The sequence below is a fragment of the Suncus etruscus genome, chromosome 18, assembly GCF_024139225.1.
Source record: "Suncus etruscus isolate mSunEtr1 chromosome 18, mSunEtr1.pri.cur, whole genome shotgun sequence".
In the NCBI taxonomy this organism is placed as follows: domain Eukaryota; kingdom Metazoa; phylum Chordata; class Mammalia; order Eulipotyphla; family Soricidae; genus Suncus; species Suncus etruscus.
The window spans coordinates 36815515-36887603 of record NC_064865.1 but is presented as its reverse complement, the minus strand read 5'-3'; the positions used below and the strand labels follow the sequence as shown (position 1 = coordinate 36887603).

The window sequence follows — 72089 nt, the reverse complement described above, 5'->3', positions numbered from 1 at the left end:
TTCTCTAGTTCTGATTCTATGATTTCCCCCAGATTCATCGCCTGGTCCCATTTATTTGTCTGACTTTTTTACGCGATATAACTTATTTTGAAATGCTGTCAGCTAAAACTAAATATAAATACAAAATATAAATACCTTTGAGAATAAGTATGTCATATAGCATAACTGTTGCACATATTGTATATTTTGAAACTACACAAGTGTAAGTGACTGATCCATAGGAACTCAGGTATCTTCCATGCTTCTTCTAGAGGAACAATATCTGGTTCCACAGCGTTTTTCAACCACTGTGCCATGGCACACTAGTGTGCCATGAGATATTTTGTCTTGTGTGCCATGGGAAAAATTTCAGTTTCATTTGTAACATGCGGCTTTGGCTCACAAATAGATCCATCACTAAATTATTAATATTATTTCATAACAAAGTAATCATAAAATGATTTCTTTGTGTTTATTTGATTTCTACTCAAGAGAATTGCTTTATATATAGCAATATAGGCACAGAGTTAAATTTTTTTTTAACATTTTCTAATGGTGGTGTGCCTCGTGATTTTTTTTAATAAAAAAAGTGTGCCTTTGCACAAAAAAAGGTTGAAAAACACTGACTTAAATCATCATGTCATTCTCTGTACCCAAAACCCTCAGTCTTATTCTTAGTCCTGTGTAAGTGCTGGTGAGTTTGGCTTTTGTTCACCACTTCAGGCTGGATTGGGATTTTTTTTCGGGGGGGGGGGGCACACCCGGTGACGCTCAGGGGTTACTCCTGGCTAAGCGCTCAGAAATTGACCCTGGCTTGGGGGGACCATATGGGACGCCAGGGGATCGAAACGCGGTCAGTCCTAGGCTAGCGCTTGCAAGGCACACAGACTCCTTACTCTAGCGCCACTGCGCTGGTCCCCGGAATTTTTTTGTTTGTTTGTTTGCTTTGTTTTGGTTTTGGTTTTGAGTCACAGCAGCGCGCTCAGGGGTTACTCCTGCCTCTGTGCTCAGAACTCGCTCATGGCAGGCTCGAGTATCATATGGGATGTCGGGAATCAAACTCAGGTCCTTCCGGGTCCTTTGCAGTGCAAGGCAAAAGCCCTATGGCTATGCTAGAGCTCTGGCACCTGGACTGGGATTCTTTTGAGATAATCCTCAGAGTCCCCAGTGGGGGCCCAGTGGTGGGTGAGAGGAGAACAGGGAGTGCTTCCTACCCCCCCCCCCCCCGCCCCTCCCAAGCCCAGTGTTCCAGGAGGGGGCCAGCAGGAGGCAGAGCCCGTCCCAGAAGCAGCTCTGAAAACCGCCCCTTTCCCTGGGCCTCCCTGCGCAGCTGAACCCCGAATCCATCGTGGAGTGTGTGTGTGTTGGGGGGGGGGTTTGTGCTTCAGTCAGGGCTGAGCCTTTGTTGGGGCTCTGGGCTCTTCTTGGCGCCTCTGCCCGCCGCGTCCGTCCCGCCCTCACCGCCTTCCTGTCCCCGCAGCGCATTTCTTGGAAATGGCGAAGTCTGAGTGTCACTTCTCCAACGGGACGGAGCGGGTGCGGTTCCTGCAGAGATACTTCTATAACGGAGCCGAGCTCGCGCGCTTCGACAGCGACGTGGGCGAGTTCCGGGCGGTGACCGAGCTGGGGCGGCCGGAAGCCGAGTCCTGGAACTCACAGAAGGACATCCTGGAGGATAACAGGGCCGCGGTGGACACGTACTGCAGACACAACTATGGGGTCTTAGATAGCTTCATCGTGCACAGGAGAGGTGAGCACTGAGGGGCGAGTGTGTGTGTCCGAGGGGGGCGAAAGGGGGAGAGGGAAAAGAGAGGGAGAAAGGGAGAGAGAGAGCACGGGAGAGGGAAAGAGGGATCAACCGGATGTAAATGAGACCACGGAACCACCTTTGTTTCGGGTGGGGCAGACTCTGGCTGTCAGGCTTACTCCTGGCTCTGCTCTGGGATGACTTCTGGGTGACTCAGGGGCCCAAATAGCAGCGTTTTTGGACCACTGTGCCTTAAGATATTGTCTGGTGTGCCGTGGTCAAAATTCCAATTTCACCCGTAACAAACGTAACAAACGGCTTCGGCTCACAAATAGACCAATCATTCGAATGTTTCATAATAAAGTCATTATAAAATAATTTCTTTGTGTTTATTTCATTCCTATTCAAGACAATTACTTAATATCTAGTCAATATAGGCACAGAGTTAAAAAAATATTTTTAACTTTTTTTTTTTTTTTTTTTGGTTTTCGGGCCACACCCGTTAGATACTCAGGGGTTACTCCTGGCTATGCGCTCAGAAATTGCCCCTGGCTTGGGGGGACCATATGGGACACCGGGGGATAGAACTGTGGTCCTTTCCTTGGCTAGCGCTTGCAAGGCAGACACCTTACCTCTAGCGCCACCTCGCGGGTCCCTAACATTTTCTAATGGCGATTTTTTTTTTTCATGAAAAAAGTGTGCCTTTGCACAAAAAGGTTGAAAAACACTGCCCTATAGGGCGATGGGGAGGAACCTGGAGGAACACATGCAAGGCTACTGCCCAGGCTGCCAGAAGTGATCAGCGACTCTCCTTGCTCTTTCTTTCTCCTCAGGACTCTGGTGGTAAAAATCAACCTTCGAAAATTGAATCACCTGCATTTTCCTTTCTCAACATAGAACCCTTTGTGTGGTGTCTTAGGTCTGAGTCACTGAGGCAGTCAAGGATTTCGTCCTGGTCAGCATCTCTCCTGAGATGTGCCAGTTTTCCACACAGATTTGCTTGCTTATTTACATTATTATATTGAACTTATTTTACTGCATATTAAGTAAACTGGGAAGGCATCTTCTAAACAGTTTTTCCCTTTTTTTCTTACAAGTGTAGTTCCAGGTAAAGTGTAATGACTATTACAGCCACATGTGGCATGAGACTCCCCTTCCTCCTGCTGTCTATTTTGAACATGAATCACAAGTTACGATATGATTGTCTCTAAAAATCTGTGTATTTCCTTTCTGTGGCTCATTTTACTATTATTTCATTCTTTAGTTTTGTATTTCAGTGGTTCAACTTTGCAGCTATCTATGGATGTTATTAGTTTTTCTATCTGATATATTGCTAATGCACACGAACATTCCTCTATCTTTTACCATACTATAAAAACTTAAACTTAACTGGTTTCCTTGGAATCATTAATTTGTAAGATTTCATATAGTTCAAGTGATTCAAATAGAAAATTTGTGTAAAATTATACATTATATAGTTAAATGTTGTCATATAACAGGTTATAATAACCATTATGTTTTATGGGATATGATGTATAATTTAATAATACTGTCTATACACTATGAGTATAATTTGATAACTGGATATATGCAGTATGTCCCTGTGCCTCTACCAGTATTTGCCTCCATTTTCGTGACCAGAATAAGCTCCTCCATCCCTTTTTTTTCCACTTCCCTTTGGCTAACCATCATATTTTTTTATAGAGCCTTTTGATTTTTTGTTGTCATTTGAAAGATGATTTGGCTATTCATTTATTATTGCTGTATTTGTTTTTCCTGCAACCTATCCAGCTGTGGTCAGGACATTTTTGTGACTCTTTGATCAGGGTTTAAATCCAGGAAGTAGGTGGGGGAACCGAATATGTTCCTTAAATTAAACCAAGGTTGGTCACATGTAAGGCAAGAACCATGAACATTACTATTACTCGGGCCCAAGTTTTGTTATTTATTGTCCATGTATAAAAAAGTAATTAAAAAAATTTTTTTTGGTTTTTCAGGCCACACCCATTTGATGCTCAGGGGTTACACCTGGCTAAGCACTCAGAAATTGCACCTGGCTTGGGGGGACCATATGGGATACCAGGGGATTGGATCGCGGTCTTTCCTTGGGTAGCGCTTGCAAGGCACACACCTTACCTCTAGCGCCACCTTGCAGGCCCCAATTTGAATTTTTTTGACTTGATTAATTTTGCTTAGCATTTTTATGTAAAGTTTTATTCATGTTGTCACAAATTAAATGCTTTTATCTATTTTTATTGGTGAATAATATTCAATTGAGGATATATAGCAGACCTTTTTTATTCTCTTATATTTCAAATAGTTATTTCTATTTCTTAATCTCCATACCACTATCTACAAAAATTGCACCTTTCCTAATTTTCCATAATTCACTAATGATTGTTGTTTCCAGTCTGTTTTTCATTTTTACCAGTCTGACAGCATATCTTGGTGATTCTCAGTCGCTCATTTGTAGATTGTTATGATAGTATTTTTTGATTTCAAATGTTCTGTTAGAAAATTGTTCTATGTCTTTAAAAACACTATTGGTATTTTGGTAGAGTTTGTGTTCACTCAGTAAATCACTATATAATGAGCAATTTTACAATATTTATATTCCAAATTATGTGCAGAGGCTCTTTCTATTGCTACATACACTTTAAAATTTTCCCTAAGGGCAGGATAGATAGTAAGGGATTAAAGCACCTCTCTTGCTTAGAATGACCTCAGTTCCGTCCCCAACACTCTATATGTCCCCCCAAGAACCACCAGGAATCATGATCACAGAGTGAGGAGGAAGCCTTTAAAACTGAAGGGCATGGCGCTAAAAGCAAAAATACACAAAGTCGATACAATTAATCTTACTAATTATATATGTCAGGTATAAAGGCCTTTTCCCCAAGATATTTTATTCACAATGATAAAAAATGTAAGTGGGATTGCTTTTTATTTGCTTAGCCATTGCATATGGAACTTTATAGGTTTTGGGCATTGGCTTTGCATCCTGCCAGCATACTGTATTTTTTTTTTATAGACTATCTTAGTAGTTTTTTAAAGGACTATTTGCAAATGGTGGTCGTTTTCATTCTCGTTTTCTATCTTGTATTTCTGACATTTTTCTTGTCTTATTGACCTAATGAGGATTTTGAAATCTATTATTAATGGTGAGAGTGAACATTTCTGTCTTGTTTTGATCTTAAGGGAATCTTTCAGTTTTCACATTGAGTATGATGCTATCTGTGGGGTTGACATGCATTGCCTCTATCATGTTGGAACATGTTTATTCTGTTCATAATTTGTTGAGTGTTTTGTTAAATTTATGATTCTTGCCCAGATGAAGTTCATGCCACCATTTATTGTGGACATATATTCACACCTCTTTGAATCATATTAAGAATATTGAAATAATTACAATTGCAATTTGAAATATGAATTCCAGTTTTTGCTTTATACTCTTTTCATTAATGCTCACATAATTCTAGAAGGTAAGTATTCTGTTAATGATAATAGAAAATAAAGATGAATATGAAAGAAGCAAACACTTTTTTGATAATCTATAAGACAAACACTAATTCTAAACCAGTGTAGCTCCTGAAATCTCACCTTAATCACTATACTACTTAATGAATTAATTTAATAGTTAAATGCCTAACTCCACACTTTACATGAATTACAAAAAACAACAAACAAACAAACAAAAACAACCCATAAATACTCACACCTCTAAAATCAATTTTGCTAATACAGTTAGGATTGAGTTCAGTGATATGACACTGTCCTCTGAGGTACCACCTTGCAGTTGTTTTTATAGGAAGGTAAAAGAGCTTCCCTAAAAACTGAGTTTTTTTTCTTGTTCACTTCTCCCTCCTAGTTCAGCCCATGGTGACTAAAGTGTTTCCTACGAAGACTCAGCCTCTGCACCACCACTACCTCCTGGTCTGCTCTGTGAATGGTTTCTACCCAGGTAACATTGAAGTCAGGTGGTTCCGGAATGGCCAGGAGCAGGAGGCCGGAGTTATCTCCACAGGACTCATCTGGAATGGAGACTGGACCTTCCAGATAATGGTGATGCTTGAAACAGTTCCTGAGAGTGGAGATGTCTACAGGTGCCAAGTGGAGCACCCAAGCCTGTCAAGTCCCATGTCAGAGGAATGGAGTAAGCAGCTTTATGATTTCTAGTGTGTCTCTTCCACTATGGAGGGAACTTACCTTATCCTTGAGTGTCAGATCTCCTTCTCTCCACAAGATATTTCATGAGTTCCATTCCCCTTTTCTTCAGCACAGGTTCTTCTGATTGACACTCTGATGTTTTGATTGTTTTGAAATAACATGTATGTGGTATTGTGTACAGATTCCTATCTTCTAAAGCCATTCCTTCTAAGTAGTGACAGGTTTTTCCCATTCTGACTTTTGTTGTTGTTATTGTTGTTACACCAGATGATGTTCAGGGGTTATTTCTGGCTTTGTGCTCAGAAATCGTCCCTGTTAAGTATGGGGAACCATATGGATGCTGGAATTGAACCTGGGTCAGTCCCAGGTTACTTCATGTAAGACAAATTACCTCCAGCTGTGCAATTGCTCTGCCCCCCCTTTTTTGTGCCACACCTGGTGGCACTCAGGTTACTCCTGTCTCTGCTTTTAGAAATTGCTCCTGATAATCTCACGGGACCATATGGGATGCCGGGAATTGAATCTGGTTTGCCCCAAGTTGCTCATGTGCAAGGCTAATGCCCTACTGCTCTGCTATTTCTCCAGCTCCCTTAGTTTTGACTTTTTCATGTTAGTCAATGGCTATTCTTTGAGCTTGGTCCTTGGTCCCCTGCTTCTGGCTGAGACAATCATGATGCAGCTCTTTGAGATTTCACTATGGTCTTAGAAAAAGCACAATATAGTGTTCCACAATATAACGACTTTCTGACATGAATGGAGCCCAGTCTCATCTCAGCACTTTGTTAGTTCTGTTACACTAGACAAGCTAAAATCCTTCAATCCTAGACTTCTCATCATCAGCTATTGTTTTTGTGCCTATAGGTCATAGTTTCAATACCTGAAATAAATTTAATGCCTGAATAGTGTTTCTATTAAGGCAGATACCTGTCTTTTCTTTTCTTTTCTTCTAAAAATGGCCAGCTATTCTAGATCTTTTCATCTAATTTTCTCTCTTTTCAATGTTCAATGTTCAATGTTCTTAATCTCTGAATCTCAATGACCAAAACTATATGTTAGTCAAATCACTAAAATTCTTTTCTCTTAGGGGCACAGAGTGACTCTGCACAGAGCAAAATGCTGAGTGGAATTGGGGGCTTTGTTTTGGGCCTAGTCTTCCTTGGAGTAGGCTTGTTTATCAACTACAGAAATCAGAAAGGTAATGAATCTTAAAATTTAGATACTATATCCACCCTAGATTTTTCCCAAGAAATAAATGTTATTTTGTTTATCCTATTTAAATGTTTAATATTTCATATTTATGTCTAAAATAAATACAAATGTTTGTTTTATGTTTATAATATTATATATTAATCTTTAGTTTATATATTATTTTGATTATACTTATCAAAAGTCAGTATTTTTGATCCTCAACAGAACTTCCTTTAACTGGTTTACCTCAAATGTACTGGCTATCCATACACAAAAATTCAGTATTTCTTTTTAAAGCATAGTATGTTGAGAGTGGTGGTAGGGTTAATGTTGAAATATTATATGCCTAAACTCAGCTATCAATAATATAGTAGATCATGATACTTCAATAAATAAAAAATAATTTTTTTTTTTTTGGCCACACCTGGTGGTGCTCAGGGGTTACTCCTGGCTGTCTGCTCAGAAATAGCTCCTGGCAGGCACGGGGGACCATAGGGGACACCGGGATTCGAACCAACCACCTTTGGTCCTGGATCGGCTGTTTGCAAGGCAAATGCCGCTGTGCTATCTCTCCAGGCCCAATAAAAAATAATTTATATATATTTAAATACTAATGATTTTGTCAAAAATGCTAATTGTTTTCATTTCTGGAGATCTCAGTGTATCAATCTGGAATAATTAAGAAAGAGACTCTAAAATTGATGAAATTGAGTTAAATTTATGTGTAAAACTGATGTTTCGAATGCTCCTACTTTCTATTTTTTATCCTGGCATTTGTGGTGATGGTTGTGGTATTTGAAAAATCTCAGGGATGTGATTGATTTGGTTCATGGAACCTTTTTTTTTTCTTTATTCAACATATTTTCTGCCATTTAATTGATCTATATACATTTTCCTCTTTTCATAGGAAACTCGGGACTTCAGCCCACAGGTAACATTTTACTCGTGTCTTAGAGATGTACTCATTTTCTCTCAAACATATTTATGGGGTAACAAGAGAGAAGACAGAGCTATTGGAATTGACTTTGGATCTGACAAGTAATTGGGCAGTTTACACTAAAGTGTGCTCCCCATTGAATAGAAGGTGACTTGTAATATAATTTTGGGGCCAGAGATATAGCACACTGGTAGGGCATTTGCCTTGCAAACAGCCAACCCGGGACTGACCTGAATGGGATTTGATTCCAGGTATCCTATATGGTCCACTTAGCTTGCCAGCAGTGATTTCTGAGTGCAAAGCATGTAGTATCCTTTGAGTACAGCCACTAATTGCACCCCTTTCAAGAAAATACAAATCAAAAGTAAAGTAGTTTTGATCAGGCTGATATGAACACCCCCTGACCCCGTTTACCTTAGGTTGTAGTATTAGACACTTTGAAAAGGGAGAAAATACTTAGAGTTTTAGGTATTAGTATAACACTCTCCTTTCTTCTCCAGGACTTCTGCACTGAATTGAAGATGCTGACATTCAACCAAGAACCTTTTCTTCCTTCTTCTCCATCGAATGAAAAGTTACTGCTTGGCTTCAATTCTTCTCCATGAGTGTGCTATCTTAGGATCTGGTTTCCTTTTCCTATGACCTTGAAAAGGTCATTCTTCGTATATAACTTACTTTTTTCTTCCTATATGGGATCTCCTGAGTTCTCATTTCATGTCTGATCTTCAGTTACTCCTGGTCCCTTTTGAATTCAACATAGCACCACCAGTGAATCTGAACTTACCTTTTATCCTCAATACTTTATGAAGTTTTTCCTTAAATATATATGTAGGAACTATCTACTCCATGTAGTCTCAAAGATTTGAAGTAATAGGAAAATCAAGGGTGAACAGGATAATTCTTTCCATTTGTTCGCCTAAAGTTTTATAAATGTGGATTAGGAAGTCTCTGTTGCTCATCCCCATTTTATCTTGAGCTTTATGCACTGTTTAATCAAGAATAATTTGCTACCTAATGAGAAAGCTTTTAATAAATATAGATTATATTGGCCTTGTATGTGTTTTCATTCTCCAATCCAAGTCATTTACACCATGGAATAAAGTAAAACAACATCACATAAAGGAATATTAATAACAGAGGACAGGGCATGTAAAAATTTAAAATTATGTCATATCATTTTTATGTTACTTTGAAGAAAAGATATCTAAATTTTGATATTTTTCATTAAAATAATGCTGCATTAGAAATATATTTGAGCTCTTTGTTTTGGCTATCTTTATTTAAACACCTTGATTACAAATATGATTGTAATTGGGTTTCAGTCATGTAAAGAACACCCCACTTCACCAGTGCAATATTCCCATCACCAATGTCCCAAGTCTCCCTGCACTCCACACAACCCACCTGTACTCTAGACAAGCTTCCTACTTCCCTCATTCATTTACATTTTATGATAGTTCTCACTATAGTAATTTCTCTAACTGCATTCATCACTCTTTGTGGTGAGCTTCATGTCATGAGAGAAAATTTTTTGATCTTACTCTGGTTGAGAGGCATTATCCCCTAAAAGTCTCAGAGCCCTGTAATACAACACTAAAACTCTAGAGAAAAGAGTTGTTTTTTGAGGTTTATCTGATTATGTAAAAAACAAATTTCTAATAAATAATTATGGAAGTTACAAAAATGTTGGAAGCTAAAAGGAATGTAAGAAGACATTGATAGACATCCCAACATCAAGTACTCTTCAAGTGGAAGAAAAATGATCTGAGATAGAAAATATTTAAAATGCACTTGGATATATAGATACCATATATATAAACTCATTCTCTTTCTATAGAAAATAAAAAAAAAATTAGAAGAGGCTCCAATCACCGATCTGAATGTTTTAATTTATGACTTTATATTTTTTAAATTTTGAAGAATATTTATATAGTTATATAAAAAATTAAACTAGTAGTTGTAGAGATAGATAGTACTGAGTATAAGGCACTTGTATTGCATGTGGGTGACAGGGATTCAATTTTCAGCAACATCTGTGATCCCTGTTTAGAGAGATAGGAGTTTACAATGTATAGAACTGGGTGTGACTCAAATTTAAAACAAAAAGTAAATAGATAAAATTAAATAATTGGGAAAATTACCAAATATATCTGGAAACCTGTAAAGTATGTGAATGTTTTTTTATGAACATTGTTTAAGAAATTGGGAACTATATACATCTAGTGTACAAACCTAATTAACAAAAATAAGTTAAATTGTAGTACCAGAAATGGCACAGTGGGTAGGATGCTTGACTTGAATGAAGTTAACAAGAGTCTGTTTCCTGGATCCCACAGTGTCCTCTTAGCACTTTCAGGAGTAGATGAATAGTTCTGAGTGTAGTTATTTCTCTAACTGCATTCATCACTCTTTGTGGTGAGCTTCATGTCATGAGAGAAATTTTTTGATCTTATAATAATATGTGCCATGCTTACTCTTTGGTTGAGAGGCATCATATATGTGAAGGTCTTTATAGCCCCATGAGATAGACATACAATGCAAGTGGAACCCAATTGTTCTACAAAATAATGGGGGAGACAGTCCCTGTCATCTGATTGCTTGGGATTAGAGAGAAACCTTTCTTCAAGGACAGTTGCCTTTTACTTACAGAAAAGAATTTGAGGAGAAGGCAAAATATTGAAGCAAGATAGTTTTTTATTGAATGAAACTTGCCTAGAAAGATGTGAGGGAATGTCAATTGTAGGCTCAGACAAACTGAATCATTTTTTCTTGAAAAGAGATCATCTCTCCTATATACCTTGGAAGAAAAATCCAAAAATTCTACCTATTTTTTCCTTATATGGGGTGGTATGAAATGTTTTGTGGAGGAAAGTTATAGTCTGGTTCTTTAAGTTTGTTTTATGTGTGTATGTTGTTTGTGTTTAATTATTTACTCATGAAAGATATTACTATTTGATGTGATAAATCAATTCAATTTCAGAATCATTTATTTCTCAAAAGGGTTCATATGAATAAAAAGTTAAAGGTAAAAATAGTTTAAATGAAGCACATTATTTCTTTTAATTTAAAACACTTTGATTGATAATACTCTTATTAGGTTTTATTTTGATTTTTGCACAACCCCTTTTTTTATTTTCTTTTTTTTTTTGTTTTTGTTTTTGGGCCACACCCTGTGATGCTCAGGGGTTACTCCTGGCTATGTGCTCAGAAGTTGCTCCTGGCTTCTTGGGGGACCATATGGGACGCCGGGGGATCGAACCGCGGTCCGTGTCCTAGGCTAGCGCAGGCAAGGCAGGCACCTTTACCTCCAGCGCCACCGCCCGGCCCCTGCACAACCCCTTTTTAAACACCTGCCATTGGGAAGCTGAGTTCTTTAACCATTTCTCAGGTTGTATTGCTAAATGGGTTAGTTTTAATTTTAGTACTTTCAACATCTTTTTATGTTTGAATAAGAAGCAAAACTAATCTTTGATGCATTGCTATGAGAACATATAATATTATAGAAATATGAGAAAACACTCTTCTGTGGTTGGAGTGACACTACAGTACTAAAGACCCTTGTACTTACCTTTAAGCAAGCAGCTGACTTGAGTTCAATCCTCAAAATCCCTTCATTGTTTTGAGCCATCCAGGAGTCATTCCTGAATGAGGACTTAAAAGTATCCCCTGAGCACCACTAAGTTGACCCCAATACAAAAAAGAGCAAATAACAAAAGAAATACTTGGCCATTTTATAAAACGTTAAAGATCTATTTTGCATATAAACTCTTCTAGAATCTACCCTCCAAGATTAATCCATATCCTCAGAAATATATGTATGTAATTGTTTCTTAGTTAAGCATTCCTTAAACAGAAAACAATCCAAAAGTTAATAGATAAATGATAATAGTTCATAGTTAATAGATAAATAGTGGAATACTCATCAGTAATCAAAAGAGAACAATCAAATGCAAAAAATGACCCTAAATGCTATGATGTGAAAAACTTTCCTCTTCCCATTTAATTATTGGACCAAACAGAGGTAGAGGGTTGGAGGGCTTACACTGGCTCTTTAAGGCAGTGTTGAAAGGTTAACTACCTCCATATTTGCCTTAACTGATGCTCCCCACTAGAAGTTAGTCTGGACACATTATCTGAAAAGTCCTACTGATATTTGGGCCAGAAATCTCAGGTTAAAAGCACTCCCCAAACTCTGCCTGAGATCTCCATCCTTTGCCTCAGGAACCAGCTCCCTCTGTGCTGCCAGATGGCTTCCCTCATTCTTGCCAAAAAAATTCCTCTCCCTACTTTTTGGGGTACTCCATTCTTTACAAGCATAAAATGAGAATACTATTGGGGCACTTCACTATCCCAGAAACAAAAACACATGGGTTGATATCTACATCTTTTCACACTTACACCTTAGTAAAAGGGGATATTGTAGAGCATAACCAGAAACCCCCAAAAATCACAAAGGTCAAAGTTTAGGGGAGGGATACCCAGGGTGACAGTTTGATCCATAGACCCTCCATCCACAGTCTGGGTAAGAGAGGATTTATTCTTGCTGGTCATTCTGCAGTCACTACACAGTCATGGCCTCAGTCAGTAGGACCACCAGGACTATTTGCCATCTGTTCTGGACTGGTGAGCTGGATCTGCAAGGGGTCCTCCTTATTCAGACTGTGACTCTACTGCAAGGAGATAGGATGTTGCTGCTTCTTTAATTCTTCCATTTAAACAGCTATTGGGGTGGAGAGAACAACACTGAGCCTAAACTCCAGTTGTCTTTGTGAACTAGCTAAGACAGAGATGAAGAAATGCTTCCCACACCTGGTGCTATTTTATTTAACCCTTAGCATCACCAGGGAAGCCATGATTTTTGTTCCTTCTTTCCTTCTACCACCAATTCTTCTTCAGTGTTTGGTGAATTCTTGCTACATGCCCCAATCTCTGGGCTAGAGAGGCATGATGTAATTTCCAATTGATGCCAATAGCCATAGCTCATTGAATATCCATGGCTCTTCTTTGCCCTTATCCCCCTGGAAACTTTCCTGATGATTTTCCTGATTCACGTTTTTACTAGAGATTTCTCCACCTCAGAAGTCATTAAAAGGGAGTGTGGCTGAAGGCCCTTCTTCTGTAATTTCTTCAGGCTGGCAAAGGATAATGGTCTCTACCTAAGAAGAGGAGAAATCTCATGCTACTTTAATTCAAAGGAGCGGTTAATTGATGCAGCTTTACAGTTTCAACACCTGAAAAGGATTAAATCAAATACACAGAGGAATATTACTTAAACAGATCTGACCCTAGAGCAGTTAATGGACCTCTAATAAACACAGCTCTGAGTTACTTCTCCTTTCTTCTCCTATTCATGCTAATGTGAGGAATAGGCTTTAAATTATGCTTACTGGAATGCAATTATTTTAATCAACTACAGAAACACAGTTATTCTCTCCACCTTTACCTTGAACTTTGTCAATTAATGGAATGATAATCTTGGATTGGATTGTTCCTTTGCATAAAAACAGCAATACTGGAGAAATATCCATCTGGGGCACCTTGTTATTTACAGAGAATTTCTGAGGATTTTTTCAAGGACAAAGCACATGTTTCATTAATAACGGCATAAATACTCTACTTATCAAGTTTGTTTTACTCAGTCTTGGCCAATGTAGAGATGAAAGGGTCCTTTCAGTAGGATAATCTGAATGATAGCCCTGGGTTCTCACCCTCTGTAGGAGTGCCCTGAAAGTCATCTGCCCCACCCATCTTCAGGTTGGGAGAGATTTTCCCCGAGACTGAGAGCAGAGCCCAGGCTGTGGCCAGTCAGTGCAAATCCAGAAACTCCTAGAAGATCTCCAATTTCGTCAAGTCATCATTCCACCTGTATGGCCAAGTGCTTAAGAGTAGGGGCCTGCTTGTCACTCATCCTTAACCTCTTTCAACTCTATTCCCTTGAAAGATGGCTTTGTGGTCACCTAGCTGACTTTTAGGATTTCTTGTCTTCATGAAGAGTGACCACCACTACAGAGAGGAAAACTTCCTGCCTGTATTTGTGCAAATCAACAAAATGCCATGTAGCATCAAAAATAGAGAAGATGCCAAGAAAAGAGAAAAAGCAATGTTTCTCAATTTAAAGAACACACAGAACAACAATTATGCAAGCAATTTTAAATCCCAATATAAAGACCTTGATTTCCAGTCATTTCTTCATTTTTTTTGTTTTAATTTTTTGAACATCACTGCGACATTTTTCAGAATATTGTTTTCAATCTCTATATTGATTCTACAATCACAGTAGTCACAGTCATTAGAGAATAATGAGTAATTATTCAGAGCACCTCTGAGTATGTCTCACCACAGATAAATCTGGTGTCATTTACATTCAGTTGATCACCTTTTCCTTGTAAAAGGTGTAATTAGAGAACCTTGTTTTTTAATAGATCCTGTGTCCAAGTCAGGGAGACCCAGAGCATCTTCTGGTTTCATCCCAGGGCACCATTAGGACCTTTTTTCTGGTAGAAATTTGATTCCTGGTGTAGAAAACTGTCCTGGTGGACCTCCAGGTATCTTACATGTTTCTCATCAGAGGAACCATTTCTGGCCCCTCATATAGCTTAGGTCATCCTATTATTCTCTGTACCAGACCCCAGTTTTCTCCTGACATTACTCAGTCACTTCTAAGTCAGATACAATATCTCCCCCTTTCCTGTGTTTCCCTGGGAACAGGAGGATGGTAGATGATTTCCTGCATTCTGGAGTCTTTGGTTCCTATGATTCAGTCTGGGATTTGGTATTGTCATGGCCTCTGGGTTCAGCTCACTGAGGGTGTCTCTATCAGTTGCTTCCTGGACCAACCCTCACACAGCCTTCCTGTCCCCACAGCATGTTTCCTGTTAAAATGAAAGTTGAGTGTCACTTCTCCAAATGCACAGAGTAGGTATAGTGGAGAGGAGCTCTTGAGCTTTGACAGCCATGTGGGCGAGTTCCTTTTGATCACAGACATTACACATTTAGAAGTTCCGTCTTGAAACACACAAAATGACAAACTGGAGAACTAGCTGGCTCTGGGGGACACATACTGCAAACAGAATTATGGTGTTTTTTGCACCTCCCAGGGACGCTCGGGGGTTACACCTGACTATGCATGCAAAAATCGCTCCTGGCTATGGTTACCTTATGGGATGTGGTGGATCAGACCCTGGTCTGTTCTGGGTCAGAAACGTACAAGGCAAAATCTTACCAGTGTACTATGGCTCTGGCATCATGTTTTTTATGGCTTCACCTTTCAGAGAGGTGAACACTGAGTGATGAGAGCAGTGTGTGTGTGTGTGTGTGTGTGTGTGTGTGTGTGTGTGTGTGTGTGTTTGAGTAGTGAGAGAGAAACAGAGGCAGATGACAGAGACAGATGTGTGTGAGAGAAAGGGGTTTGTATATGTGGGAGAGGCCAAAAAGTGTGTGTGTGTGTGTGTGTGTGTGAGTGTGTGTGTGTGTTAAAGGAGGAACCTAGAAACTGTGTGAGGTGATGAGTAATCTGGGGGTGTCAATGGGGTATCAGGTGCTTTTGGTGTTCCCTTGGGAAGGATTAGGGGTATGTGAAGCACCATGCTGAGGCTGGAGGTGGATCAACTGGGTGGGAAGGGCAGTCATCGGTGGTGTGTGTTTGGGTGAAAGTTTGGAGTGACACTGAGTGGTGACCCTTCCCTCCCTCTCTCTAGTCCTCTTTTCCTTTTGCCCCTTTTCCCCCTCTCTCCTCCTATCTTTATCTTTTCCCCTCTCCCTCTCTCCTTTTATCTTCCTCTCTTCCTTTCCCTCTATTCCCCTCTCTCTCCTCCCTTTGTCTCCTCTCCTCTTTCTCCTTTCTCTCTCCTTAGAACACCTGGTGAGACCCTGGTCCTATTCTGTCCACAAATGTCTGCTTAAAATAGAGAGAGACAGGATAACATTCTAATGATGCCTCTGGTCGTTTTACAAGGAAAAGGTGATCAACTGAATGTAAATGACACCAGATTTATCTGTGGTGAGACATACTCAGAGGTGCTGAGGCCATACCCCAAGTCTGTGCTCAGGGATCACTTCTGAATTATTCAGGGGCTCATACAGGGTGCTGGGGATGAATCTGGGTGGACGTCATGCAAGGCCCTAGTCACCAAAAAATTACTTTTAATGAATCACTCTAATTTCTACTTTCTTTTCCTTTAGGATTCTTGTTGTGAAATCACCTCTTAAAGACAGAGAATCACCTGAACCTTTTCTTTCTTTTCTTTTCTTTTTCTTTTTTGGGTTTTGGGCCACACTCAGTGATGCTCAGGGGTTGTTCCTGGCTATGCACTCAGAAATTGCTCCTGGCTTGGGGGACCATATGGGACGCAGGGGTATCAAACCACTGTCCATCCTAGGCTAGTGCGAACAAGGCAGACGCTTTACCCTTTGTGCCCCTCCTCCAGCCCCGACCTTTTCTTTCTTAAGTTAGAATTATTTGGGTGGTGTTTTAGATACAGAGGCAGTTCCAAGGATTTATACTTGGTCTGCATCTCTCGTGCCATGTGACCCAGTTTATTGGCACAGTTTTGTTTATTTACATTATTTGAGAATATTTTAGTGCAGATTTATTGTAAGTAAATTGTGTGAAGGCATCTTCTAAATAAAATTTCCCCTTTTCCTATGATTTTAGCTCAAGGAAAGTGTAAGGACTATTATTGCCAGGTGGTGGCAGTGATGCTCTCTTGTATCATGCTGATTCTTTGGAACATTAAGCAGATGTTATGATGTTACTGTTTTCATTATCCATGTTCTTCATTTCTATGACTCATTTTTATCAGATCATTCTTTGTGTTTTGTATTTTAGTTGTGCTGTGTTGCAGCTATCTTTTGACTTTATTATTTCTTCCTATCTGATTTACTGCAAATGTCCCCAAACAACCATCTCTTTTACATACACTATATAAAATTAAAGTTAGTTTTGGTTTCCTCTGAATCATTAATTCATTTATATTCTTAAAGTTTAAGTGATTCTAGTATAAAATGTATTTAACATACATTATATAGTTAAATTTTGGCATATAATATGTTAAAATATCCACTATGTATTATAGAATATAATGCTACATATTTAATAAGATATTCATTTTATAATATTTATACATTCTAAGAGTGTAGCTTGATAACTGTGTATTCATAAGACCCTCTGAACCTACTGGTACTAATTAGTCCCATTCTTACGACCAGAATCTGTTTCTCCACCATTTTCTTCTTCCATTCTGCCTAGGATAGCCATTATATTTTTTCATAGAGCCTATGGATTATTTTAAAAGTCATTTAAAAGGTAATTTGATTATTCATTTATTATTGATGTATTTATGCTTCCCCTACCCATATCCAGATGAGCTCTGGGCATTTTTATGACTCTCTGCTTAGCATTTAACTCTTAGAAATGCTTGTGGCATGGGACCATATATAATTCTGGAAGTGGACCAGATTTGGTCAAATTTAGAGCAAGCACCATAACATTTTTTGTTATTTATAATCTACATATAAGATAACTATTTTAGTTGTTTTTCAATTGCTTAATTTCCCTTAGCTTATGATTAATCCATGTTGTCACAATTAAATGGTTTCATCTACTTAAGTAGATAAATAATATTCTATCAATTATCTACATATATATATAATTATTTCCTTATTCAATTAAATTTCAATGGAAGTATAAGTTCTTTCTGTTTCTTAATCTCCATAACATTTTCAATAAAAGAGCACCATTCCTAATTGCCCATAATTCACTAATATTTTTTTCTTCTAATTTTTTTGTTTTGTATCATTCTTAATAGTATAAGAGCATATTTTTATCCTTCTGATTAAGAGTTTGTGGGTGGTCGTTTGTTTTGTGTCTTTAAAAACACTTATTGCACTTTGTAGAGATTGTATTGACTCAGTATATTACTACACAATGAGCTTCTTCTTCTTCTTCATCATCATCATCTTCTTCTTTTTCTTCTTCTTCCTTTTTTTTTACAATATTTATGCTTTTAGGTTGTATATATAGTCTCTTTCCATTGCATCACACAATTTGAATTGTATGACTGAAATTTGTATTGGGAGATGGAGAGATAATAAAGGTTTAAGGCACTTCTCTTGTCCATAAGTGCTCTCAGTTCCATCCCTAGCACTGAATATTTTTCTCTAGGTACCACTAGGAGTCATGAGTACAGAGAAGGAAGCACTTCAAACTGCAGGAAGATTTTTAACAGCAAATCTTTCAAGAGTAGATACAAATCAATTTTAATAATAACATATTGTTAGGTGTAAATTTCTTTCACTATCTTTGATAAATTTCCTCCTAGAATATTTTATCCTCTATGATAAGATTGTAAGTGGATTGATATTTTGCTTGGTCATTGTGTATAGTAATTATATATTTTTAGAATTGGCTTTGCATCCTATCAATTTACTGTATTTTTATCAACTATCATAACAGGCTCTTTGAAGGACTCTATCTGAAAATAGTGATTGTTTTCATTGTTCTTTTTCATCTTGGTTTTCTGATATTATTTTTTGCATCATTAATCTTATGAGGATTATCAAATCTATTGTTAGTGGTGAGAGTGAGCATCTCCAAGTTGTTCTTGATCTTAAAAGAAACTTTCAATTTTCACAATGAGTATGATGCTATCTATGGATTTAGCATTTATGGCCTTTATGACCTTGAAGTATGTTATCCTGTAACTAATTTGTTGGATGTTTTATGAAAATTTATTATTCCTCCTTGGGGAAATTTTATTCCACCACTTATTGTGGATATATGTTCACACTTCCCTGAATATTTATACATATACATATATATGTATATCTATTTAATTTCTGGGCTACACAGGGGTTACTTCTGGCTTTATTTTAATAAATTTGTACTGAAAACTCGAGGGACCATATGGATGTTGAGATCAAGCCCAGTCGGCAGTGTGCAAGGCAAACATCCTATGCATGTGCTCTAACTCTGACCCCCGAATTATATTTTTAACTTAAGAAAATTGAAACATTCAGCATTACACATTTGAAATCTAAATTTTAGATTTAGCTTTACACTCTATATTTATATTAATACAAAATCTAAAGATAAGTGTTCTATTAACAATAATAGAAAAATGAATATGAAAGATGTAAACAATATTTTAATTTCAATAATATTTAGACACTCATTGTACCAGTGTAGCTCATGAAATCAGAGCTTAATCAATAAACTACTTAATTAATTGTTAAAAGGCTAGCTCCACACCCTAATTCCACAAATATTACAAAAAATAATCTATATGTGCTCACAGGTCTAACATCAATGGGCTAATACTATAATGACTGAGTTCAAGTTACATGACACTGTCTCCAGATGGGCCACCTTGGAGCTGTTTTTAGAGAAAGGTAAAAAGAGCTTCCAAAGAAAAAGAGGACTAAATTTTTCACTTTCCCTCCTACTTGAGCTCATGGTGACTGTGTTTCCTGCGGAGACTCATCCTTTATCACCACAACCTACTGGTCTTTTCGGTGAATGGTTTCTAGCTGGGTCATATTGAAGGTAGGTGGTTCCAGAATGGCCAGGAGCAGGAGGCCAGATCTCCAAAGGACTTGTCCCTAATGGAGACTGAAATTTCCAGACCCTGGTGATGCTTGAAATAGTTCGTCAGAGTGGAGATGTTGAATGGAGCACGCAAGCCTGACAAGTCCCATTTCAGTGGAGTAGACTGAGAAACTTTATGATCTTGAGTGTCTCCTGCACTATGGAGGGGGCTCTATTTATTCCTTAGAGTCAGATTTTCCCCTCTCTACAAGATATTTTATTTGTCCCCTTTTCTTCAGTACAGTTTTATTTGATTGACATCATGCTGCTTTCATAGTTTAGAAATAACATGCATGTGGTATTTGTAAACAGATATTTGCATATTTCTGCAGTTTGCAAAATGTAGCTGCCAGGATACCCTGGAGAGAGGGGAGGGAGAATGATCAGAGAGAGAGGGTCAGAAACTAAGCATCTTTTATTGTAGCCTACAATGTGAAGTCTGTCTCTGCCCAGGAGTTTTTGAGAAAGATATGATATTTTTATTTTTGTTTTGCATAGGTGAAGTAAACATTAGAGAAATTAGAAATATATTATAAATTGGCCCAGAGAAATAGCACAGCATTTGTGCATTTACCTAACATGTAGCAGACCCAGGAGAAACCTAGTTTAATTCCCAGCATCCCATAGAGTCCTCCAGCCTGTCAGTGGTGAATTTTGAGTGCAGAGCTATTAGTAACCCTTGAGCACTACTGGGTGTGACCCCCAAACCAACCAACCACCAACCAACCAACCAACCAACCAACCAATCAATCAATCAATAAAGTTTTTAAAAAAGAGAAGTATATAATATATGTATATCACATTTAATATATAGTATTACATATATGCCTGGCCAGTGTCAGGACTAGTAATATAAACAGCAAACAATCATTTACCAGGCACAGCAAGATGTTCAGTCCTCAATAGCCCCAAGAGGCAGACATCAAGCTTTAAGTGGAGTCCAATTGTTCTATGAGTGGTGTGGGAGATGGTGCCTGACACCAGATTACTTGGGAGCCTTATGTTAGGCTCTTTGAGAAAACACTCTGTATTTACAAACAGTTTATTTTTACTTACACAAAAGTATTTTAGTGGAAATAAATATATTAAAGCAAGATTAAATTGAATGAAACTCTTTTAGAAAGATCTGAGCAAATGTCAATTGTAGACTCATATAAACTCTGACCCATATTTCAAGTAATGAGCCTATCTCTTCTATATAAACTGGAAGAAAAAGAACTAAAAATTCTCTTTCTTGTCTTAGACAGGGTGGCATGAATTGTCTTGTGGAGGAACACTATTGTCCAGTACATTACTTTATTTTGAGTGTGTGCATGTATGTGTTGTGTATGCTTAATTAAATACTCCTGAAAAATAATAAATTTTTAAAGTTTTATTTTTTGAGTTCAAACTTTATTTCTCTTGCCAACAGCTCCTAACTGATTAGGTCAGGGTTCTCTCTCGCAAGAGATGAACCCCTCCAGAGGCCATGAATGGGGTTATATAGGATAGGAATACAGGGAAGCTCTAGTTTTTATAACCTCTAAAATGATAGGCTGTTGTCTAGGGGCTTCTTCCCACTGCTTCCTATGTCCTTTCCAGATAGGTTACCTGATATGTCAAGTGCCTTAGGGTACTGTAAATGGAAATAGGTTTGGGAAAAACAGCATGTGGCTCACAACATGTGGTCCTTATAAAATTGCTCAGAACCTAAAATAAGTCTGACAGGTGCCTTTTCAAATGGCGTCCTACATTTATCAGAAACCAGGTCCCAAAATTCACTTCTCTTCTTAAGGCCCGAGTCAAATACATGACTCTCCCTGAAGTTCTTCATCTCAGTCCCTACTTATGGGCACATACTGGAACCTTAGCAGAAGCATCTTTTTTTTTTGTTTTTGTTTTTTGGGCCACACCCTCTGACACTCGGGGTAACTTCTGGCTATGCACTCAGAAATTGCTCCTGGCTTGGGGGACCATATGGGACACTGGGATTCGAGCCACCTTCTATCCTGGATCGGCTGTGGTTAAGTAAAATGCCCTACCACTGTGCTATCGCTCAGGCCCCAGCCCAACCATCTTAACTGCATTTATACCTGCTTGAATAAAGTGGGTGAGGAAATTAATTATGCAAGGACCTATTAAGAGGACCATTAAAAAATGAACAATGTTTTTAGGGAAGTTTTCCAGGGTGATTGATCAAACCACTGTTCATACAGGAGGCAGAGGCTCACTGTTGCCTTTCGTGCTTTTGCAAACTAGCCCTCACTTGCTGCAGTGTTTCAGGATTGACCCCTGACTGGTTAGCATAGAAACGACATCACTCCCCCCCAGAGCTATGAACAGCCCTTTTTATTTCATGAGATGTAGATACAGTCCCCACTTGTACTGTAGAGTAACTTAAGCTAGAGAGGCAATTTGTTCCTCTAACATCCTAATTGAAAAACGATATCTTCTCAGATCACTATCTATTTAGAAGAGCTGTTTAAGTTGTCTCCCTTGTCAAGGGAGACCACTCCCACATCAGTGGAGCTTACAATACCAGCTGCTACATGGGCTGGAACAAGAAGGGGGACAGCTCTCTTGTGGTGGGAATGATAACTTTGCTCAATTTGTTCCCACCCACCTTCTCTGACCAGGTATGACAGGTAGAGTAGGAGAATGATCATGATGCAAATTTCATCTGGGTTTTCTAAAGCAGTGACAAACGCAGAAGGGTTTGGTCCCTTGGTCTACACAAGCCATGTCCCAGTCGGTCCCAGATGGGGATTACTTCTCATGCAGCAATATTGACCTCTATAGTCTCATTGTGATAGTCCAGGCAAGGGGTGAGGCCCCTAGTTGCCCCTACCCCAGGTGTAGGTAAGAGGCAAGTACCGATTCCTTTTATTCTCTGGAGCACAATTCTCCCCTTAGTCCAGGGGCAGCCAGAGTGTGTTGCCTGGACCACTTCCCCCATTATTCCCACTCCCATAAAATATGGGGGTCTAGGGTCCAAACATAACCAGCAATCTTTGACCAGACCTGGCCAGGTAATATTGAGAAAATGGTAGGTTGCTTCTATGGTCCTGAGTGCCTCTTCCCCTTCAGTTATTGAGCCAAGAAGAGGTACAGGGTTGGGGATCTCAGGTGCCATTTCTGGGAAGGTAGTGCTGCTAAGCTCAGTGAGGATGTGGGCAGTGGCCTTTGGAGTGGCTGGGGTATCTGGTAAGTGAAGATACTTTTGCCAGGCCCCATTGTTGATCCCATTCTAGGTCTGACACATTGAGGATGGAAAATTCCATTCCAGAGTGAGATCCCCTTGATAGGTCCAGAGACCCCAAGTCTTTCTCATTTTACATCTTGCATTCTTACCTGGCTACCACTGCTGTGGGCTCAGTGTAATGCTGTTTCTCTTCCATACAGGACAAGCTTGGCTGCTGCCTCTTCCACAGAGCCCTGATACCTTTAATTTCTTATCATCATCGGGTTTCCAGGAGGCCAGGGACTCATAGCCCCAGGAAACACAGTGGAGGTCCTGGCTGCCCTCACACTCTTCCTCTGCTGACCTCGGGCAAATATAGAATTCTATACTGTGGAGGCTGTGCTCTATCCCCCATATTCCACACCTAGCAGGTGTGTTCCGACTATCCAATGCCAATGTCCAAGGTCTGTGATAGTAGTGGTGCCTTGTTGCTTATCCCTTCATCCAGTGTGTATGTCTTTAACAAGCTGTCACAAGTCTAGGCTAAACTTGGTGGTTTCAAGGAGAACTGTTGTAGTATTATAAATTAATGAGCCCAAGTGTGGTGGATGGATGGTGAAATCTTTCTTGGTTTGGCCAGATGCCTGAAGCCCCTACAGCCAGAAGGTCTATCAACAAACAAATGATACACAGGCAGCCAGTTAAAGCTTCAGGAGACAGCTTTATTATAACTTTATTACAAGACCGTAATTGCCATGTGTGTCTTCTAGGCTAAGGAGTCTCTTCCTGCACCAATCCCATTTCTCTCTACAGCATCTCCTCTTCCTCCTCCCCCAGGAACTCCTTAATTACCAAACACAGACCCCATCTAACTGTGGGTGGGTCTCACCATCCAGGTGAAAATATCATTTGGCTTTGGGGGAGGGAAAGAGTTGGGCATAGTACATTTGTTTCTAGATAAGTGACAGAAAGCAGAATTGAAAAAAAAAAGAAAAAGGAAGAGAATAAAAAGTTTTAATCAAAGAAACAATGAAAAATAAAAAAGTACAGCAGCAAGCACATTTGTGAAAATTATTGTATCTGCCTTGAAGTCATTAATACAATGGCAGAAGGTTTAACAAGCTCTTGTTGTTCGCTGTCTATTCTATTAAATTGATGTGTTCCTATAGGGATGACAGCATCAAACAAATGAAATTGTCCAAAAATTCAGCGCACTCTTACTGATACTGCAACTTTTAGGGGCATGTACTCATCTGCCAGTCCTCCTGTAAAAAAGAAGATATGGGGGAAGGGTGCCCATACTTCCTCTAAAAGCCCTGCTGGTATCAAAACAAAAACAAATACCTGAAATTTGGTCAGATTGGTGTCCCTGAAAGAACCAAAGAAGAGTGGGTGAGGTAGGGCCATTAGCAAAATGATGTTTATGGATGATGGATACAGCTGGTTTGGCTTCAGGATGGCTGGGGCTTGTCCCACCCTCTCCTTCTGAGATAGCCAGCTTTCTGCTGTATGTATGATTTTTAATTATTTTTATTTAAACACCATGATTACAAATATGATTGTAGTTGTATGATTACAGTCATGTAAAGAACACCCGCCCTTCACCAGTGCAACATTCCCACCACCAATTTCCCAGATCTCCCTCCTCCCCACCCCATCCACACCTGTACTCGAGACAGGCTTTCTACTTCCCTCATTCATTCACATTGTTATGATAGTTTTCAGTGTAGTTATATCTCTAATTCACTCATCACAACATGGTGAGCTTCATGTCATGAGCAGCACCTACCAACCCTCATCTCTCTTGTCACTGAGATACTGTTAAAATGTCTTTCATTTTTCTTAAAATCCATAGGTGAGTGGAACAATTCTGCATCTTTCTCTCTCCCTCTGACTTACTTCACTAAGCAGAATAGATTCCATGTACATCCATGTATAGGAAAATTTCATGTCTTCATTTCTCCTGATGGCTGCATAGTATTCTATTGTGTATATGTACCATGGTTTCTTTAGCCACTCATCTGTTGAAGGGAATCTTGGTTGTTTCCATAGTCTGGCTATTGTAAATTGCTGTGCAATGAATATAGGTGTGAGTAAGGGATTTTTGTATTGTATTTTTGTGTTCCTCAGGTATATTCCTAAGAGTGGTACAGCTGGATCGTATGGGAGCTCAATTTCCAGTTTGTGAAGGAATCTCCATATGGCTTTTCATAAACGTTGGACTTGACGGCATTCCCACCAGCAGTGAAAAAGAGTTCCTTTGTCTCCACATCCCAGCCAGCACTGCCTGTTATTCTTCTTTGTGATGTGTGCCAATCTCAGTGGTGTGAGGGGTACCTCATAGTAGTTTAGATTTGCATCTCCCTGACGATTAGTGATGTTGAGCATCTTTTCATGCGCCTTTTGCATTTATTCTTTTACAAAGTGTCTGTTCATTTCTTCTCCCTATATTTTGATGAGGTTAGATTTTTTTTTTCTTGGATAGTTCTGTCAGTACCTTTTATATTTTGAATATTTGTCCTTTATCTGTTGAGTATTGGGTGAATAATTTCTCTCTCTCAGTGATGGCTTTTGTATTCTGGGTACTATCTCCTTTGAGATGCAGAATTTTCTCATCTTAATATAGTCCCATCTGTTTATCTCTGCTTTCACTTGTTTGAAGAATGCTGTTTCCTCCTTAAAGATGCCTTTAGTCTCAATATCATGAAGTGTTTTACCTACATGTTGTTCTATATACCTTATAGTTTCATATCTGATATCAAGGACTTTAATCCATTTGGATTTTACCTTCGTACATGGTGTTAGCTAGGGGTCTCAGTTCACTTTTTTGCAAGTGGCTAACCAGTTGTGCCAACACCACTTCTTGAATAGGCTTTCCTTGCTCCATTTAGGATATCTTGCTCCTTTATCAAAAACTAGGTGGTTATATGTCTGAGGAACATTCTCTGAGTACTCAAGCCTATTCCACTGATCTGAGGGTCTGCCTTTATTCCAATACCATGCTGTTTTGATAACTGTTGCTTTGTAATACAGCTTAAAATTGGGAAAAGTAATGCCTCCCATATTCCTTTTCCTAAGGAGTGCTTTAGCTATTCAAGGGTGTTTATTGTTCCAAATGAATTTCAGAAGTGTTTGATCCACTTTTTTGAAGAATGTCATGGGTATCTTTAGAGGAATCGCGTTAAATCTGTGCAATGCTTTTGGAAGTATTGCCATTTTAATGATGTTGATTCTGCCAATCCATGAGCAGGGTATGTTTTTATTTCCATATGTCCTCTCTTATTTCTTGGATCAGTGTTTTATAGTTTTCTTTGTTTAAATCCTTCACATCTTTATACAGGTTGACTCCAAGATATTTGAGTTTGTGTGACACTAATGTGAATGGGATTGTTCTCTTAATGTCCATTTCTTCCCTAAAATCATTGTTGTATAAAAAGGCCATTTTTTTGTGTGTGTAATTTTGTAGCCTGCCACTTTGCTATATGAAGCTATTATTTCTAGAAGGTTTTTGGTAGTCTTTAGGGTTTTCTTTTCTTTTTTTTTAATATAATTTTTATTTTGATCATAGTGTCTTACATATTGTTGACAATAACATTTTAGGTACATATTTACATAAAATCAGGGGGGATTCCCATCCCCAAATTGTCTTCCCTACCCCTCCGTTGTTGTCCTACCTCCCATTTCCTCTTCCCTCACCCCCAGGGCGGCTAGAATATGTGGTCCCCTCTGTATCCAACCCACTACTTAGTAGTCTTGCACCTGTTTGGTCTTGATGCCTCCCTTATCTCCCCCTCTAACTGTAGGCAGGACTAGCTAGTTCAAGTTGCGTGGTTTTGCCTGAAAAGGAGAAGATAAATAAACTGGGGAAGAGTCTAATACTCCCAAAATGGGTGGAATCCTTCTAGAGGCTCTCATCATCGATTTGGGAGATGAAGGAGAGAAAGAAGGTGAAACACTCCACCAGTACCAAAAGAAGTGTCAATTATCCAGTGAGGACTCCAGCTATATCGATAAGCACCACAAAAAACAGCCGAAAAACAAAGCAAAACAGACAAACAAACAAACAAAAAACAAAACAAAAACAAACAAACAAACCAAAAACACGCCATGGTCTTGAAATAAGAAACATGGCATAGCACATAACGAAGGAAAAGAAAAGAATAGAAAAAAATAAGTATAATTGGGGACGACGATTTCAATAATCACACCCAAACAGAGAAATCGACCAAAATAGGTAGGTAAATAAAAATAATAATAACAATAATAAATGAAGGTAAAAGATATATATGTATATATATACACATATATATATACATATATATAAAATACCAAGGTTTTGTGCTTTTTGTATTTTTGTTTTTTCCCCTCCTGCCCTGGCACAGTAAATATTGGGGTCATTCAAAAAGGAATTCACATGGCCTAAGAAATATGGGGTTTCTCCGTCCTTGGAGTATACTGTCATGGGATCAGCTCTAGACTTTGCTCAGGATCATTTATTCTTTAGGTGGTGTTTTTTGGTTAGTGGAAGACTTCTGTTCTGTCCAGGGTGATACACTCAGAGCTCTGTGTTTAGAGGTCTCAGTGTCTGCACAGATCCTGAGGTAGGACTTATGGTGAGGTCAGTCTTTGTGGTTCTAGAGGTTCTGTTACCTCAGTGTCGTTTTAGTCCATCTTCTGTGGTTGGTGACCTTGGTCTTTGCACTGAACCTAGGATGGCAACTAGGTTAGCGTCTTTCTTTGTGCTTCCAGAAGGCCCATTCTGTTGCGGTTGTCTCTGTCAGACCTTTGGGACTGGGGATCATGCTTATTGTGCAAGTCATAGTTCAAACCCTAAACTAGGGCTTTTTTATTGGTCCCAAGATGTATACTGTCTGGTCGTGGTTCTAGTAGCCAGTCATCTGTAAGTCACGATCTTGGCTTTTGGACCTACCAAAGGGTGCCGAGTCTTCTGGTTTTGTCTTGTCGTTAGCTGGTAAGGTAGGCTAATCTGCTCTAAGGTCAAGTTGTTCACATTTTCCTCTTTGTCAGGATATCATGTTAGAGCTGGCCCTTTTTGTTGACCCCGCAGTATTAAGGCTGTTCCGGATGGAGTTTGTTTCCTGTAGCTGTTGTGAAGAGCTGTGCCGATTCTATGTCTGGGATCCAGGGTTCAAGGATGGATGAATGGCATCTAATCATCTGAGGTCTAAGTGATTCCACATGACATATTTTCAAGGTAGGAGATACCCCTGTATTGTAAACAACTATGAGTTCCTATCTCTAGTAGATAAGAGCTCTTTTTTTTATATGTAAGGTTTCCCCATTATTTAGTGTGTCTTTGCAGGGGGAGGTGGAGCCACATTGTATTGTCGGTGTGGTTGGGGGTGGACAGAGGGGATAACAGACACAGGTCACATACCCAAAAATGATAAATAATAATAATAATAATAAAATAAAATAAAATAAAATAAATAAAAACATATGTGCTCACAAATGTATATATTGGACCAACATTTAAAAAAATAAATAAATAAATTTAAGAGGAAAAAAAAAGAACGAAAATGAGTTAGCGAAGTTTTTAAAGGACCAAAGTGCAAAAGTGCAAAGTGCAAAAGACTACCTTACATTTGGGGGAGAGCAGATAAAGAGGTGGTGTATTACAGGTCTTATGCCTATGTTGGAAGTACAGTTTTTCCCATTGTCTTTTGGGTTTTTCTTGTGATGTGTGGGTTCCCAGGCATCTTCCTATCACACCCCCTGACCTTCTTCAGGTTGGTAAAAATTTGCAGCAGGGAGGTCTTGGAAGAGTTCTTGCATTGGGGATACTTTTGGACCTAGGTCCGGTTTCAAGAAACAGTCCATGTTAGAGGGAGTTGGTAGGGAGGGCCTCGCAGCATGAGTCCGCAGGGGAGTTGGCTGTCTTTTCTTGCCCGGGACGAGGTGTGGGTTTGACTGGGTGTCCCTTCTCTTGGGTGCTGGGTACTGGTTCGTTGGGGTAGGAGGTCGCTCTTGTTGCCTAATAGATTAAGGACTGAGGGTGAAGTGTTTTAATATAGAGGGAGGTCTGGATGGGATTGAGGGGTGGAGGGATAGTTGGATTTCCAGAGGGGGGAAAGGGTAAGGTGTATGGAAGGGGTAGGGAGGGAGAAAAGAGAAAAATACATTAGAAAGAAAGGGAGAAGAGAAAGGATAGAAAGTAAAGAAAAGAATAGAAAAGAAAAAAATAACCAAGAAAGTGGTGAGAAGAGAGGAGAAAATAGCAAGGGAATGCTGGTTTGCTTGAATGTGTTCAGTGAATAGAGCATGTAGTTTGGGTCTGTACATCGCTGTTACTGCTTCGGTGGTCTGACTGGTCACGTGCTTGAAACCCTAAAAGAAGGTAAACCTAGGGATAAAGTGTATGTTAAAGAGTTTTCTCAGGGCCAACTCGTAGTGCAAACTGGGTATGGTATCTCGTGTGGTATCCCGAGTTGCCATCTTAGCTTGTCCGCCCTTTGTATCCAAGAACGCCTGTGGACAGAAAAGCTGAGAGGTTATTTTAAATATAGTAAGATAGAGGCATTAATACGTAGTGTTATGGGATGTTTCCATTGGAGCCAGTGGTTTGCCTTGGTATTCTTTACCTGTGTTCCTGTATACGATCTCTACAGGATTATTATGGGCCATTATTGTAGAAGGTTAATTACGTACCTGTTCTCTCTATGCTGCTGTTCTGGTTGCTGTTTTCTTTGTGGTATAATGTGTAGTCGCGAGTTTGTGTTGTTCCTTTTCATGTGTTTTGGGCACTGTTCCGAGGTATATGTTGACTATTACAGTGGTTGGAGTTTCTACCCTGTTAGACCCTGTTATTTGATTGTTAAGTATTAGTTGTGATTGAGATGTATGTTCTATGTGCTTCAGAATAGTGCTACCATTCTGTGTTTATCTTTTGTCTTCTGACTTACTTCGTTTAACATAACATGATCTAAGTCCATCCACGTTGCTGCAAAATCTGTGATTGTATCATTTCTGACTGCCATGTAATATTCCATTGTGTATAGATAACCACATCTTAATGATCCATTCATCTGTTGTTGGACATCGCGGTTGGTTCCAAGATTTGGCTATTATACTGAGTGCTGCGATAAATAGTGGGGTGCACACGTATTTTGGAATGAATGTTCTTCCAACTTGGGGGTATATACCATGGAGTGCAATTGCTGGGTCAAAAGGGAGCTCAATTCTGAGTTCTTTGAGTACTCTCCAGACTGTTCTCCATAGATGTTGGACTAGGGGGCATTCCCACCAGCAGTGGATGAGAGTTCCCTTCATACCGCACCCACGCCAACAAAGATTGTTCTCAGTATTTTTGATGTGAGCCATCCTCACTGGTGTGAGGTGGTATCTCATTGTTGTCTTGATTTGGATCTCTCTGATGATGAGTGAAGGTGAGCATGTTTTCATGTGTTTGTTAGCCATCCTTCTGTCATCTTCAGAGAAGTGTCTATTCATTTCTTCTCCCCATTTTTTATGGCTTTGTTTGGTTTTGAGGGGCTCAGTTTTCTGAGTGCTTTGTAAGTTCTAGATATCAGCCCTTTATCTGATATGTCTAGTGAAAAGATTTTTTCCCATTCTGTTAACTGTCTTCTTGCATTAAGTAAGGTTTCTTTCGCCATGCAGAAGCTTTTTAGTTTGATGTAGTCCCATTTGTTTATGTTTGCTGCTAAGGTTCTTGCCATTGGTGCTCCATTCTCAAAGACCATTTTGATATATAGGTCTTCGAGTGTTCTCCCTATTTTATTCTCAATAAACTTTATAGATTCGGGTCTGATTTCAAGGTCTTTGATCCATTTTGAGTTGACTTTTGTATAAGGAGTGAGGTATGGGTTGATTTTCACTTTCGTACATGTGGTTTTCCAGTTGTGCCAACACCATTTGTTGAATAGGCTTTCTTTGTTCCATTTCAGATTCTTGCCTCTTTTATCAAATATTAGTTGGCTGTATATCTGGGGGTTTATGTCTGGGAATTCTGTCCTGACCCACTGGTCTGAAGTCCTGTCTCTGTTCCAGTACCATGCTGTTTTGATTACTATGGCTTTATAGTATAGTTTCAAGTTAGGTAAGGAGATTCCACCCAGCTTCTTGTTTTTCAGTATGTGTTTGGCTATCCTGGGTCTTTTGTGGTTCCAGATGAATTTTGTGATTGATTGTTCTAATTCTTTAAAGAATTGTGTCTGGATTTGGATAGGGATTGCATTAAATCTATATAGGAGTTTGGGTAGGATAGTCATTTTGATTATGTTAATTCTACCTATCCATGAGCATGGGATGTTCTTCCATTTCTTTAGATCGTCTTTAATTTCTTTCTGGAGTGTTTTGAAGTTTTCCTGGTATAGGTCTTTCACTTTTCTTGTAAGGTTGATTCCTAGATACCTGATATTTTTTGATACTATCTTAAATGGAATTGTATTTTTAATCTCTCTCTCCTCAACTTCATTTTTTGTATATAGAAACGCTACTGTCTTTTGTGTATTGACTTTGTATCCAGCCACTTTGCTGTATTGGCTGATTGTTTCTAGGTGTTTTACTGTGGACTCTTTAGGGTTTTTAATGTATATCATCATATCGTCAGCAAATAGAGATAGCTTGTGTTCCTCTTTCCCTATTTGAATTCCTTTGATTCCCTTCTCTTGTCGGATTGCTATTGCTAGAACTTCTAAGGTTATATTGAATAAGAGTGGAGAGAGTGTACAGCCTTGTCTAGTTCCTGACCTTAGTGGGAGTGCTTCTAGTTTCTCGCCATTAAGTATAATGTTGGCTGTTGGCTTTTCATATATAGCTGTAACTATCTTGAGGAAAGTTCCTTCTAACCCTATTTTTCTGAGTGTCTTTAACATGAAAGGATGTTGGATTTTGTCAAATGCCTTCTCTGCATCGATTGATATGATCATGTGGTTTTTGTCTTTCGTGTTGTTGATGTGATGTATCAAATTGATTGATTTGCGTATGTTGAACCAACCTTGCATTCCTGGTATGAATCCCACTTGGTCGTGATGTATGATCTTTTTGATGAAGTGTTGAATTCGGTTTGCTAAGATTTTGTTAATTATCTTTGCATCTATGTTCATTAGTGAGATTGGTCTGTAGTTTTCTTTTTTGGTGGTGTCTTTGCCTTCTTTGGGAATGAGTGTGATATTAGCCTCATAAAAAGAGTTGGGGAGTATTCCTGTTTTTTCTATGGTTTGGAAACGCCTATGGAAAAGTGGTAGTAAGTCTTCTTGAAATGTTTGATAGAATTCACCTGTAAATCCATCTGGGCCTGGGCTTTTGTTCTTAGGGAGTTTTTTAATTACATCTTCAATTTCCTCTGAGGTGATTGGTCTGTTTAGCCTTTCTAGATCTTCCTTTTCCAGTCTTGGAAGAGGGTGTTTGTCTAAGAATCTGTCGATTTCTACTGGGTTCTCTAGCCTAGTTGAGTATAGTTGTTCATAGTATGATCTCATGATATGTTGTATTTCTTGGGGTTCTGTTGTAATCTCTCCCCTTTCATTTGTGATCCTGCTGATTTGGGTGTTTTCCCTCTTTTTTTTGGTGAGTTTTGCCAATGGTTTGTCTATCTTGTTTATTTTTTCAAAAAACCAACTCCTGGTCTCATTGATTTTTTTGTATTGTTTTCTTGGTTTCAATGTTGTTTATTTCTGCTCTGGTTTTTATTATGTCTTGCCTTCTGGTTGTGGTTGGATTTCTCTGTTGCTGTTGTTCCAATTCTTTGAGGTGATCTTTTAAACTGTTGGTTTTGTTATTTTCCTGTTTCTTGACATAGGCCTGTATTGCTATGAGTTTCCCCCTAATTACTGCTTTTGCTGTGTCCCATAAATTTTGACATGTTGTCTCTTCATTGTCATTTGTCTCAAGGAATCTTTTTATTTCTTCCTTGAGTTGTTCTTTGATCCAGCTGTTGTTGAGCAGGATGTTGTTTAATCTCCAGGTACTAGTTTTTCTCCATTGCTTCTTCTTGACATCAATTTTAACCTCTGTTGCATAGTGATCTGAAAGGGTACTTCTTATGATCCTTACCTTTGTGGTCTTATATAGGTTGGCTTTGTATCCTAATACATGGTCTATTCTGGAGAAGGTTCCATGTGGGTTTGAGAAGAATGTGTATTCTGCTTTCTGGGGATGGAGGGCTCTATATAAATCTATTAGCCCTAAATCTTCTAATTTTTCATTTAGAGCTCTTATTTCTTTGTTATTTTTCTGTTTGGTGGATCTGTCCAGTGGTGATAGTGGAGTATTGAGGTCCCCTACTATTATCACATTTCCCTTCATGTGTTTCTCCAGGTTTGCCAGTAGTTGCCTCACATATTTTGCTGACTCTACATTAGGTGCATAGATATTGACCAGGGTTAGTGTTTCTTGATCTAATGTTCCCCTGATCAGTAAGTAGTGTCCCTCTTTGTCTCTGATCACTTTCTTGAGGTTGAATACAATTTGGTCTGATATAAGAATGGCTGTCCCTGCTCTTTTTTGTTTTCCATTGGCCTGAATAATTACTTTCCATTCTTTTATTCTAAGCCTGTGCTTATCCTGTAACTGTAGGTGTGTTTCTTGCAGACAGCAGAAGTCCGGTTTATTTTTCCTAACCCAGTTCTCTACTATGTGTCTTTTAAATGGAGAGTTTAGTCCGTTCACATTTAGGGAAATTATTGATAGAGAGGACTGTTGTGCAGTTGTATTGTGTGCAGTGGTTGTTGTTACAATCGGGGGTTTGGATTGTGTAATTCATCTCTGAGTAAGTCGCTTAGGATCGGCTTAGTTTGCACAAATAGTTCAAGTTCGTTCATGTTTGAGAATGTTTTTAGTCTGCCCTCCCATATGAATGATAGTTTTGCTGGGTATTGGACCCTGGATTGGAAGTTTCTTTCATTCAGTCGTGTAAATATGTCATTCCACTGTCTTCTTGCTTGAATTATTTTGAATGGAAGATCCTGTTTGATTCTTATGTCCTTTCCTTTGTACTTGAGGTTTTTTTCTCCCTTATTGCTTTCAGGAGTTCCTCTTTCTCTTTGTTTTTTTGCCATTTGGATTATTATGTGTCTTGGTGTGGGTTTATTAGGGTCTATTTTATTAGGGACTCTCTTGACTTCCTGGATTTGTCCTGAAGTGTCTTTCCAGAGTGTGGGGAAGTTCTCTGTTATTATCTCCCTGACTACCTGTTCTTCCCCCTTCCCTATTTCCTCCCCTTCTGGTATACCCACAATTCTTAGATTGTTTTTTGTCTTTGTTCATTAGATATTGGATTTTTCCTTCCAGTGCTTTGCCTTTTATTTCTTTGTTGGTTTCTTGATCTTTTTTTGATTGTAGTTTTCCTTCGAGTTCTTCGATGTGCTTCTCCAACTCTGTGTTTCTGCTCATAAGGCTTGTTACTTTGTCTTTTAAGTCCTTCACTTCTTTTTCTATGGACTCTCTCATGTTCTTTGACATTTCTTCTTTAATTTGGCTGATTCGTTCGTCCATGGATTTCTTATACTCGGTTGCTAGGGTTTCTTTCAATTCTTTTATTAATTCTTGCATTTCCTTCCTCATAACAGCTTTTAGGTCTTCTTCCCGTGGATCTGTGCGTTTTGGTGGACTTGGAAATTTGATAGGGTTTGTCATGGTGTCTCCAGTTATTAGCGATTTCCTTGCTTTACGCATTGTTCTTTGTATTTAATGGTGTATTTTGGAGTGTTGTGGCTTCTAATTTTGGCCTGCTTTGGTCCCCTTCCTGAAGGTGTTTCTAGAGGGGCCTGTTGGGTGAGTTTGTTGAGCCTAGCCCTTTCTCCTCCCCTTTGCTACCTAGAGTTCAGCCTTCCTGCTGTGGGTCTTTTCCCTTTTCTGCTCCTTATTTCTGTCAGCGGTGCAGTTCCACTCCTGGCCACAATGGTTACTGGCGCTGTTGAGCCTAGCTCTCAATCCCCCCTCCTTTCTCTGGGAGTCAATGGAGTTCCGCCCCCTCCAAGCCTCCCTTGAAGGAGTTCCCTCAGTCCAACCTTTCAGGCTCTGCCCTCGCCCTTGGGGAGTCCCTGGTCTGCTCCAGGGCCCAAGGGGGTGGATTGCTCTAGGTCACCTGAGAGTCCAGATAGCTGGCCCTATCTCCCCCGACTATTCGGGTTGCTCAACTTGCCTTTCCAGGCGCCCACCCGGGGGAAGGGACTCACTGGGGGGGGGGGGGAGTCGGTCCTGACGACAAGGAAGCCGCACAGGAAACAAAGTCTCCCCCAAGCCGCACAAGGGAGCAAAACTCTCACCCAAGCCGCACAGGAAACAAAGTTTCCCTCAAGCCACACAAGGGAGCAAAACTCTCACCCAAGCCGCACAAGGGAGCAAAACTCTCACCCAAGCCGCACAGAAAACCCTGTCTCCCCCGAGCCGCACAAGGGAGCAAAACTCTCACCCAAGCCGCACAGGGAACCAAGTTTCCCCCAAGCCGCACAAGGGAGCAAAACTCTCACCCAAGCTGCACAGAAAACCCTGTCTCCCCCGAGCTGCACAAGGGAGCAGAACTCTCACCCAAGCCGCACAGGGAACCAAGTTTCCCCCAAGCCGCACAAGGGAGCAAAACTCTCACCCAAGCCGCACAGAAAACCCTGTCTCCCCCGAGCCGCACAAGGGAGCAAAACTCTCACCCAAGCCGTACAGGGAACCCGAGTCTTTAGGGTTTTCTAAGTAGAGTATCATGTCATCTGCAAACAGTGAGAGTTTGAATTCTTCCTTTCCTATCTGGACTCCCTTAATATCTGTTTCTTGCCTAATCACTATAGCAAAGACTTCCAATACTATGTCGAATAGGAGTGGTGAGAGTAGTCAGCCTTCCTTTGTACCAAAATTTAGAGGGAAGGCTTTTAGTTTTTCTCCATTGGGGATAATATTTGCCATTGGCTTGTGGTAGATGGCCTTAAGTATATTGAGAAGGGTTTCTTTTATTCCCATCTTGCTGAGAGTTTTCATCAAGAATAAGTATTAACCTTTTCAAATGCTTATTCTGCTTCTATTGATATGACCATGTGATTTTTATTTTTCTTGTTGTTGATGTTGTGTATTATATTGATAAATTTACGGATGTTAAACCATCCTTGCATTCCAGGGATGAAACCTACTTGATCATAGTGAATGATCTTCTTGATGAGGAATTGGATCCTATTTGCCAGCATTTTGTTGAGGATCTTTGCATCTGTGTTCATCAGGGAGATTGGTCTGTAATTTTCTTTTTTGGCAGCATCTCTATCTGGCTTTGATATTATGGTGATGTTGGCTTCATAAAAGCTCTTTGGAAGTGTTCCTGTTTTTTCAATTTCATAGAAGAGCCTGGCTAGGATTGGCATTAGTTACTCTTGAAAGGTTTGAAAGAATTCATTCATGAATCAATCAGGGCCTGGGCTTTTGTTTTTAGGCAAACTTTTGATTACGGTTTATATTTCCTCAATAGTTATGGGGGTGTTTAGATATGCTACATCTTCTTTATTCAGCAATGGAAGGTTATATGAGTTTAAAAATTTATCCTTTTCTTTCAGGTTCTCATATTTAGTGGCATAGACTTTCTCAAAGTATTCTCTGAGTACCCTTTGAATCTCTGCAGTTTCTGTAGCGATCTCCCCCTTTTCATTTCTAATATGCATTATCAAGTTTCTCTCCCTCTTTTTCTTTGTGAGTTTTGCCAATGGTTTATCAATTTTGTTTATTTTTAAGGAACCAACTTCTGCTTTCATTGATATTTTGGATTGTTTTTTGTGTTTCTGCTCTCAGCTTTGTTATTTCCTTCTGTCTCCCTATATTTGGTTCCTTTTGTTGATCATTTTCTAATTCTATAAGCTGCATCATTAAGCTATTCAAGTATGCTCCTTCTTCCTTCCTGATGTGTGCTTGCAACACTATAATTTTTTCCCTCATTACCGCTTTTGCTGTATCCCATAGGTTCTGATAGTTTGTGTTTTCATTGTCGTTTTTTTCCAGGAAATTTTTGATTTCCTCTTTGAGATTTCATCTAGGACCCACTGGTTGTTCAGTAATAGACTGTTTAATGTCCAGGTGTTAAATTTTTTCTTGTGTGTCCCTTTGTAGTTCACATCTAACTTCAGAGACTTGTGGTCAGGAAAGTTAGCCTGTATACACACACACACACATACACACACACACTAGGCCTCTTTCTTCCATTTCTCTTTTCAGGTCTAGTATATTTTTGTTGGGTTTCAATTTGGTTGACCTATCAAGTGTTGACAGGCCCATATTGAGGTCTCCCACAATTATTATATTATTATTGATATCCTTTTTCTGATTTGTCAACAACTATATTAAATACTTTGCTGGTCCCTCATTGTGTTCGTATATGTTTAGGAGAGTGATTTCTTCCTGATGTACATATCCGTTGATTAGTACATAATGTCCATATTTGTCCCTTACAACTTTTTTGAGTATAAAGTTTCTGTCATCTGATATCAGTATGGCCACCCCAGCTTTTTTAAGGGTGTTGTTTGCTTGGATGATTTTCCTCCAGCCTTTGATTCTGAATCTATGTTTATTCTGATTGTTCAGGTGTTTTTTTTTTTTTTTATAAGCAGCAGAAGGTTGGGTTCAGTTTTTTGATCCATTTTTCCACTCTGTGTCTCTTAACAGGTGCATTTATTCCATTGACATTGAAAGAGATAATTGTCATGGAAGTTTTGCCATCTTTGTGTAGAAGTTTGATGTGTTTGTCTGTCTTTTCTTTAAAATAGATCTTTCAGTTTTCCTTTTAAGGATGGTTTTGAGTCTATAAGTTTTTGAGCTGTTGTTTTTCTGTGAAGCCATGTATACTTCCTTCAAACCTGAAAGTGATTTTTTTCTGGGGGCAGTATGCTTAGCAAAGCATTTATTTAATTGAGTTTTGTCACTATATCCCACCACTGCCTTCTTCCCTTGAGTGTGTCTAGTGACAGGTCTGCTGTAAATTTCCAGGATGCTCCCTTGAAAATAATATTCCTTTTTGATCTTGCTGCTTGCAGTATTCTATCTCTATCTGTGGGATTCATCATTGTGACTAGGATGTGTCTTGGGGTGTTTTTCCTAGTGTCTCTTTTAGCTGGTACTCTTAGGGCAGGATTTGGTCACATGTTTCCTTTAGCTCTGGTAGTTTCTTTGTGATGATGTTCTTGACTGTTAATTCTTCCTGGTGATTTTCTTCTTGGGACTCTTGGGTTCCAATGATTCTTAGGTTGTTTCTGTTGAGCTTGTCAAAGATTCTATTTTCATCTGTTCATATTCTTTGAGTAATTTTTCCATTGTCTGATCATTTGATTTAATGTTTTTTTCCAATCTCTTCTGCTGTGTGGAGTTGTTATGCATCGCATCTTCCAATGCACTAATTCTATCCTCAGCTGCTGTTAACCTGTGGGAAAGCTCATCCATTTTGTTCTTCAATTTGTCTACTGAGTTTTTCAGACCTGTTATTTGATCTAATATTTCAGTTTGGAGTTTTCTGATTTCTATCTTCATATTTTCTTAATTCTTATTTGTGTTCTGATCTATACTTTCTTTGAGTTCTGTGAGCATCCTCCACATTTCTTCTCTAAACTCCATATCTGAAAGACCACCTAGGTGGTTGGCCATTGTTCGGTCATCAGAGTTTTCATCTTCATTCTCTATGCCTGATGTTGGTCTGTGTAGTTTCCCCCATTGTCACGCGTGTGTTGTGGGTTTTTCTATGTGTTGTGGTGGTATTCATTGGCAGGTGGAGTGTGCGGCTGTGAAGTGATGTGGAGCAGCCCCGCTCCTCTGCCTCAACCCCTTAGAGGTGGGCTTAAGCAGCCCAGCAGAGTCAGCTTTATCTGCAATTCTGGCCCTGAAAGACTCACCTCAGCCAATGTACGCCCTCAGGGGATTAATGCCAGAGAAGATCCAAGTTCCCAGGTTGAAGCAAGCCGGAGGAAGCCTCAAAATGTCTGCCGAGCTGAAGGGGCCCAGCAGAGTCTGCCTTATCCACAACTTCGGCCTGGAAAGACACCTGTATCTATGATTTTTTGGGCTGGTGTATGTATGATTTTTTTCATGACTTGGTTTTACATTTCATTTGAGAAAAGAGTAAGTCTAAATATCTGGCCCAGTGCCAACATCTCCATTCAATTTTTTTTTTACATTTACCCTTTTTAAATTTTCTTCCCCACATTTAACTTTTTTCAATTATTTTAAATGGTGCTAAAGGATTTAACTCAGGAACTTCTGTGATGTATTCTTTCTACCACTGAGCCACATCCTAGTCTGAGCTGTTTTTATTTTTAACTTTACTAGCTTTTGGGTAGAAGATAAGTTGTCGTTATCATTTATTTTATCCCAAATAAATTATTTTAAATTTATGTGTTTTAATGAGAATAGATGAAACTTTTGTGGTTCTCATTCCATAAACAGGCATAAATAGGGACACTAGAAATAGGTCTTTGTTGTTTGCTCCCTCATCTTTCTGCCTAGAAACTAGACTGGTGGTATATGTTTGTTTACAATGTTTATAAAGCATATATATCTTAAGTATTTAGGTAAGAATTTTGAAGACATTTGTGTCTCTCACTCTCCCTCTTTATCTTTTTGCAATGCTAGGAATTGAACCCAGTGATTCCCACAAGTAAGGCACGTGCTCTAATGCTGAGCTACATTCCCAGCCTAGAAGCTAGAAGACAAAGTCTATAAATTAAGGATAGAGGAATAGAAAATAGCAGGTTTCTCATATTTGAGATGGCTCATGATACCTTTTAGAAGATAGTGCTACTACGATTAGAGGAAACAAAAATGATCTTGTTGTTAATGGTTGTTTCTTTGCATTTGGACTACGTATTTAACTGTAACAGTAATGTTGATTTAATGATTAATTAATAAAGTCCTAGAGGTGGAAGATGCTGCTGGGGCCTTTCTCAGCTCTATCTAGTGCCTGCAGCCCCTTTGGCCCAGAGGATCTGTAGGTTCAGGATAACAGCTTGGAAATGATCCACAGCAGTCATATGAAATTTCAGGAGAAATGCAGCTTTTTTGTAAGGCCCTAACTGCCATGTGCATATCTTACATGACTTCTAAGGAAAGCAGCCTCTCTGCATCAATTCTGTTTTGTGGAACTTCTTGCTGTGTTCTTCTCATCCCTTTCCCCAGGCCACTCTTAATTACCAAATACAGACCCCTCCCAGCTGTGGAAGGGTCTCACCATCCAGGTATGCTTAGTATTTGGCTTTGAGGAGGGGTATCACAGTACATTTTGGATATAAATTACTTTTCTCTAAATTATTTTTATCAGAAAATGCTAAAGAAAACCTTTACTTCATTTTTCCCTAGGTTTTTTGTCAAACTTTCCAATAAATTAGTTTCTGAGTAAAGTATGATTTTCTGTTTGTTTAAAAAGTTTTCTGGTTCTTACTTGCAAATTCTCTAAGACTTATAGAAACTGCAGAGCAAGGAGTAATCTCTGACCACTACCGGATACGGCTCCCCCCCCAAAACAACTAGAATCACCACAAACTTTTGAGGAGAGCTTTCATAATTTATATAAAATATCACCTATGAAGAGGAGTAGTCTTATTGACTTACATACACATAAAGTGATAAAAGTTATAAAATAAAGAACCTTTAAGAAATGGGGCATAAATTGGCATGATGCAATGAATGAGTGTGTGGAATTAAGAATTAGATATACCTAATTCTACCTAGAGCTGTGACATCCTAGAGATGTGTCATCCTTGAGTGCTTAAATATATTAGTTTCTACAATTTTATTGTCTCCATCTGAATGGAGGGAGGACACTTAGTCACTGAGATGGTGCCAAATTAAATGTTCATATATCCTTTGTTATTCTAGATATATTTATTAGAATAAAATGCTAAAACACTTCAATTAAAAGTGTGTGTGTACTGAGGATCAACCCAGGATCTTAGACAAGGATAACGAGTGCTTTATGCCTGAAAAAAATCCCTGGTTCCAAATTTTAATCATTTATATTGACAAATATTACTACAAAATATATTTGCTTTATAAATCCTAATGATTCAATTTTGGTCTATATTATAAAAAATTACTATGATTTTAGGGTTTTTATTTGTTTTGTTTTTGGGCATGCCAAGTGGCTCTCAGGGGTTATTCCTGGCTGTGTGCTCAGAAATCACTCCTGGCAAGCTCAGGGGATCTTATGGGATTTTGGATATCAAACCTGGGTCAGCTGTGTACAGGCAAATGCCCTATCCTCTGTTGTATCACTTTGTTTTATCCAACTATGATAATATTTTTACCTGATATCTTTCACCACATATGATTATACATTATTCCTTGTGAAAGGAACTATTAAGATGTATTCTTTAAAAAAGATTGATTCTTTTATCTATATTTTCAATCCCAAGACTTATTTGTTTAATATTTGTCAATTTGTATAATATTTTCCCACTTTCATCCACTTTCCTCACTAAATTTTGCCCATTTTATTGCAGCATGTGGAATACTTTTGCATTGAAATATTGTTACATATAAAGAATAAATATTTATCAGAAATATAGTGAAATATAAACTAATGAAATTCACCTGTATTTTTACTACTTATAGTCTATCATGAATATAGAATATATAATATATAATTTAAATTTATATTAATACATACAAAAAAGAACTATGTGTATATAGTCACATGGAATTATATGATTTACCTAGATTATTTTATTTTCTGATCAGTATATTATGCATTTGCCAAAAATGTGCTTCCATATTTTCTTTTGTTTCCTTGTTTTTTGTTTTTAGGCCAGACTCGGTGATGCCCTGGGGTCACTCCTGGCTATGCGCTCAGGAATCACTCCTGGCTTGGGGGACCATATGGGATGCTGGGGGATTGAACGGTGGTCCATCCTAGACTACTGAGCACAAGGCAACCGCCTTAAGCCCAGTGCCATCGCTTCGGGCCCTTCTTTGGTTTTCTTAATAGTAAAGAGAGAAAGTGAATAATATGAAATTTATTCTCAATAAAATGTGATCATTGCTCGGCAAGAAAAACTGTGAAAATCATAAAGAGCACCAGAAAAAAAGGCTTAGCAATAGAATATTACATATCTTTTCACATATAATATTACTTATTCTGGGCCCGGAGAGATAGCTCAGCAGCGTTTGCCTTGCAAGCAGCTGATCCAGGACCAAAGGTAGTTGGTTCAAATCCCGTTGTCCCATATGGTCCCCCGTGCCTGCCAGGAGCTATTTCTGAGCAGACAGCCAGGAGTAACACCTGAGCATCGCCGGGTGTGACCCAAAAACCAAAAAAAAAAAATATTACTTATTCTAAGCAGAGTTCTTATCTTAGGCTATTTTGAATCCTTGAGCAATCTCCTTTTTACTAGGTTAATTTGCCTATCACATTTCTGTTAACTACTGTAGTAAAGCAACTGGAAAAACTTTCATTCTCCTAGATCTCCTCTCAGTTCCCTTTCCTATTCTTAATCTGGAAATGCTACTAAACTCAGTGCCAGCAGCAGGAGAGACTGATGACATTTTTTCACTCAAGCTACATTACTAACTTCGTTTTTTGTTTATTTATTAGATAAATGTCTCTAAATGTAATGAAGTGCTAATTATACTTTACAAACAAACTGATATAATTATTTAATATCATCAGCATCACAATTCAATATAGAATCATAATACTTTCCAATATGAAAATATCTGAAAATCAGTGTTTCTATTTAAACTGTGAGGCAATAAGTAATTTCCTTAAACTAACTTCAGAAAGCTATGTACCAATAAAAATCATGTTATAGGTCTCCTATCTTGCAATCTCTTTCCCTCTACCTGAACGACTCTTACACACAAACACACACACATACACAGAAAATGTCAAAAAAAGATGTGTCTTCAGAATGGGGTGATGAAAGGAGATGAGTGGTAGGCACGACACTCCTTCAGTTACAGTATTTCAAACCACAATGTCTAAAGGGAAGGAGAGAGAGAGGGAGAGAGAGAGAAGAGAGAGGGAAAAAGAGAGAGGGAGATAGAGAGAGAGGGAGAGAGGGGGGGAGAGAGAGAAGGAGAGGGAGAGAGAGAGAGAGAGAGAGAGAGAGAGAGAGAGAGAGAGAGAGAGAGAGAGAGAGAAAAGAAAAATATCTGCCAGCCTGCCAGTGGGGAGGGTAAGAGGGAAATGGGAGAATTGATTGATGGCGGCAACTGTGCACTGGTGAAGGATATTAGATATTGTATAACTAAAACACAATTATGAACATACTTTATAAGTGTAATGGTGTATTTCACAGTGCTCAATCAAAGAATTATGTAATATAAAATGTCTTCGAGTCAGAGTAATGTAAAGGCTCAGAAAGCTCAAAATTTGTGGCCATTATTGACAGTACGAAGTTGCCTTAGAATAGAGGCCCAACTAAAAGGTTTCAGGTGCAATTGGGTTAAACTTTTAAGTACTAAATTGATTCAACCTCATTTGTAAATATCTGTTTGAGAAGAGGACTTGAAACTGAATCTCTGACCAGCAACTGCTGATGCCTTATGACACCTATGTTAATTGGTTCTCAAGATTGAGCTGATCAAATCACAGAGCAAAGAAATGAACTCAGCTATTATAATCTAGGATGTAAGTGGAACAGGGTCATAGTGAAGTGTGCTTAATTTCTGTACCCAGGTCCTCTTTTGGTGTCTAGCAGAGTTTTCCCAGAGCCTCCCAGATGACAACTCTGGCAGTGATACTGATGTTACTTTCCCTTGCTTTGGCCAGGGACACCTCACGTAAGTGGACATCTTGAGGGTGAGCTACTGGGGAAGGGGAAAGGGAATTAGGTTTATCTGTGTCCAGGATATATCCCCTATTGATATTTTCTTCAGTGATCACCCTTTACTTCCTAATTAGCCCTCAATTCTTTCCAGAACCAAAGAAACTTAAATATTGTCTATCTGAACTAGAGTTGTGAAAAAATTCATATTTAGAACATATTTAATTATTCTAAAATAATTATTTATTGGGGCCAGAGAGATAGCATAGGGTGTTTGCCTTTCATGCAGAAGGACGGTAGTGGAATCTCAGCATCCCATATGGTCCCCCGTGTTGCCAGAAGGAATTTCTGAGTGTAGAGCCAGGAGTAATCCCTGAGCGCTGCCGGGTCTGACCAAAACAACGACAACAACAACAATAACAACAAAGTAATAATTATTATTATTTATTATGCAACATTTTGCTTAAAAAGTGGGGCTGTTTCTGGTAATTTTGTGAAGAGTCAAAAAGAACTACAGATCTTTCTATTAGAATACTTGGAATTTTATCTGTGATGTTGGTGCTTCTAAAATGAATAGATGTACCAAGAAGACTCCTCTGTGCTATTATCTCCTTTTCCACAAGCTCTAAAATTTTGAAACCCTGTATCCTTCCACTGGGTATTTTCTAAAAATTTAGTGTTACGTCCCTTGAATGAAGCAGAAATACTTTATATTCATGTGATTCTTAAAAGAGTCACCTATGGTGTTCTTTGACATCTTTATGCACTTGCTTCTAAAGCCTGGAACAGGGTAAAGTTTTTTTTCTTATCAATTTATTTTTTGACATATCTAGACTATTAGTTTTTCCTACCTATTTCTAATCACTGAACTGAGTCCACAAGAAGAAATTAAGCTAACAAGTATAAGTTATATGCAGTTGAATGTCTGGGCCAAAAGAGTTAAAAGTCAACTATTCCATATGATTCAAATTACACATCTTGGGAAGAGTGTATAGTGTGAATGTTGCTTAAATCTCAAGGGCTACTCTTTTCTAAACAAGTCAGGCACCTCAATTAACTACCTATATCTTGGTTCCAAATTTTATTTAGTTACTCATCACACTCTGATTTTATTAGTCAGCTATATTTGGATAGCTCTATTTCCTGTTCTTCCCTATTTTCTTTATTACTTCTTTATTTTTTGCCATACTCAGTGATGTTCAGGTATTACTCCTGGTTCTGTACTCAGAAATCACTTCTGGTGGGCTCAGGTGGCCATTGGAGGGCTTAAACCCAGGTCAGTTGCATGCAAAGTAAATGACTTATATGCTCTTCTATCTATCTTGTCTGAAGTTAATTCCTATTATTTCACCAACTAAACAATCCTTATTATGGAAAACAGTAACATTTTCAAGGATTCACAATAATATAAAATTATTCATGGAATGAAATAAAACTTATTAAGCTTTTTCTGTTTCTTAAACGTAACTTTTTTCCTTACATGTGAATAAAATTTCAAACCAGTACAGAAAGAATGTATCACCTCCCCCAGAAAATAATATACCCGATTTAAAAGTCTTTTAATTTATTTGTGAACATAATCATAGCTAATTGTCTGTGACAAATATTTAGGATTGATTTCCTTTTAATAAGCACTAGCAAATGTCTTTAGAAAAGTGGATTTGTAGGCCCCAATAAGTGGTAGAAGAATAGTCTAAAGACCCTTTACATCTACTCCTCATGGAAGAAAAATTTAGGAGTTCGACAGGAATTAAAAAACAAAAGTACTTTTAAGAAGAATGTTAGGAGTATAATTGGTGCAATTGTACATTAGCAAGAACATCTTTGTTTTCTCAGTCCAGTTTATCTGTAATGAACTCCAGCCACTGATACAAAGTGAGTATTGAACCCATTAAAAAAAAAATAACTGACTAGAGAGATAGTTCAACAGCACATGACTGACCTGGGTCCAAACACCACAGTGGTCCCTAAGCCTCAGTAGTAGTAGTGGTCTTTGAGCACAAAACTGGGAGTATGCCTTGAGCCCTATAAGGTCTAGTTCCAAAGCCAATAAATAAGAATATAAAATAAAAGTATAAATTACAAACCTCTCTCTCTCTTTCTCTCTCTCTTTCTCTCTCTTTGCCCAATCTTTTACACCCTAACCTTCTTGTCTGTGTGGATTATTATTTGCTACGGATAAATATTACCAAGATCTCCCCCTGGAAGGGGACAAAGGGATGGGAAGTAATTTCTCATTCTGGGAACTATTTGTGGATTTACAAACACCCATCAAAGGATTTAACAGCACAGATTCATAGCATCTCATGACTTCCAAGCACATAACTATAACACTATACCCATCATCTGTACACTCACTCCCTTCCCCCAAGGATCCACTAATTCTTTTCTTGCAAAGCCCCAACCAAATCAATCCATTCAGTTAATGGATGTTTAAGAACTTCACTTTATATATGTATATATTATATATGTATGCAAATTTGTTTTTAGGTCTCAAAAGCATCACTGAGACAAACACTTTTCAGAATTTTGTATCCAATCTCTGCAGTGATTCTAGATTCCATTTTCGGGCATGTATCCCTAGTGGTGTTTAGGGCTTATTCTTGGTTCTGCAGTAAGAAATAACTACTGGTACAGTTCAGGGAAACATATGGGGTGCTGTGGATTGAACCCAGCATTCATCCTATTTCTCTAGTTCTGATTCTATGATTTTCCCCAGATTCATCGCCTGGTCCCATTTATTTGTCTGACTTTTTGACGCGTTATAACTTATTTTGAAATGCTGTCTGCTAAAATTAAATATAAATACAAAATATATACCATTGAGATAAGTATGTCATATATCATAACTGTTGCATATATTGTATATTTTGAAACTACACAAGTGTAAGTGACTGATCCATAGGAACTGAGGTATCTTCCATGCTTCTTCTCAGAGGAAACATATCTGGCTCCTCATGTAACTTAACCACTGTGCCTTGGCACACTAGTGTCCCATGAGATATTTTGTCTTGTGTGCCAGGGGAAAAATTTCAGTTTCATCTGTAACATGCGGCTTCAGCTCACAAATAGACCCATCGTTAGATTATTAGAATTATTTCATAACAAAGTGATCATAAAATGATTTCTTTGTGTTTATTTGATTTCTATTCAAGAGAATTGCTTTATATATAGTCAATATAGGCACAGAGTTAAATTTTTTTTTTTAACATTTTCTAATGGTGGTGTGCCTCGTGATTTTTTTTTTAATGAAAAAAGTGTGCCTTTGCACAAAAACAGGTTGAAAAACACTGACTTAAATCATCCTGTCATTCTCTGTAGCCAAAGCCCTCAGTCTTTTCTTATTCTTAGTCCTGTGTAAGTGATGGTGAGTTTGGCTTTTGTTCACCACTTCAGGCTGGACTGGAATTTTTTTTTGGGGGGGGTGGGCATACCCGGTGATGGTCAGGGTTTACTCCTGACTATGGGCTCAGAAGTCGCTCCTGGCTTGGGGGACTATATGGGACTCCGGGGGATGGAACCGAGGTCCGTCCTAGGCTAGTGCTGGCAAGGCAGACAGACACCTTACCTCTAGCACCACTGCGCTGGTCCCCGGAATTTTTTTTTTTGTTTGTTTGTTTGCTTTGTTTTGGTTTTGGTTTTTGAGTCACAGCAGCGCGCTGAGGGGTTACTCCTGCCTCTGTGCTCAGAACTCGCTCATGGCAGGCTCGAGTATCATATGGGATGTCGGGAATCAAACCTGGGTCCTCCCGAGTCCTTTGTAGTGCAAGGCAAAAGCCCTATGGCTATGCTAGAGCTCTGGCACCTGGACTGGGATTCCTTTGAGAAAATCCTCAGAATCCTCAGTGGGGGCCCAGTGGTGGGTGAGAGGAGAACAGGGAGGGAGTGCTTCCCCTCCCCGCCCCCCCAAGCCCAGTGTTCCAGACAGAGCCCGTCCCAGAAGCAGCTCTGAAAACTGCCCCTTTCCCTGGGCCTCCCTGAGCAGCTGAACTCCGAATCCATCGTGGAATGTGGGGGGTGTGCTTCAGTCAGGGCTGAGCCTTCGTTGGGGCTCTGGGCTCTTCTTGGGGCGCCTCTGTCTGCCGCTTCCGTCCCACCCTACCCGCCTTCCTGTCCCCGCAGCGCATTTCTTGGAAATGATGAAGGATGAGTGTCGTTTCTCCAACGGGACGGAGCGGGTGCGGTTCCTGGAGAGACACTTTCATAACGGAGTGGAGTAAGCGCGCTTCGACAGCGACGTGGGCGAGTACCGGCCGGTGACGGAGCTGGGGCGGCCGGTCGCCGAATCCTGGAACTCACAGAAGGACCTTCTGGAGCAGAGGCGGGCCTATGTGGACAGGCTCTGCAGACACAACTATGGGGTCTCAGAGAGCTTCATCGTGCACAGGAGAGGTGAGCACTGCGGGGCGAGTGTGTGTGTCCGAGGCGGGAGAAAGAGGGAGAGAGAAAAGAAAGGGAGAAAGAGAGGGAGGGAGGGGGAGAGAGAGAGGGAGAGGGAGAGAGAGAGAGAGAGAGAGAGAGAGAGAGAGAGAGAGAGAGAGAGAGGAGAGAGAGAGAGAAGAGAGAGAGAGAGAGAGAGAGAGAGAGAGAGAGAGAGAGAGGAGAGAGAGGGAGGAGAGAGAGACAGAGAGAGAGGAGAGAGAGGAGAGAGAGAGAGGAGAGAGAGGAGAGAGAGAGGAGAGAGAGAGAAGGAGGAGAGAGAGGGAGGAGAGAGAGAGGAGAGAGAGAGAGGGAGGAGGGAGAGACACACAGAGAGAGAGAGAGAGACAGAGAGAGAGAGACAGAGAGAGAGAGAGAGCAAGGGCAAGGGAAAGAGGGATCAGCCAGATGTAAATGAGACCAGGAAACCACCTTTGTTTCGGGTGGGGCAGACTCTGGCTCTCAAGCCTTACTCCTGGCTCTGCTCTGGGATGACTTAATTCTGGGTGACTCAGGGGCCCAAATAGCAGCGTTTTTGGACCACTGTGCCCTAAGATATTGTCTGGTGTGCCGTGGTCAAAATTCCAATTTCACCTGTAACATGCGGCTTTGGCTCACAAATAGACCAATCATTCGAATGTTTCATAATAAGGTCATTATAAAATAATTTCTTTGTGTTTATTTCATTCCTATTCAAGAGAATTACTTTATATCTAGTCAATATAGGCACAGAGTTAAAAAATTTTTTTTAACATTTTCTAATGGCGATTTTTTTTTCATGAAAAAAGTGTGCCTTTGCACAAAAAGGTTGAAAAACACTGCCCTATAGGGCGATGGGGATGAACCTGGGAGAAACACATGCAAGGCTACTGCCCAGGCTGCCAGAAGTAATCAATGACTCTCCTTGCTCTCTCTTTCTCCTCAGGACTCTGGTGGTAAAAATCAACCTTCGAAACTAGAATCACCTGCATTTTCCTTTCTCAACATAGAACCTTTTGTGTGGTGTCTTAGGTCTGAGTCACTGAGGCAGTCAAGGATTTCATCCTGGTCAGCATCTTTCCTGAGATGTACCAGATTTCCACACAGATTTGCTTGCTTATTTACATTATTACATTGAACTTATTTGAGTGCATATTAAGTAAACTGGGAAGGCATCTTCTAAACCATTTTTCCCTTTTGTCTTACAAGTTTAGCTCCAGGAAAAGTGTAATGACTATTACAGCCACATGTGGCAGTGAGACTCCCCCTTCCTCCTGCTGTCTATTTTGAACATTAATCACAAGTTATGATATGATTGTCTCTAAAAATCTGTGTATTACCTTTCTGTTGCTCATTTTACTATTATTTCATTCTTTAGTTTTGTATTTCAGTTGTTCAACTTTGCAGCTATCTATGGCTGTTTTATTTCTTCCTATCTCATCTACTGCTAATGCTCAAGAATATTCCTCTATCTTTTATCGATACTATAAAAACGTAAACTTAACTGGTTTCCTTGGATTCATTAATTTGTAAGATTTCATATAGTTCAAGTGATTGAAATAGAAAATTTGTATAAAATTATACATTATATAGTTAAATGTTGTCTATAACAGGTTATAATAACCATTATGTTTTATGGGATATGATAGTATAATTTAATAATACTGTATATACACTGTGAGTATAGTTTGATAATTGGATATGTGCAGTATGTCCCTCTGCCTCTACCAGTATTTGCCTCCATTTTCATGACCAGAATAAGCTCCTCCATCCCTTTCTTTTCCACTCCTCTTTCGGTAACCATCATATTTTTTTCATAGAGCCAAATTGATTTTTTTTTTTGTCATTTGAAAGATGATTTTGGGTATTCATTTATTATTCCTGTATTTGTTTTTCCTGCAACCCTATCCAGCTCTGGTCAGGGCATTTTTTGTGACTCTCTGCTCAGGGTTTAAATACAGGAAGTAGGTGGGGGAACCTAATATGTTCCTTAATTAAACCAAGGTTGGTCACATGTAAGGCAAGAACCATTAACATTACTATTACTCGGGCCCAAGTTTTGTTATTTATTGTCCATGTATAAAAAAGTAATTTGAAATTTTTTTTTTTTGGTTTTTCGGGCCACACCCATTTGATGCTCAGGGATTATGCCTGGCTAAGTGCTCAGAAATTGCCCCTTGCTGGGAGGACCATATGGGACGCCAGGGGATCAAACCATGGTCCTTCCTTGGCTAGTGCTTGCAAGGCAGACACCTTACCTCTAGCGCCACCTTGCAGGCCCCAATTTGAATTTTTTTGACTTGATTAATTTTACATTTATGTAAAGTTTTATTCATGTTGTCACAAATTAAATGGTTTTATCAATTTTTATTGGTGGAATAATATTTAATTGAGGATATATAGCAGAACTTTTTTATTCTCTTATATTTCAAACAGTTATTTCTATTTCTTAATCTCCATACCACTATCTAGAAAAATTGCACCTTTCCTAATTTTCCATAATTCACTAATGATTGTTGTTTCCAGTCTGTTTGTCATTTTTACCAGTCTGACAGCATATCTTGGTGATTCTCAATTGCTCATTTGTAGGGTGTTATGATAGTATTTTTTGATTTCAAAGGTTCTGTTAGAAAATTGTTCTATGTCTTTAAAAACACTATTGGTATTTTGGTAGAGTTTGTGTTCACTCAGTAAATCACTATACAATGAGCAATTTTACAATATTTATATTCCAAATCATGTGCATAGGCTCTTTCCATTGCTACATTCAATTTAAAATTTTCCCTAAGGGCAGGATAGATAGTAAAGGGATTAAGGCACCTCTCTTGCTTAGACTGACCTCAGTTCTGTCCCCTACACTGTATATGTCCCCCAAGAACCACCAGGAATCATGATCACAGAGTGAGGAGGAAGCCCTTAACTGAAGGGGATGGCACTAAAAGCAAAAATATACAAAGTCGATACAATTAATCTTACTAATTACATATGTCAGTTGTAAAGGCCTTTTCCCCAAGATATTTTATTCACTATGATAAAAAATGTAACTGGGATTGTTTTTTATTTGCTTAGCCATTGCATATAGAACTTTATAGGTTTTGGGCATTGGCTTTGCATCCTGCCAGTGTACTGTATTTTTTTTTTTATAGAATTTCTTAGTAGTTTTTTAAAGGACTATTTGCAAATGGTGGTCGTTTTTATTCTTGTTTTCTATCTTGTATTTCTGAAATTTTTCTTGTCTTATTGACCTAATGAGGATTTCCAAATCTATTATTAATGGTGAGAGTGAACATTTCTGTCTTGTTTTGATCTTAAGAAAATCTTTCAGTTTTCACATTGAGTCTGATACTATCTGTGGGGTTGACATGCATTGCCTCTATCATGTTGGAACATGTTTATTCTGTTCATAATTTGTTGAGTGTTTTGTTAAATTTATGATTCTTGCCCAGATGAATTTCATGCCACCATTCATTGTGGACATATTTTCACACATCTTTGAATCATATTAAGAATATTGAAATAATTACAATTGCAATTTGAAATGTGAATTCCAGTTTTTGCTTTATACTTTAACTTTTCATTAATCCTCACATAATTCTAGAAGGTAAGTATTCTGTTAATGATAGTAGAAAATAAAGATGAATATGAAAGAAGCAAACACTTTTTTGATAATCTATAAGACAAACACTAATTCTAAACCAGTGTAGCTCCTGAAATCTCACCTTAATCACTATACTACTTAATGAATTAATTTAATAGTTAAATGCCTAACTCCACACTCCACATGAATTAGAAAACAACAACAAACAAACAAACAAAAACAACCCATAAATACTACATCTCTAAAATCAATTTTGCTAATACAGTTAGGATTGAGTTCAGTGATATGACACTGTCCTCTGAGGTACCACCTTGCAGTTGTTTTTATAGAAAGGTAAAAGAGCTTCCCTAAAAACTGAGTTTTTTTTTTCTTGTTCACTTCTCCCTCCTAGTTCAGCCCATGGTGACTAAAGTGTTTCCTACAAAGACTCAGCCTCTGCACCACCACTACCTCCTGGTCTGCTCTGTGAATGGTTTCTACCCAGGTCACATTGAAGTCAGGTGGTTCCGGAATGGCCAGGAGCATGAGGCCGGAGTGATCTCCACAGGACTCATCCGGAATGGAGACTGGACCTTCCAGATAATGGTGATGCTTGAAACAGTTCCTGAGAGTGGAGATGTCTACAGGTGCCAAGTGGAGCACCCAAGCCTGTCAAAGCCCATGTCAGAGGAATGGGGTGAGCAGCTTTATGATATCTAGTGTGTCTCTTCCACTATGGAGGGAACTTACCTTATCCTTGAGTGTCAGATCTCCTCTCCACAACATATTTCATGAATTTCATTCTCCTTTTCTTCAGCACAGGTTCTTCTGATTGACACTCTGGTGTCCTAATTATTTAGAAATAACATGTATGTGGTATTGGGTAGAGATTCCTATCTTCTAAAGGCAATTCCTTCGAAGTAGTGACAGGTTTTTCCCATTTGACTTTTGTTGCTGTTGTTGTTATTGTTGTTACAACAGATGTTGTTTAGGGGTTATTTCTGGCTTTCTGCACCATCCTGACTGCAATATGGGATATGCAGACTCCAGGATCTTTAATACAGAGAAGCATGATACCAACAACAGAGACTATGTGAGGAATGGAGGTGTATTGCCACTACAGACAATGACTTGAATTGGACAAACTAGTTTGCCTGGAGCCTAGAGTCAGTCATGTGCCAGGAAACTTCAGGGGTAGGGTCTTCTTGTATTTAGACCATAATTTGTCTTTCCATGTCCCTTATGTTTTGGTGGGCCTATGCAAACAAATGCCACTTTAATACCGTTTTTTTTTTTACTAAGTTCCCTTGACGCTAATCCTTAAGAAAAATAACCCACTAAAACTTTTGAGGTTAACTTAAACTAGTAAGCATGTGCATGGAACTAGAGAAATGTACTTTGCCCTCAATGTTTAAGGAGTTTCATAACTCTAATGTCTTTAGATTATATTGTGTGCTGCTAAGAAATAGTATGTACTACAACTGGGGATTTGAGGGACAAAGTAATTGTATTGTACATGGGTTTAGTTTTGTTTTTCTTAAAGTTCTTTGGCTGAAAGTTCAAGGCTGGGATATCATCGATGGGAATACCGTGAATTTTGTTTATGGGTGATTGGGCTTCCACTGTAACTTTACCCTGTCCTCTTTCTTTGCATCTTTGTTGTCATAATTAAAATAAAAAAAAAAGACACATTTAGATATACAAAAAAAAAAAAAAAAGAAATTGTCCCTGTTAAGTATGGGGAACCATATGGTTGCTGGAGTTGAACCTGGGTCAGTCCCAGGTATACTTCATGCAAGACAAATTACCTCTAGTTGTGCAATTGCTCTGCCCTCCCCCTTTTTTGTGCCACACACTGTCCTCTGGCACTCAGATTACTCCTGCCTCTGCACTCAGAAATTGCTCCTGATAATCTCACGGGACGATATGGGATGCCGGGAATTGAATCTGGTTTGTCCCAAGTTGCTCATGTGCAAGGCTAATGCCCTACTGCTCTGCTATTTCTCCAGCTCCCTTTGTTTTGACTTTTTCATGTCAGTCAATGGCTATTCTTTGAGCTTGGTCTTTGGTCCCCTGTTTCTGGCTGAGACAATCATGATGCAGCTCCTTGAGATTTCACTATGGTCTTAGAAAAAGCACAATATAGTGTTCCACAATATAACGACTTTCTGACATGAATGGATCCCAGTCTCATCTCAGCACTTTGTTAGTTCTATTACACTAGACAAGCTAAAATCCTTGAATCCTAGACTTCTCATCATCAGCTATTGTTTTTGTGCCCATAGGTCATAGTTTCAATACCTGAAATAAATTTAATGCCTGAATAGTGTTTCTACTAAGGCAGATACTTTTCTTTTCTTTTTTTCTAAAAATGGCCAGCTATTCTAGATCTTTTCATCTAATTTTCTCTCTTTTCAATGTTCCTAATCTCTGAATCTCAATGACCAAAACTATATGTTAGTCAAATCACTAAAATTCTTTTCTCTTAGGGGCACAGAGTGACTCTGCACAGAGCAAAATGCTGAGTGGAATTGGGGGCTTTGTTTTGGGCCTAGTCTTCCTTGGAGTAGGCCTGTTTATCAACTACAGAAATCAGAAAGGTAATGGATCTTAAAATTCGGATACTATATCCACCCTAGATTTTTCCTAAGAAATAAATGTTATTTTGTTTATCCTATTTAAATGTTTAATATATCATATTTATGTCTAAAATAAATACAAATGTTTATTTTATGTTTATAATATATACTAACCTTTAGTTTATATATTATTTTGATTATACTTATCAAAATTCAGTATTTTGGATTCTCAACAGAACTTTCCTTAAGTGGTTTATCTCAAATGTACTGGCTATCACACGCAAAAAATCAGTATTTCTTTTTAAAACATAGTATGTTGAGAGTGGTGGTAGGGTTAATGTTGAAATATTATATGCCTAAATTCAGCTATCAATAATATAGTAGATCATGATACTTTAATAAATAAAAAATATTTTTTTTGTGTTTTTTTTGGGGGGCCACACTTGGTGGTGCTCAGGGGTTCTCCTGGCTGTCTGCTCAGAAATAGCTCCTGGCAGGCATGGGGAACCATATGGGACACCGTGATTTGAACCAACCACCTTTGGTCCTTGATCGGCTGCTTGCAAGACAAACGTCGCTGTGCTATCTCTCCAGGCCCAATAAAAAATAATTTATATATATTTAAATACTAATGTTTTTGTCAAAAATGTTCATTGTTAACATTTATGGAGATCTCAGTGTATCAATCTGGAATAATTAAGAAAGAGACTCTAAAATTTATGAGATTGATTTAAATTTATGTGTAAAACTGATGTTTCGAATGCTCCCACTTTCTATTTTCTATCCTGGCATTTGTGGTGATGGTTGTGGTATTTGAAAAATCTCAGGGATGTGATTGATTTGGTTTATGGAACCTTTTCTTTTTCTTTATTCAACATATTTTCTGCCATTTGATTTAGTATATACATTTTTCTCTTTTCATAGGAAACTCGGGACTTCAGCCCACAGGTAACATTTTACTTGTGTCTTAGAGATGTACTCATTTTCTCTCAAACATATTTATGGGGTAACAAGAGAGAAGACAGAGCTATTGGAATTGACTTTGGATCTGACAAGTAATTGGGCAGTTTATACGAAAGTGTGCACCCCATTGAATAGGTGACTTGTAATATAATTTTGGGGCCAGAGCTATAGCACAGTGGTAGGGCATTTGCCTTGCAAACAGCCAACCCGGGACTGACCTGAATGGGATTTGGTTCCAGGCATCCTATATGTTCCCCTTAGCTTGTCAGGAGCGATTTCTGAGTGCAAAGCATGGAGTATCCTTTGAGTGCAGCCACTAAGTGCGCCCCTCTTCAAGAACATACAAATCAAAAGTAAAGTAGTTTTGATCAGGCTGATATGAACACCCCCTCCACCCCAATTACCTTAGGTTGTAGTATTAGACACTTTGAAAAGGGAGAAATATGGACCGCGGTTCCATTCCCCGGTGTCCCATAGGGTCCCTCAAGCCAGGAGTGACTTCTGAGCTCATAGCCAGGAAACCCCTGAGCGTTACCGAGTGTGGCCCAAAAACCAAAAAAAAAAAAAAAAAAAAAAAAAAAAGGTAGAAATACTTTTAGTTTTAGGTATTAGTATAACACTCTTCTTTCTTATCCAGGACTTCTGCACTGAAAATTGAAGATGTTGACATTCAACGAAGAAGCTTTTCTTCCTTCTCCATCATATGAAAATTTTCCTGCTTGGCTCCAATTCTTCCCCATGAACGTGCTTTCTTCGGATCTGGTTTCCTTTTCCTATGACCTTGAAAAGGTCCTTCTTCATATATAACTTACTTTTTTCTTCCTATATGGGATCTCCTGAGTTCTCATTTCATGTCTGATCTTCAGTTACTCCTGGTCCCTTTTGTATTCAACATAGCACAACCAGTGAATCTGAACTGCCTTCTATCCTCATTTCTTTATGAAGTTTTTCCTTAAATATATATGTACGAACTATCTACTCCATGTAGTCTCAATGATTTGAAGTAATAGGAAAATCAAGGGTGAACAGGATAATTCTTTCCATTTATTCACCTAAAGTTTTTATAAATGTGGATTAAGAAGTCTCTGTTGCTCATCCCCATTTTATCTTGAGCTTTATGCACTGTTTAATCAAGAATAATTTGCTGCCTAATGAGAAAGTTTTTTTTTTTTTTTTTTTGGTTTTTGGGCCACACCCGGCATTGCTCAGGGGTTACTCCTGGCTGTCTGCTCAGAAATAGCTCCTGGCAGGCTCGGGGGACCATATGGGACACCGGGATTTGAACCAACCACCTTTGGTCCTGGATCGGCTGCTTGCAAGACAAACGCCGCTGTGCTATCTCTCCGGGCCCCTAATGAGAAAGTTTTTAATAAATATAGATCATATAGGCCTTGTATGTGTTTTTATTCTCCAAGCCAAGTCATTTATACCATGGAATAAAGTAAAACAACATCAAATAAAGGAATATTAATATCAGAGAAGGACAGGGCATGTAAAAATTTAAAAATATGCCATATCATTTTTATGTTACTTTGAAGGAAAATATCTAAATTTTGATATTTTTTATTAAAGTAATTCTGCATTAGACATTTTCTGATCTCTTTTTGTCTATATTTAAACACCTTGATTAGAAATCTGATGGTAGTTGGGTTTCAGTCATGTAAAGAACACCCCACTTCACCAGTGCAGTATTCCCATCACCAATGTCCCAAGTCTCCCTCCACTCCACACCACCCACCTGTACTCTAGACAAGCTTCCTACTTCCCTCATTCATTTACATTTTATGATAGTTCTCACTATAGTTATTTCTCTAACTGCATTCATCACTCTGTGGTGGGCTTCATGTCATGAGAGAAAATTTTTTGATCTCACTCTGGTTGAGAGGCATTGTCCCCTAAAAGTCTCAGAGCTCTGTAATACAACACTAAAACTCTAGAGAAAAGAGTTGTTTTTTGAGGTTTACCAGATTATGTAAAAAACAAGTTTCTAATAAATACATTATGGAAGTTACAAAAATGTTGGAAACTAAAAGGAATGTATAAAGACATTGATAGACATCCCAACATCAAGTACTCTTCAAGTGGGAGAAAAATGATCTGACATAATAAATATTTAAAATGCACTTGGATATATAGATACCATATATATATAAACTCATTCTCTTTCTATAGAAAATAAAAAAATTAGAAGAGTCTCCAATCACCGATCTGAATGTTTTAATTTATGACTTTATATGTTTCGAATTTTGAAGAATATTTATATAGTTATATAAAAATTAAACTAGTAGTTGTAGAGATAGATAGTACTGAGTATAAGGCACTTGTATTGCATGTGGGCGGCAGGGATTCAATTTTCAGCAACATCTGTGATCCCTGTTTAGAGAGATAGGAGTTTACAATGTATAGAACTGGGTGTGACTCAAATTTAAAACAAAAAGTAAATAGATAAAATTAAATAATTGGGAAAAATTACCAAATATACCTGGAAACCTGTAAAGTATGTGAATGTTTTTATGAACATTGTTTAAAAAATTGGGAACTATATACATCTAGTGTACAAACCTAATTAACAAAAATAAGTTAAATTGTAGTACCAGAAATGGCACAGTGGATAGGATGCTTGACTTGAATGAGGTTAACAAGGGTCTGTTTCCTGGATCCCACAATGTCCTCTTAGCACTTTCAGGAGTAGATGAATAGTTCCGAGTGTAGTTATTTCTCTAACTGCACTCAGCAGTCTTTGTGGTGAGCTTCATGTCATGAAATTTTTTGATCTTATAATAATATGTGCCATGCTTACTCATTGGTTGAGAGGCATTATATATGTTAAGGTCTTTATAGCCCCATGAGATAGACAAAAAATGCAAGTGGAACCCAATTATTCTATAAAGTAATGTGGGAGACAGTCCCTGTCATCTGATTGCTTGGAATTAGAGAGAAACCTTTCTTCAAGGACAGTTGCCTTTTACTTACAGAAAAGAATTTGAGGAGGAGGAAAAATATTAAAGCAAGATAGTTTTTTATTGAATGAAACTTGCCTAGAAAGATGTGAGGAAATGTCAATTGTAGGCTCAGACAAACTGAATCATTTTTTCTTGAAAAGAGATTGTCTCTCCTATATACCTTGGAAGAAAAATCCAAAAATTCTACCTTTTTTTTTCTTATATGGGGTGGTATGAAATGTTTTGTGGAGGAAAGTTATAGTCTGGTACTTTAAGTTTGTTTTATGTGTGTATGTTGTTTGTTTTTAATTATTTACTCATGAAAGATATTACTATTTGATGTGATAAATCAATTCAATTTCAGAATCATTTATTTCTCAAAAGGGTTCATATGAATAAAAAGTTAAAGGTAAAAATAGTTTAAATCAAGCACATTATTTCTTTTAATTTAAAACACTTTGATTTATAATACTCTTATTAGGTTATCATTTTGATTTTTGCTCAATCCCTTTTTAGACACCTGCCATTGGGAAGCTGAGTTCTTTAACCATTTCTCAGGTTGTATTGCTAAATGGGTTAGTTTTAATTTTAGTACTTTCAACATCTTTTTATGTTTGAATAGGAAGCAAAACTAATCTTTGATGCATTGCTATGAGAACATATAATATTATAGAAATATGAGAAAACACTCTTCTGTGGTTGGAGTGACACTACAACACTAAAGGCCCTTGTACTTACCTTTAAGCAAGCAGCTGACTTAAGTTCAATCCTTAAAAACCCTTCATTGTTTTGAGCCTTCCAGGAATCATTCCTGAATGAGGACTTGAAAGTATCCCCTGAGCACCACTAAGTTGACCCCAATACAAAAAAACAAACAACAAAAGAAATACTTGGCCATTTTATAAAACGTTAAATATCTATTTTGCATATAAACTTCTAGAATGTACCCTCCAAGATTAATCCATATCCTCAGAAATATATGTATGCAATTGTTTCTTAGTTAAGCATTCCTTAAACAGAAAACTATCCAAAAGTTAATAGATAAATGATAATAGTTCATAGTTAATAGATAAATAGTGGAATACTCATCAGTAATCAAAAGAGACCAATCAAATGCAAAAAATGATACTAAATGCTATGATGTGCAAAACTGTCCTCTTCCCATTTAATTATTGGACCAAACAGAGGTAGAGGGTTGGGGAGCTTACACTGGCTCTTTAAGGCAGTGTTGAAAGATTAACTACCTCCATATTTGCCTTAACTGATGCTCCCCACTAGAAGTTAGTCTGGGCACATTTTCTGAAAAGTCCTACTGATATTTGGGCCAGAAATCTCAGGTTAAAAGCACCCCCAAACTCTGCTTCTCCTTCTTTTGCCTCAGGAACCAGCTCCCTCTGTGCTGACAGATGGCTTCCCTGACACATTCCTGCCAAAAAAATTCCTCTCCCTACTTTTTGGGGTACTCCATTCTTTATAAGCATAAAATGAGAATATTATTGGGGCACTTCGCTATCCCAGAAACAAAAACACATGGGTTGATATCTACATCTTTTCACACTTACAACTTAGTAAAAGGGGATATTGTAGAGCATAACCAGAAACCCCAAACAAATCACAAAGGTCAAAGTTTAGGGGAGGGATACCCAGGGTGACAGTTTGATCCATAGACCCTCCATCCACAGTCTGGGTAAGAGAGGATTTATTCTTGCTGGTCATTCTGCAGTCACTGCACAGTCATGGCCTCAGTCAGTAGGACCACCAGGACTATCTGCCATCTGTTCTGGACTGGTGAGCTGGATCTGCAAGGGGTCCTCTTTATTCAGGCTGTTGCTCTACTGCAAGGAGAAAGGATGTTCCTGCTTCTTTAATTCTTCCATTTAAACAGCTATTGGGGTGGAGAGATCAACATTGAGCCTAAACTCCAGTTGTCTTTGTGAACTAGGTAAGACAGAGATGAAGAAATGCTTCCCACACCTGGTGCTATTTTATTTAACCCTTAACATCACCAGGGAAACCATGATTTTTATTCCTTCTTTCCTTCTACCACCGATTCTTATTCAGTGTTTGGTGAATTCTTGCTACATACCCTAATCTCTGGGCTAGAGAGGCATAATGTAATTTCCAATTGATGCCAATAGCCTTAGTGTTACATCCCATCTCAAGGAAAGCACGCAGCAGATGTGGTCTTTTCCTTCCCTGGTGCAGGGCTTTCCTCTTAAAGAATTATTTGCCAAAAGGCCCGCTTAGTGAAGTCAATCATTTGACCCTTTGCGTGGATCATTGGCAGTAATTCCAACATGGCTGTAACATTACATCCTTTCTCTATTTGGCCATTATAGAAATCCCGCCTCAGTTCTCCTAAACAAAGAAAATACAGTATCAAAGTCCGCCAAAAGTCTCCTGCTGAGCTTTCCTGTGATCTCTCTCTCTCTCTCTCTCTCTCTCTCTCTCTCTCTCTCTCTCTCTCTCTCTCTCTCTCTCCCCCCCATTTCCTTAAAGGTATCTGGTTTTTCTTTACCTGTCTCTTCATATGCTAATTCTAGCTTTGATCTCATTGGTTCATCCCCTTTTCCTTTTTTCCTGGCTATGCCCCAAAATCCTTCTATTTAAACCCCATTCAAGGAATAAAGCCCCTCTCTCTGGCCTCTCCCTCTTTATTTTCACCATGTAGTTCTGTGTGGTTTCATGTATTTCATAATTTATATTTCATATTCGTCCATTTCATGCACCTGCTTGATTCCCAGTGGGAAGATAAGCCCAGTAAGGTTTGCTTAGGGACCTTTATCTTATTATGATAAAAACTCTGCAGCACCTTAGCTCATTGAATATCCATGGCTCTTCTTTGCCTTTATCCCCCTGGAAGCTTTCCTGATGATTTTCCTGGTTCACGTTTTTACTAGAGATTTCTCCACCTCAGAAGTCATTAAAAGGGAGTGTGGCTGAAGGCCTTTCTTCTGTAATTTCTTCAGGCTGGCAAAGGATAATGGTCTCTACCTAAGAAGAGGAGAAATCTCATGCTACCTTAATTCAAAGGAGCACTTAATTGATGCAGCTTTACAGTTTCAACACCTGAACAGGATTAAATCAAATACACAGAGGAATATTACTTAAACAGATCTGACCATAAAGCAGTTAATGGACCTCTAATAAACACAGCTCTGAGTTACTTCTCCTTTCTTCTCCTATTCATGTTAATGTGAGGAATAGGCTTTAAATTATGCTTACTGGAATGCAATTATTTTAATCAACTACAGAAACACAGTTATTCTCTCCACTTTTACCTTGAACTTTGTCAACTAATTAATGATAATCTTGGATGTTCCCTTGCATAAACACAGCAATACTGGAGAAATATCCATCTGGGGCACCCCATTATTTACAGAGAATTTCTGAGGATTTTTCATGGACAAAGCACATGTTTCATTAATAAAGGCATAAATACTTTACCTATCAAGTTTGTTTTACTCAGTCTTGGCCAATGTAGAGATGAAAGGGTCCTTTCAGTAGGATAATCTGAATGATAGTCCTGGGCATCTCACCCTCTGTAGGAGTGCCCTAAAGGTCATCTGCCCCACCCATCTTCAGGTTGGGAGAGATTTTCCCCAGAGACTGAGAGCAAAGCCCAGGCTGTGGCCAGTCAGTGCAAATCCAGAAACTCCTAGAAGATCTCCAATTTCGTCAAGTCATCATTCCACCTGTATGGCCAAGTGATTAAGAGTAGGGGCCTGCTTGTCACTCATCCTTAACCCCTTTCAACTCTATTCCCTTGAAAGATGGCTTTGCGGTCACCTAGCTGACTTTTAGGATTTCTTGTCTTCATGAAGAGTGACTACCACTACAGAGAGGAAAACTTCCTGCCTGTATTTTTGCAAATCAACAAAATGCCATGTAGCATCAAAAATAGAGAAGATGCCAAGAAAAGAGAAAAAGCAATGTTTCTCAATTCAAAGAACACACAGAACAACAATTATGCATGCAATTTAAAATCCCAATATAAAGACCTTGATTTCCAGTCATTTTTTTCATTTTTTATTTTGATTTTTTGAACATCACTGAGACAAACATTTTTCAGAATATTGTATTCAATCTCTATGTTGATTCTACAATCACAGTAGTCACAGTCAAGTTTCTGTAGTTAGAGAACCTTGTTTTTTAATAGATCCTGTGTCCAAGTCAGGGAGACCCAGAGCATCTTCTGGTTTCATCCCAGGGCACCATTAGGACCTTTTTTCTGGTAGAAATTTGATTCTTGGTGTAGAAAACTGTCCTGGTGGACCTCCAGGTTATCTTACATGTTTCTCATCAGAGGAACCATTTCTGGCCCCTCATCTAGTTTAGGTCATCCTATTATTCTCTGTACCAGAACCCCAGTTTTCTCCTGACATTACTCAGTCTCTTCTAAGTCAGATATAATATCTCCCCCTTTCCTGTGTTTCCCTGGGAACAGGAGGATGGTAGATGATTTCCTGCATTCTGGAGTCTTTGGTTCCTATGATTCAGTCTGGGATTCGGTATTGTAACGGCCTCTGGGTTCAGCTCACTGAGGGTGGCTCCATTAGTTGCTTACTGGACCAACCCTCACACAGCCTTCCTGTCGCCACAGCATGTTTCCTGTTAAAATGAAAGTTGAGTGTCACTTCTCCAAATGCACAGAGTAGGTATAGTGGAGAGGAGCTCTTGAGGTTTGACAGCCATGTGGGCGAGTTCCTTTTGGTGACAGACATTACGCATCTAGAAGTTCCGTCTTGAAACACACAAAATGACTAACTGGAGAACTAGCTGGCTGTGGTGGACACATACTGCAAACAGAATTATGGTGTTTTTTGCACCTCCCGGGGACGCTCAGGGGTTACACCTGGCTATGTATGCAAAAGTCGCTCCTGGCTATGGTTATCTTATGGGATGTTGTGGATTGGACCCTGATCTGTTCTGGGTCAGAAGCGTACAAGGCAAAGTCCTACCAGTGTACTATCGCTCTGGCGTCATTTTTTTTTTATGGCTTCACAATTCACAGACCTGAACACTGAGGGATGAAAGCAGTGTGTGTGTGTGTGTGTGTGTGTGTGTGTGTGTGTGTGTGTGTGTGTGTGTGTGTATGTGTGTATGAGTAGAGAGAGAAACAGAGAGGCAGATGACAGAGACAGATGTAGTGTGTGAGAGAAAGGGGTGTGTATATGTGGGGAGAGGCCAAAGCGTGTGTGTGTGTGTGTGTGTGGGGGGGGGGGGGTAAGGGAGGAACCTAGAAACTGTGTGAGGTGATGAGTAATCTGGGGGTGTCAATGGGGTATCAGGTGCTTTTGGTGTTCCCTTGGGAAGGATTAGTGGTGTGTGAAGCACCATGCTGAGGCTTGAGGTGGATCAACTTGGTGGGAAGGGTAGTCAGTGGTTGTCTGTGATTGGGTGAAAGTTTGGAGTGACACTGAGTGGTGATCCTTCCCTCCCTCTCTCTATTCCTCTTTTCCTCTTTCCCCCTCTCTCCTCCTTTCTTTATCTTTTCCACTCTCCCTTTATCTTCCTCTCTTCCTTTCCCTCTATTCCCCTCTCTCTCCTTCTTTGTCTTCTCTCCTCTTTCTCCTTTCTCTCTCCTTAGAACACCTGATGAGTCCCTGGTCCTATTCTGACCACAAATGTCTGATTAAAATAGAGAGAGACAGGATAATATTCTAATGATGCCTCTGGTAGTTTTACAAGGAAAAGGTGATCAACTGAATGTAAATGACACCAGATTTATCTGCGGTGAGACATACTCAGAGGTGCTGAGGCCATACTCCCAAGTCTGTGCTCAGGGGTCACTTCTGGATTATTCAGGGGTTCATACAGTGTGCTCGGGATGAATCTGGTTGGACCTCATGCAAGACCCTCTTCACCAAAAAATTACTTTTAATGAATCACTCTAATTTCTACTTTCTTTTCCTTTTGGATTCTTGTTGTGGAATCACCTTTAAAGACAGAGAATCACCTGAACCTTTTCTTTCTTTTCTTTTCTTTTTCTTTTTTGGGTTTTGGGCCACACTCAGTGATGCTCAGGGGTTGTTCCTGGCTATGCACTTAGAAATTGCTCCTGGCTTGGGGGACCATATGGGACTCAGGGGTATCAAACCACGGTCCATCCTAGGCTAGTGCGAACAAGGCAGACTCTTTACCACTTGTGCCCCTCCTCCTGCCCTGACCTTTTCTTTCTTAAGTAGAATTATTTTTGTGGTGTTTTAGATACAAAGGCAGTTCCAAGGATTTTATACTTGGTCTACATCTCTCGTGCCATGTGACCCAGTTTATTGACACAGTTTTGTTTATTTACATTATTTGAGCATATTTTAGTGCAGATTTATTGTAAGTAAATTGTGTGAAGGCATCTTCTCAATAAAATTTCCCCTTTTCCTATGATTTTAGCTCAAGAAAAGTGTAAGGACTATTACTGCCAGGTGGTGGCAGTGATGCTCTCCTGTTTCATGCTGATTCTTTGGAACATTAAGCAGATGTTATGATGTTACTGTTTTCATTATCCATGTTCTTCATTTCTATGACTCATTTTTATCAGATCATTCTTTGTGTTTTGTATTTTAGTTGTGCTGTGTTGCAGCTATCTATTGATTTTATTATTTCTTCCTATCTCATTTACTGCAAATGCCCCCAAACAAACCTCTCTCTTTTGCTTACACTCTAAAAACTTAAAGTTAGTTTTGGTTTCCTCTGAATCATTAATTCATTTATATTCTTAAATTTTAAGTGATTCTAGTATAAAATGTATTTAAACTACATTATATAGTTAAATGTTGGCATATATTATGTTACAATATCCCCTATGTATTATAGAATATAATGCTACATATTTAATAAGATATTCATTTTATAATATTTATACATTCTAAGAGTGTAGCTTGATAACTGTGTATGCATAAGGCCCTCTGAACCTACTGGTACTAATTAGTCCCATTCTTATGACCAGAATCTGTTCCTCCACCTTTTTCTTCTTCCATTCTGCCTAGGATAGCCATTATATTTTTTCATAGAGCCTATGGATTATTTTAAAAGTCATTTAAAAGGTAATTTGATTATTCATTTATTATTGATGTATTTATGCTTCCCCTACCCATATCCAGATGAGCTCTGGGCATTTTTATGACTCTCTGCTTAGCATTTAACTCTTAGAAATGCTTGTGGCATGCGACCATATATAATTCTGGAAGTGGACCAGAATTGGTCACATGTAAAGCAAGCACCATAACATTTTACTATATATTAGACCAAATGTTTGTTATTTATAATCTACTTATAAGATAACTATTTTAGTTGTTTTTCACTTGCTTAATTTCCCTTAGCTTATGATTAATCCATGTTGTCACAATTAAATGGTTTCATCTACTTAAATAGATAAATAATATTCTATCGATTATCTACATATATATCAGAATTTCTTTATTCAATTGAATTTCAATGGAAGTATAAGTTCTTTCTGTTTCTTAATCTCCATATCATTTTCAGTAAAAGCAGCACCATTCCTAACTGCCCATAATTCACTATTATTTTTTGCTTCTAAGTTTTTTGTTTTGTATCATTCTTAACAGTATAAGAGCATATCTTTATCCTTCTGGTTAAGAGTTTGTGGGTGGTCATTTGTTTTGTGTCCTTAAAAACACTTATTGCACTTTGTAGAGATTGTGTTGACTCAGTAAATTACTACACAATGAGCTTCTTCTTCTTCTTCTTCTTCTTCTTCTTCTTCTTCTTCTTCTTCTTCTTCTTCTTCTTCTTCTTCTTCTTCTTCTTCTTCTTCTTCTTCTTCTGCTTCTTCTTCTTCTGCTGCTTCTTCTTCTCCTTCTTCTTACAATATTTATGCTTCTAGGTTGTGTATATAGTCTCTTTCCTTTGTATCACACAATTTGAATTGTATGACTGAAATTTGTATTGGGAGATGGAGAGATAATAAAGGGTTTAAGGCACTTCTCTTGCCTATAAGTGCTCTTAGTTCCATCCCTAGAACTGAATATTTTTCTCTACGTACCACTAGGTGTCATGAGTACAGAGAAGGAAGCCCTTCAAACTGCAGGAAGATTTTAACAGCAAACCTTTCATGAGTAGATACAAATCAATTTTAATAATAACATATTGTTAGGTGTAAATTTCTTTCACTATCTTTGATAAATTTCCTCCTAGAATATTTTATCCTCTATGATAAGATTGTACGTGGATTGATATTTTGCTTGGTCATTGTGTATATATTTTTAGCATAGGCTTTGCATCCTACCAATTTACTGTATTTTTATAAACTATCATAGCAGGCTCTTTGAAGGACTCTATCTGAAAATAGTGATTGTTTCATTGTTCTTTTCCATCTTGGGTTTCTGACATTATTTTTTGCATCATTAATCTTATGAGGATTATCAAATCTATTGTTAGTGGTGAGAGTGACCATCTCCAAGTTGTTCTTGATCTTAAAAGAAACTTTCAATTTTCACAATGAGTATGATGCTACCTATGGATTTAGCATTTATGGCCTTTATGACCTTGAAGTATGTTATCCTGTAACTAATTTGTTGGATGTTTTATTAAAATTTATTATTCCTCCTTGGGGAAATTTTATTCCACCATTTATTGTAGATATATGTTCACACTTCCCTGATTATTTATACATATACATATATATGTATATCTATTTAATTTCTGGGCTACACAGGGGTTACTTCTGGCTTTATTTTAATAAATTAGTACTGAAAAACTCGAGGGACCATATGGATGTTGGGATCAAGCCCAGTTGGCAGTGTGCAAGGCAAACACCCTGTGCATGTGCTATAACTCTGACCCCCAAATCATATTTTTAACTTAAGAAAATTGAAACATTCAGCATTACACATTAGAAATCTAAATTTTAGATTTAGCTTTACACTCTATATTTATATTAATACAAAATCTAAAGATAAGTGTTCTATTAACAATAATAGAAAAAATGAATATGAAAGATGTAAACAATATTTTGATTTCAATAATATTTAGACACTCATTGTACCAGTGTAGCTCCTGAAATCATACTTAATCAATAAACTACTTAATTAATTGTTAAATAGCTAGCTCCACACCCTAATTCCACAAATATTAGAAAAAATAATCTATATGTGCTCACATCTCTAACATCAATGGGCTAATACTATAAGGACTGAGTTCAAGTTACATGACACTGTCTCCAGATGGGCCACCTTGGAGCTGTTTTTAGAGAAAGGTAAAAGAGCTTCCAAAGAAAAAGAGGACTAATTTTTTCACTTTCACTCCTACTTGAGCTCATGGTGACTGTGTTTTCTGCGGAGACTCATCCTTCATCACCACAACCTCCTGGTCTTTTCTGTGAATGGTTTCTATCCGGGTCATATTGAAGGCAGGTGGTTCCAGAATGGCCAGGAGCAGGATGCCAGAGTGATCTCCAAAGGACTTGTCCCTAATGGATACTGGAATTTCCAGACCCTGGTGATGCTTGAAGTAGTTCCTCAGAGTGGAGATGTTGAATCGAGCATGCAAGCCTGACAAGTCCCATTTCAGTGGAGTAGACTGAGAAATTTTATGATCTTGAGTGTCTCCTGCACTATAGAGGGGGCTCTATTTATTCCTGAGAGTCAGATTTTCCCCTCTCTACAAAATATTTTATTTGTCCCCTTTTCTTCAGTACAGTTTTATTTGATTTTTTATTTGATTGACATCATGCTGCTTTCATAGTTTAGAAATAACATGCATGTGGTATTTGTAAACAGATATTTGCATATTGCTGCAGTTTGCAAAATGTAGCTGCCAGGATACTCTGGAAAGAGGGAAGGGAGAATGGTCAGAGAGAGGGGGTCAGAAACTAAGCATCTTTTATTGTAGCCTGCAATCTGAAGTCTGTTTCTGCCCAGGAGTTTTTGAGAAAGATACGATATTTTTGTTTTTGTTTTGCATAGGTGAAATAAACATTAGGGAAATTAGAAATATATTATAAATTGGCCCAGAGAAATAGCACATCATTCGTGCATTTACCTAACATGTAGCAGACCCAGGAGAAACCTGGTTTAATTCCCAGCATCCCATAGGGTCCTCCAGCCTGTCAGCAGTGAATTTTGAGTGCAGAGCTATTAGTAACTCTTGAGCAGCACTGGGTGTGACCCCCAAACCAACCAACCAACCAACCAACCAATCAATAAAGTTTTTAAAAAAGAGAAATATAAAATATATGTATATTACATGTAATATATAGTATTATATATATGCCTGTCAGTGTCAGGACTAGTAATATAAACAGTAAACAATCATTTACCAGACACAGCAAGATGTTCAGTCCTCAATAGCCCTAAGAGCCAGACATCAAGCTTTAAGTGGAGTCCAATTGTTCTATAGTGGTGTGGGAGATGGTGTCTGACTCCAGATTACTTGGGAGCCTTATGTTGGGCTCTTTGAGAAAACACTCCGTATTTAGAAACAGTTTATTTTTACTTACACAAAAGTATTTCAGTGGAAATAAATATAATAAAGCAAGATTAAATTGAATGAAACTTTCTTAGAAAGATGTGAGCAAATGTCAAGTGTAGACTCATATAAACTCTGACCCATTTTTCAAGTAATGCGCCTATCTCTTCTATATAAACTGGAAGTAAAAGAACTAAAAATTCTCTTTCTTGTCTTAGACAGGGTGGCATGAATTGTCTTGTGGAGGAACACTATAGTCCAGTACATTACTTTATTTTGAGTGTGTGCATGTATGTGTTGTGTATGCTTAATTAAATAATCCTGAAAAATAATAAATTTTTAAAGTTTTATTTTTTGAGTTCCAACTTTATTTCTCTTGCCAACAGCTCCTAACCGATTAGGTCAGGGTTCTCTCTAGCATGAGACGAACCCCTCCAGGGGCCATGAATGGGATTATATAGGATAGGAATACAGGGAATCTCTAACTTTTTGATAGCCTCTAAAATGATTGGCTGTTGTCTAGGGGCTTCTTCCCACTGCTTCCTATGTCCTTTCCAGATAGGTTACCTGATATGTCCAAGTACCTTAGGGCACTGTAAATGGAAATAGGTCTGGGAAAAACAGCATATGGCTCACAACATGTGGTCCTTATAAAATTGCTCAAAACCTAAAATAAGTCTGTCAGGTAGCCTTTTCTTTTTCTTTTTTTTTTTATGATTTTTTTTATTTCATTTTTATTTTTTTTCCTGAATTGTTTTTTTTTTATTTAAACACCTTGATTACATACATGATTGTGTTTTGGTTTCAGTCATGTAAAGAACACCACCCATCACCAGTGCAACATTCCCATCACCAATGTCCCAAGTCTCCCTCCTCCCCACCCGACCCCCGCCTGTACTCTAAAGAGGCTCTCCATTTCCCTCATACATTCTCATTATTAGGACAGTTCAAAATGTAGTTATTTCTCTAACTAAACTCATCACTCTTTGTGGTGAGCTTCCTGAGGTGAGCTGGAACTTCCAGCTCTTTCTCTTTCGTGTCTGAAAATTATTATTGCAAGAATGTCTTTCATTTTTCTTAAAACCCATAGATGAGTGAGACCATTCTGCATTTTCTCTCTCTCTCTCTGACTTATTTCACTCAGCATAATAGATTCCGTGTACATCCATGTATAGGAAAATTTCATGACTTCATCTCTCCTGACAGCTGCATAATATTCCATTGTGTATATGTACCACAGTTTCTTTAGCCATTCATCTGTTGAAGGGCATCTTGGTTGTTTCCAGAGTCTTGCTATGGTAAATAGTGCTGCAATGAATATAGGTGTAATCAAGGGGTTTTTGTATTGTATTTTTGTGTTCCTAGGGTATATTCCTAGGAGTGGTATAGCTGGATCATATGGGAGCTCGATTTCCAGTTTTTTGAGGAATCTCCATATCGCTTTCCATAAAGGTTGAACTAGATGGCATTCCCACCAGCAGTGGATAAGAGTTCCTTTCTCTCCACATCCCTGCCAACACTGTTTATTCTCATTCTTTGTGATGTGTGCCATTCTCTGTGGTGTGAGGTGGTATCTCATTGTTGTTTTGATTTGCATTTCCCTAATGATTAGTGATGTGGAGCATTTTTTCATGTGTCTTTTGGCCGTTTGTATTTCTTCTTTATCAAAGTGTCTGTTCATTTCTTCTCCCCATTTTTTGATGGGATTAGATGTTTTTTTCTTGTAAAGTTCTGTCAGTGCCTGTATATTTTGGAGATTAGCCCCTTATCTGATGGGTATTGGGTGAATAGTTTCTCCCATTCAGTAGGTGGCTCTTGTATCTTGGGCAGTATTTCCTTTGAGGAGCAGAAGCTTCTCAGCTTAATATATTCCCATCTTTTTGTCTCTGCTTTCACTTGCTTGGAGAGTGCAGTTTCTTCCTTGAAGATGCCTTTAGTCTCAATGTCCTGGAGTGTTTTACCTACGTGTTGTTCTATATATCTTATGGTTTTGGGGCTGATATCGAGGTCTTTAATCCATTTGGATTTTACCTTCGTACATGATGTTAGCTGGGGGTCTAAGTTGAATTTTTTGCAAGTGGCTACCCAGTTGTGCCAACACCACTTGTTGAAGAGGCTTTCTTTGTTCCATTTAGGATTTTTTGCTCCTTTATCAAAAATTAGGTGATTGTATGTATGGGGAAGATTCTCTGAGTATTCAAGCTTATTCCACTGATCTGAGGGCCTGTCCTTATTCCAATACCATGCTCTTTTGATAACTATTGCTTTGTAGTAAAGTTTAAAGTTGGGGAAAGTATTTCCTCCCATATTCTTTTTCCCAATGATTGCTTTAGCTATTTGAGGGTGTTTATTGTTCCAAATAATTTTCAAAAGTACCTGATTCACTTCTTTGAAGAATGTCATGGGTATCTTTAGCGGGATCGCATTAAATCTGTACAGTGCTTTGGGGAGTATTGCCATTTTGATGATGTTAATCCTACCAATACATGAGCAGGGTATGTGTTTCCATTTCTGCGTGTCCTCTCTTATTTCTTGGAGCAGAGTTTTAAAGTTTTTTTGTATAGGTCCTTCACATTTTTAGTCAAGTTGATTCCACGATATTTGAGTTTGTGTGGCACTATAGTGAATGGGGTTGTTTTCTTAATGTCCATTTCTTCCTTATTACTATTGGTGTATAGAAAGGCCATTGATTTTTGTGTGTTAATTTTGTAGCCTGCTACCTTGCTATATGAGTCTATTGTTTCTAGAAGCTTTGTGGTAGAGTCTTTGGGGTTTTCTAAGTAGAGTATCATGTCATCTGCAAACAGTGAGAGCTTGACTTCTTCCTTTCCTATCTGGATTCCCTTGATATCTTTTTCTTGCCTAATTGCTATAGTGAGTACTTCCAGTGCTATGTTGAATAGGAGTGGTGAGAGAGGACAGTCTTGTCTTGTGCCAGAATTTAGAGGAAAGGCTTTCAGTTTTTCTCCATTGAGGACAATATTTGCCTCTGGCTTGTGGTAGATGGCCTTAACTATATTGAGAAAGGTTCCTTCCATTCCATTCCATTCTCTTGCTGAGAGTTTTGATCAAGAATGGGTGTTGGACCTTGTCAAATGCTTTCTCTGCATCGATTGATATGATCATGTGATTTTTATTTTTCTTGTTATTGATGTTGTGTATTATGTTGATAGATTTACGGATGTTAAACCAGCCTTGCATTCCTGGGATGAAACCTACTTGATCGTAGTGGATGATCTTCTTAATGAGGCATTGAATCCTATTTGCCAGGATTTTGTTGAGGATCTTTGCATCTGCATTCATCAGTGATATTGGTCTGTAATTTTCTTATTTCATAGCATCTCTGTCTGGTTTAGGTATCAAGGTGATGTTGGCTTCATAAAAGCTATTTGGAAGTTTTCCTGTTTTTTCGATTTCATGAAAGAGTCTTGTCAGGATTGGTAGTAGTTCCTCTTGAAAGGTTTGAAAAAATTCATTAGTAAATCCATCTGGGCCTGGGCTTTTGTTTTTGGGCAGACATTTGATTACTGTCTTAATTTCCTCAATAGTAATGGGTGTGTTTAGATATGCTACATCCTCTTCATTCAATCGTGGAAGATTATAATATTCCAAGAATATATCCATTTCTTTTAGGTTTTCATTTTTAGTGGCATAAAGTTTCTCAAAGTAGTTTCTGATTACCCTTTGAATCTCTACCATATCAGTAGTGATCTCTCCTTTTTCATTCCTAATACGAGTTATCAAGTTACT

General features: G+C 38.5%; 2 protein-coding genes across 3 annotated transcripts in view; both read left to right on the top strand.

Moving 5' to 3' along the window:
* Positions 1 to 8597, top strand: part of LOC125995697 (DLA class II histocompatibility antigen, DR-1 beta chain-like) — a 12495-nt gene extending 3898 nt beyond the window's left edge. Inside the window, exons 2-6 of one of the 2 annotated variants that reach the window (XM_049764711.1) lie at positions 1460 to 1729; positions 5595 to 5879; positions 6978 to 7088; positions 7989 to 8012; positions 8519 to 8597. In XM_049764711.1, the coding sequence (XP_049620668.1) occupies positions 1460 to 1729; positions 5595 to 5879; positions 6978 to 7088; positions 7989 to 8012; positions 8519 to 8532 (704 nt within the window). In that variant the 3' untranslated portion in view covers positions 8533 to 8597. Of the gene's footprint in view, positions 1 to 1459; positions 1730 to 5594; positions 5880 to 6977; positions 7089 to 7988; positions 8036 to 8518 lie in introns of those variants that run through there. The other variant, XM_049764710.1, reaches the window with a different exon arrangement.
* A 14151-nt stretch (positions 8598 to 22748) lies between these two features.
* LOC125995805 (H-2 class II histocompatibility antigen, E-S beta chain-like) lies at positions 22749 to 54980 on the top strand. The gene is given in 6 exon segments (XM_049764788.1): positions 22749 to 22785; positions 38466 to 38599; positions 47484 to 47847; positions 51843 to 52127; positions 53920 to 54030; positions 54934 to 54980. Coding segments are annotated over 6 exon segments (978 nt in total).
* The last annotated feature ends 17109 nt before the right edge of the window (positions 54981 to 72089 follow it).